This window comes from Thalia democratica, chromosome 9, assembly GCF_965202585.1.
Source record: "Thalia democratica chromosome 9, ktThaDemo2.hap1.1, whole genome shotgun sequence".
Lineage (NCBI taxonomy): Eukaryota > Metazoa > Chordata > Thaliacea > Salpida > Salpidae > Thalia > Thalia democratica.
This window is the reverse complement of record NC_139173.1, coordinates 23674145-23746233: the sequence shown is the minus strand read 5'-3', so window position 1 is coordinate 23746233 and position 72089 is coordinate 23674145. Positions and strand designations below refer to the sequence as shown.

The window sequence follows — 72089 nt, the reverse complement described above, 5'->3', positions numbered from 1 at the left end:
GTTTATTTAGTTTTAGTCTATTTAGTCTATTTTTTACTTTAAATGTAAAAATTTACTAATTTAGTATACTAACTTTATTAAAAATTTTAGAAATAGTAAACAGTTTTTTATTCAGTGTGTCAACTTATGAATTGTTGGTTTTGTTAAAACTTATTTGTCTTGTTGATTTACTGATTTACTAGTTTTTTAGAAATGCTTAAACAAATTAGTTGTATAAACCAAGCTTATGTAACATTTCAAAATATTTTTAAATTTCATTTTTGTTTTTATTAAACCGATATTTTCGTTCAGATGCTTAAAACTAAGTGAAATTTTTACCTCGTACCTTGGAAGTTTTGTTTTTAATAGAACATTTTGATATTCAGTATTTTTGATCTTAAAATGCACTTTAAGCTGTATCTTTTTATCAATTTTCTTTATACCAAATTAAAATTTTTTCATAATTATTTTATCACAAAAGCTTTTATAGAAATGAAATTTTGAAGCTACAAAAGTAAGCTCTACTTTTTATGTGAAAACTACCTTCAAGAATAAATAGTGTAGAAAATATCTTAAATCTATTTGATTAGTCTTTTTAATTTCACAGTAGATTATATGATGTTTTTTGACCTATTTCTTATTAATTTTTCAAATTAATACCTAAAATAATGACATAAAACAGTTAATTATGAAGCTTAAATTATTACCTATTATTTTTATAATTTAGTTTTAAGAAGTACCAATAGAAGCAATTTAATTCTAATAGCTTTAATCCATTTGTTTTTCATTATTATGATGAACAAAAAAGATTAAAAGACCAGCATAAAATTTGAAATAAGTTCTTCTAGGTGTTTTATATTGTAAAGTTATTGTAAAATAAGTTTTACTGTTTATAAGATGTTTTTTAAGGTGTTTTTTAGTTATGTAAATAGTTTTGCTGGATTTTAGACAGTGAACTATTTACAATTTCTGCAATTAATAATTTCTGCAATTGCTTTGATTTGTTTTTATTGTTTGTAATTTTTATATGTTGACTATGATAAAGTTTAGTTTTTAATATATTCTTTTTAGCTAATTTATCGCAAATTTTTTCAACAAATAACTTAATATATTTCAAGTATTGGAAAAAATACTTAAATTAGCTTCAAAAACTAAACTTAAAACTAATGATTTTTTTACATTTAAAAGTTTTCTGTATCCTATAGGTAAATGCACCGAATTTGTACACGTCCAATTATTAGAAATGATATCATTTGTTTTTCTAAGGTTATCAATAAATCCTGTTCACTGTAGGAATATATGCAAACTAAATAAGCTAAAGAGTTTTTTTTTATAATAACTGATAAATAACCTTTTTTTTTAAATACACTTACTAAATTTACTTTTTGTTCAGTGTAAAAGTCTAAAGCTATATAAATATTAGAGTTCAATACTTAATTACTGTATTTTATAAACTAATCTATTAATAATAAAAAATTTTTTCACCATTGTTATCGTTAAAATTTAAACCAACATTTATTACAAAAAGGTTACATATTTTGAAGTTACTGTAAATTATAAAAAAAATCATAGTCTAAACATTAAGTACAATTTCATTTAAAGATTTTTAGAAGAATCGTCTTTTAGTAAAAATTGAAAAACAATCTTATAATTTACTTTTTTTCAAATAAAAGTGTTTATTACTGTTATTTTGAGACTGAGTTTACAGAAATATAAAATTTAAGTTTTGAATTAAATTTATTTCCTTGATTAGAACCTAAAGTACATTTAAAAGTTTTACGTTTTTTTTTTCTAAAGTTTTTATATATTTATTTAAATACATTAGAAAAAAAATACTCAATTAAAAATAATATGTTGAAGCTTATGTTAAACTCAAATTCACTTAACTTAAAATTGAAAAAGTTACATACTAAGCAAATATTTTAAATTTAAAATCCAAACTTAAACAGCAGTGCGAACTCAAATTTTGCAAATTTAAGCGACTGTGCGAACTCAAAAAACACGAACCTAACTGATAGACTTCTGCATTTGAAAATTTTAAGTATGAACAAAAAACTGGAAGCAACTCTCAAATCAGCTAAAGAATGATACCGGAATTTGTACTTTAAGTTTGCAAGAATTATTCTTTTAGTATTTTAGTATAAAGAAGTTATTTTCCGTAAACTGAAAGTTAATAAGAATAGCACTATAGTATAGTGTTTTAGTTGTAGAATAATTCATTTACTGAAATTCAAAAAAAGCCAAACTTAGCTCTTGGGCGATACTTAACGGTTAAAAATCTGTATATGTCAATTTTCCAATACAAGTTGAATGAGGGCAAAAATAGCAGAAAAATTCTGGCAACTATGGTTAGGGCTAATAATGATAGTAAAAAAAATAAAAAATATTTAAAGCTAATAAATAAATTAAAAGAAAAAAATTAAAAAAATATTTTACTCGCTCATAAATTTCTCCGTGCAAGTTTATCTCCTCGTGCAGAAGTGTCTTCGTGCAAAAAATATATTCGTGCAATTTTGTACGGTCGTGCAAATTTGACAGCTGCACACTAAATTTTATTAAAGATCTAAAAAACTAGCTTGATGTTTCCGAAAAATCATTGAAATATTCTGAATTAAAAAAAGAACCAAACTGGCCTTAATCATCCGGAGTTTGTTTTAAAATTTCAAACAAGCCTGAGTTAAACTGCGTAGTCCAGAAAGTTCCGAAAAATAAAAACTGTTCTGAGTAGTGAGTATCGAGAGTATGTGGCAACCAGACATGTTAAAAAGCTCTGCTTTGTTTACTCGAGCGTGAAATTACTAACTTAAAACAAACCAAAGTTTATACGCTTCATTGCTGAATTACCATAGTAACTATTAGCATTTTACCAACTCTGGTGGCAACCGTGCTTAAATCTTTCATAAGTAAGATTAAACTGCACCGAGTCATTCTGAATTTTTAAAACCTTTACATAATTCTAAAATTTATTTCTTTAAATTTGAACGGTTTTTAATATCATAAAATCCAAGTTTTTAAACAAATTTTGCTATAAAATACCATACTATTGAATTTGATCAACATTATCTCATTCATGATTCAGAAAAAAAGGACTAGGATTTTTTTAAAATCTTAAAATTACTCTGAATATTTTAAAAATCACCACACTAGCCTGAGTTATACTGAAAAATAAGATTTACTAGCCTGATTTACCGTGAGATTATAAAAAATTTCTACTTGTCACGAGTATCTAACTTTTTGTCAACCCTATTTCAATGTTGTTACTTTAAGCTCTACCAGCTAAATTTGATTGTGTTGTAATGATATTTAATTTTTATATTTTGCTGTTATTTCACTATTTAATAATCAAAAATTTATTAAAATTACACAAGCATTTAATCTAACTTAACTTAACAAGTGTGTAGTTCTTGATTAAACAAATTATTAAGTGAATCTTTTTTTATATTTTTTGTTTTATTTTAAGCTTAAGCTAAGCTTAAGATACATAAAAAAAACAAAAAAAGTTGGGTTCATTCATTCCTTTTAATCAAATGGATTAATTTAAATCAGATTCTAAATGTCTTATAGTTCTCTAAATACTGACCATATTATTAAAATTATAACAATTCAAAATCTGTTTTAAACTTTATTTAACTAAATATATTTTTTTGTTATTATCAATTTTTATTAGTAATGTTTATGCCAGAATACTTATTTTTATTAAGATTTTCTAACTTTTATATATAAAATGAGTTAAATATTTCACTCAGTATATCAAAGAATTTTTGAATATAAAGAAACTATAATTCTAATTAAATAGATATTGTGTTGCTCACAAACTTTTTTAACTAGAAATCTATAACTTATTTTGATAATACATACTTCTCTATAAACTTATCTAGAATGTTAATGTAAAATATGGCTGTAAAAATTTACAAATATTCCAGATTCCAGATGCATTTAAAAGTTCAACATTCTTTTCTTAACAGGGCCAAAAATTAAAAAGAAACAAAAATACTAATAGTTTTTAATTATGTTAAACTTCCATAAAAACTAAAATTTATATTTTTTACAAAGTTGAAAACTAAAATTCCGCTTGAATATTTAAATAGTCAGTATCCAGTAATTCTTTTATATCAAATGATATGTATTATCATGAAATAACTTTTACAAAAACTAATTTCAAATATATAATGCAACAAAGTCATTAATATCTAGATTGTAGATTGCTTAAAGTCAATTCAAATAAATATTTAACAAAAACTATAGTATATTATGCTACAACTTAAGTTTATTTTTTTTTTCGACTATTTCTAATATCTTTTTTTTTATATAATAGTTAAAACAATGCATAAAAAAAATTACCAAAACTACCTTTTATATACTACAAATTCTATTTGTAGTATGTTTAATCTTAGTCAAACTCTGATTTATAGCAATTACTTTTTTTATAATTAACAAACTTAATAGTAAAAATTTTCGAAAGTAGTTTTAAAATGTTTTAAAGTATTAACTTTTTAAATGTTTTTTATCAGTGAAAGTTTTCCATGACAGGACTCAGAGTTTGTTGACTTACGACGTTGAATGATTTCGTTCAAACAAAATTTTATTTTCTTTTACTGCAGAAAGTTTAAAGTTTCCACTCAAAGTGAGAACATCTTATGCATTTTAGAATGCATTAAAATGAAATTCGTAGTTTAAAATTACAAAAAATACAGCTACAAACAAGCAAACTAAACATCTAGAGCAGGGTTTTTCTAATTTTATTTCAAATGGCCTTTAATTTAATAAAGCTATGGCCCCCCACAAAACACCTCGAAAATCTACCGTTTAAAACATCTGGGATTTTTTTTTTTGCTCTTCGTCAGCAACTCCAGAACAACTAGTGTAAGTTTAAAAATTACCAATAAAAACTATGATTTTTTTATTACTTTCGCCCTTTATCAGCAACTCCTTGATACCTAAAGTAAGTTTCAAATTATGATCTCATAGCCCCCCTGCTCTGGCCTCTTTGCTGCTCGTGGCCTTCTGAGTATCTGTCATGGATCCCAAGGGGGCCACTTGGCCCAATTTGGGAAGCTTTGATATAGAGCTACCTAACACGCGATATGTAGTTTAGCTATGGTTTAAAGTCAAACTTAACTTGAAGTTTAACTTACCTTGATTATAAAAGTAAATAAATCTTAAAATATGAAAACAAAAATTTAAATGTGTAACGATTTAGCATGTGAAAATAAAATAAAGGTATGTCTAATTCAATTTAAAACATAACCAGTATAAGCACCTTTTAAACCAGGGTTCGCAACTATCAAAGATGTTTGAAAAACACTTTTCGGACCAAGTTTGTATGTTTTTTAGTAAGATAGGTATGATTACCTATAAAAACAAAAAAAAAAGTTTTCGACCAAATTTACAATAATTCAATTTTTAAACTAAGAAAAGGCCATTATCTGTAGTTTTCCATCCTTGTCAAAAGATAAGGTATATTTTGTTAAAAGCAATAAAAATGAAACAAAATGTTTAAATGAAAATATTTTTATTACTTTATAACAGTTTAACATTCATGATTTTTGAAATAGTTTAATTGGTATTACCATACTCTAAAGCTACTTAAATCATTTTCATACTAGTTTGACTTAAATCAGGCTAAGTTCTGTAAAAATCTGGCTTTTTTAAAAGTGGCAACGTATAAATTAAAAATGTTTTTTATTACAGTATAAAGAAAAGTTTTTGTTCTATATTTTTTAAATACCAGTTTCATTAGGTAAACAGTTAAAATAATTTGGGTAATTTATTTCAAAACGTTGATATAGCAGAAGTATAAAATTTTTTTAGTTATTTAAATTTTTGAACCTTTAAAAAAGTTATTAGTAAAAGTAAGCTGTTTTTTTATATTTGTTTTTAGTCGAAAAATGTTTCTAAAGTTTATTATAAGCTTTATTACACAGTTATACATTTTTTTATTAATTTAATACAATTTTTTTTTAAACTTTAATAGTTCAAGCTAGTTTGATTAAATTTATTTAATCTAATTTAATTATATTATTTTTTTTAAACGCAAGCAAGCTTAGCTTAAAAGTTTTTTTTAGAAATTTTTGATAACTCAGGCTTGTTTGCTTTTTTTTTTGTAAAACTCAAGATAGTCTTGTTATTTTTCCTAAACCTAAGCTAAGGCTAGTTTTTATCAAAAACGTGTTATTATTAAAAAAAAAAATTGTTTTAATACTCTAATTAAATAAGTATTTAAGGTTTTCTTAAAAGTATAGTTTTTTTGTATTTGCTCAAGTTATTATACTTTAAGAGTTTTAGATTTTATTCTAAATTTATAAGCTGGCTTTTTTCGCTAAATTAAGAAGCTGTTGACTAAGTTAGTTTAGTCTTTTTGAAGTTTCTAGATAGTTAAAAAAATCTCAGACTTTCTAAATTTAAGATGAAATTATGAAAATTTATGGTAACAAAAAGTTTTTGAAGTTTGAATTAAAACATAACTTTTTGAGCGCTTTTTTGTTTAATAAACAATAGTAATATCAGTAGGGAATCCATCCAGTTTTTCATTAATTAATAAGTTGAGCTCAGTAACATGTCGTGGACTCAACAAACGAAACTTTCCAAATACATTTTCTTTTATGTATTTACTAAACTTTTACGACTGTTTATAATTTTATATATGTTTTACCTATATTAAATAAATGTTTTTGTTTTTTTTTTTAACTGATTTAAAATATATCGCTTTTTTATAAATACTTAATCTAAGTCTCTTTATAAAAAGTAAAATTAAAGTTTTTAACAAAATATTTATACAGTTCCCTTTATCTATGTCGGTGTTTAAAATTAGTAAAATTATTTTGATATTTTATTATTTATGTAAATTTTAAAACTTTGTTTAAAAAATGCTAATTACTTGAATTTCGTTTAATTAATTAAACTAGTTTTGTCATTAAAAAGTTTTTGTATTCTTTGCAAAATGTTTTAGTAATATAAAAATAATTATTCTGAAACACTATTATACTTACTTGAAAAAAACTTATGCTATTTCTGCATTACAAAATGCATTTTAAAATTTCAACTCTAAAACAAAAAACTCTTTTTTGAGTTTTAGAGTTGAAATTTTAACATGTTTCAGAACAATTATACATACTTATTAATTTTTTTTTTAAATATGTTTAAAAATTTAGATTCTACTATCATCTTGTTTAAACTTATTAAAGAATAAGTAACAGTAAATTAAAGCAATAACATTGAAAAAAAGGATATTAAATATATAGAATAAAGCTTAATTCATTGTTAATGTATGGTGTAAGGCTCAATGACCTAAAGGTCTTTCTCCTCACCAATCCATTGACCATAGTTGTGAGCGTTTACATTTTTCTTTTTTTTTACACATTTGCAGGGTTGCCACATGGTCAGGAAAAGTCATGAAAAAATGGAGGTTTTTGAAAAAAAGTCAGGGATAGTCAGGAAATTTGACTAAACTAAAAAAAAGTTCAGATTTTGTCAGACTAATTTACAAAATTCCCTATTTTCCAAAGCTTTCAAATAATAAAAATATAATTAAAAATCCTTTTAATCAGACTAAAATTTAAAAATTTTCTTAAGAATTTAAAAAATTATTTCATTTCAAATGCCTTCATCTGGTATAAATTAATAAAATATCCTTTGTAAAACTGCAAAATTTTTTTCTTAACAAATTATTTAACTAATTAACTACCCTACTTGAACAAGCAGTTTTTTATGCTCTTTAGTATTGATGACCTGTGGTAAGAACACTTCCGTATTTAAACTGTGATATACACACAAAAATTTTCTTGCATTTCTTAAGTTATGTGATATCTATTATGCAGCCTTTTTTGACATTGTACCAGAGTACCCAGCATGTTGTTGCCTTTATGAGCGAGGAAATTTTGTGCTTAGTAATTAAATTGCTGTGCATCATTATAAAAGACTAACAGTTACGAGCCTCAGCTTAACCAGTTATTAAAGGTTTAATTAAATGATCAATCCTTCCCTAAAACCTGCCCTTGATCTTGGTTGTGCTGCAACCAATTTGCTTGCAAATTTGAGGAAAAAAGACCTAGTTGAGGAACAAAAGGTCTTAAATTTCAACAAAGAATGAAGATTATTTGTTATTAAAGCTGTTGAAAATCTTTGGAGCAGAATTGCTATTGGAAGTACATTTGTAAAAAATATGTCATGCCTAAATCCGCATAGCCTAGAAAAATTAGGAGTCACAATTGTTTTTAAGCGTTTGCCAACATTGTGCACTCCTTAACATAGCAAAAAGTGAGCTCCAACTCTGAAGGTGATACTAGCATTGAACAATTTAGAACTTTGATAAATTGTCTGATGAATGCATTAGAGTTCAAAAGCTTTAAGCAAAAGGAAGATTTTGGACTAGTTCTATTTCAAAACATTAATATTTTCTACCAAGTCTTCTCTCGGAAAGTTGTTGCACCCATTATTTGTGTTGCACAATGACCAGGCAGAGGTTGAACTAGGGTTAGTTTTCAAACAATGCTCTGCTTGAAAACAGTATGAATTGAGAAACTATAACATCTAGAAAAAGAGTTAAAGATTGTATGTATGCATACAAATTAGAACTGTATCAAGTTAGAAAATACAAGTATTTTGCTGATATTTATTGAGCTGTTTATTGCAAATACATCAATAGTACACAGATGGTTCAAGTGGTGTAATGGATGTTAAATGATTGAGTTCATCAAAAATAAAACTGTTGTTTTAACCTGTATAAAAATTATGTTGAAAGCTTTATATAGTTTCAGGTGTTTGATTATGTATTTTAGGATAAGTTTAACTTAAGAGTTTAGATTTAGAAAAGTAAGGAAAATTTTAGCTAAAAGTCAGAAATTTTTTTTCTGCTTGATTTGTGGCAACCATGAATGATTCAAGTTGAATTTTATTTATGTATTAGTTTTAGTTATTGTAAGATGTACTTGAATTCGACTGTTTTAAGTTTTTTATATTTAGTTAAATAGGGGTAGAGAGTACTTGGGTGATGTTTGCTGGATTTGTAAATAGATATAATTTGGATGTGTTTTTGCTTCATTAAAAAGAATTAAAAAAAAAATTTTGCAAAAAAAAAGTATGCTGCCCAAAAAACTAATTTCAACTTCAAAAATCTTTTTTTTGATTTTTTTACGTAAACAGTAATAAAACTACTTGTACACGTCCTAGACTTATAATTTTTATCAAAAATGAAAGCTTATACTTATGACATAGACTTTAAATGCTTTTGATGTATTATGACGTCATAATCACCCTAAATATGAAAATTTTGTCTGTAAAATACTGCCTTTTGGAAAATTAAAAAGCTTAGCTTGTTAGTGATTCTCATACAAAAAGTTATCGTAAACAAAACTTTTTAAGTATACTTCTTACTTGCCTTTAAAAATTTTTGTGATGTGATATGTATATTAGTGGGATACTTTATTTCGTAGTTCATTTTGCCTTAAATGTTTAAAAAACCCTTAAACAGTTATTCAATTAGTATTACAACAAATTAACAAAATATTTCAAAGTTATGGTTTATTATAGGCAAGATAATATTGTATGGTATTTAACAATAAGTTAATGATTGCAAAATAAAGACTTTAACTAAAAAATAGAGAACATTGCAAAACAAAACAAAAATTTTGCTGTATCATTTAGTATTTACACTTAACATTATTGCAAAATGACTGATACTTAAGTATAAAAAAAACTGTCACATGATTAATAAAATCTAATGGACTATCTGTTTGAATTAGTTAGATAAACATAATACTATTAAAGATATAAAAAAAAACTATCATTTTACTTTATGTGAAAGACATCTGTTCTAATATAAAATCTGTTTGAATATGGTTTCTCAGTGAACAAGTAATAGATCTTTGATTAGAAAAATTCCATTCACCTTCAATTTTACAAAATCTATATGCTAGTTCAGCAAATCAAATTTAGGTGGGTGTTTCCACTTCAAATTGTTTCCATCTCAAACTCTCATGAGGTGGCTATCTTGTAAGTCCCATCATCATTTTTACTTTCACAAGAAGCAATATATCGGGTGACTGAAGATCCTTCACTATTTAATGTAGCATAATAATGCCCTACCAAAATATTTTCATTTTTTTCTTTCTGTCTATTGAGGAAAGAAGCCCATACAATTAATGCTGCATCAGTGTTTGTTGGTAATGAACACAGAGACTGAGAGCACTCATCATCTTCTGCAACAAGAGCACATAAATTTATGAGTCTAATCCAGAACAGTTGGTGCTAATGATAGAACTTCTACCATCATTTGAACTGGAAACTGTAGGTTCAACTTCAAAAGTGTATGACTCTTCACACATGTGATGGCTTAAGTGCTACTTCTGCTTATTCCAACTCAGTTTGCAATTCTTCTACATATTTCAAATCAACATTTTTGCTTCTACGACCACAACGGGAACTTAATTAACATAATAAACACGCATCATCTCAAAGTGAGACAATCCATATTTTTGCCTATGTCAAACAAACTGTCAACAATTAGAGTTACGTTCTTATGTCTACCTTTAATGTTAGTTTATTGTCTCCATTCTTTGTTGAGATTTTTTTTTGACTTTTGTTTTTTTGGTTTCTTTTGATATTGCTCCATATTCATTCTATAAAGTAATCATTTACTACTATTAAAAAGTTTTTTTTACTGGTTTTACTGTAAGCAAATATCCTTCACAAAATGCTTTGGTTTAAAATGTTTTTTTTTTGAGTTTTGTTGCAGAAATTGCTGTAATCTTCGCCAAGTACTATATTTAATCTATATTACCAGGGAATATCCTTTGAAACGTCAAAATTTGTCTCTAAAGATGGTAAAATTTTGATAGTTTTATTAGAACATTGATAAAAAACTTACAAAAATGAACTTTTGAGTAGAATCGCTATAACCTTTAATTAGTTTTATAGCATATTGGTATAAAAATTAAAATATCAGCTACGACTAAAGTTTATTTAAAACGAATTTTGAAAAATTCTTGATCGGTATAAGTTTTTTAGAATACTTATGTATAACTTTCGTTGGTATTTTTTGTTAACTTTAGTCTTTTTGGCAAACAAAATATATTTAGCTAAGCTTGAATGGTATAATGCGTGGTTTTAAAACAAAAAATGTCTTAGACGTTTTTAATGGTGAAATTGTTTAAGCTTTAACTGTTACTTATTCTTAAAATAAATATAATTCTATGATTTTACAAACTCCTTCTAAATTTGAAAATGTTAACTAATTAAAATTTACAAAACTGTTTTATATGAAATAGTTTTTACATGCTAGTTATATTACATCAACAAGAGAAGTTCTCAAGGGATTAGTAAAGTATAGCATATTAATACAACAATCGAAACAAAACTTTTTTTTTATTTACATAAACTACAAAAGCACGAAGATACATTATAACTGCATCACGCTTTACTAAAAATACAGTAAACACACATGAAAACATTAGTTTCTAAGTCTAACGTGTTTAAAACACATTATTTTATCACACCAATTATTGCTGAATGCTCTGGCGAATGCTCATAACTTTCAAAATGTTGTTTTTTATATTAAAAGCAAAAAAACTTCCGTTTTTCTTAAGTATTAATTGAAAAGAAATTAACTCCTTCGAATTAACAAAAAATGTTGTTTAGGGAAATAAAAATGGTTTGATGAAGCTTATCATTGATTTTATTGTTACAAAAAATTATATATTTATTCACACGCTTTAAAATTATAAAATGAAATGTTTATTTCGTTACACTATTTGAATTTATTTTTTCAAATAAGTGAATAAAGCCTGGTTAAAAACATTTTTAATCCTTATAATCCTTTTTAACTTTAAACTTTCACACATGTGTCAAAAGCGCGGATCGAAAAGTAAGAAATAAAACATATTATATCAAAACTACATAATATACAACGTTTAAGATAAAATAAATCATAAAAACTAAAAGTAAATTTAGAAATATTCTATAGTTCTTAATCAGCGGGCCGAAGTCTTTTTTTAAATTGTGAGTAAGTACTTTCACAGTTTTGAATATTATGAGTTTAATGGTTTCCCAAAGTCAGCCATGTGGCCCCTTTGGGGGCCATGAGCAGAGGTCATATTTTGAAACTTACACTAGATATTCTGGAGTTGATGATGAAGAGCAAAACATAGTTTCAGGTGTTTTCAACTCTGTACTTTATTTTTTCTCCACTTGTGGCGCTATAAAACTTATTAAGTTTTAATTTTCGTCGTTACAATTTTCTGTATCAAAAATTTAACTCAGATAATTGTGTAAAGTTAAACTAAACCGATACTTTTAATTACTACCGTATTAACAAAGTTTAAATAAATAATAAATCTTACTATTTTATTTTTAATATCATATTTATTAAACAAAAACTATCATGCATTTACAAATTATTCTAAACTATTTAAACTGTTGTTCTTTAAAAAAAAAACTTTAAATAAGTTTTATTAAAACAATAAAAATAATTTATTACTGTCGTTTTTTTCTATCAATATTACAAGTATTTAAAAACTATTTCATATTAAACAGTTTTGTAAATCTTAGTTAGTTTAATTTTTAACCATTGAGTTTATTATAATAAAAATATTTTAGTTACCTGTCGTTAAAGAATTTATTTAAGTAGAAAAAGGCATAACAAGTTGAGTCAATGCAGTAATAAGCAAGTTTTTTTGAGAATTTATTTTGTTGTATTACAACTAAAATAAACCCTTGATAAACTTAAACTTATTTTGAAACTTATACCGAGTATATTAGTTTTATGCAGTTTGACGTTAAACTGTATCCATATGTTGTACGACTCGATAACCGAAAACTTCTTTCTTAGACAAGACCCTAGAGCAAAATATTTTGATCGCTTTTTTTTGTCGTTTAATAAACATTAATACAATGACAAATAAATGTATGAAACTCGATAACATTTTTGATGAAGCTTAATCAGAAGAAAACTAAATTTTTTGATACAACAATGGTTTTTAAACTTATTAATACATAACAGAAACCTAGTAGAACAATGGATTTAAAAAACATGCACAAATCAAAGCACGAAAACAAAAGAATAACTGGTAATTAAAAATAGATTGTGGATATCTTAAATCGTTTGTCAGTGTTCCTTTTAACACAATTTAAAACACTCATTTGTTATGCACCTAGTCTGTGTAAGGTAGCCAAAAGTTTTATTTAGTTATAAGTTAAGTTTAAAAGTAGTTATGGTCAAACAATTGTGACTTATAACTACCAAGTAAAGAAGACAATAGTTCAGTAAAAAGGTATATTTCACGCTATTTTCATCAGTTGATAAGCCAACACGAGATAAAAGTATTATACTTATAGAGTAACAAAGTAATCATTAAGTAATCAAAAAATGATATAAGGGACAAAATGCTTTATCAATTATTAATTAAATAAAAGCTATTAAAATTTATTTACCTATAGTTAGAAACACACGTTAATAAAATGAAATAAGCAATACTTCAAAATTATAACAACGTATATAAAATTAAAAAATCGATAAAAAAGGTAATACTTTTAATAATTACAACAAATAACAGTTACTAGAACTCAGTTTATTTTAAGAAAATACAACAATCAAATGTTTGTGTTTCAAAATGTTTAAACTTTAATCGAAGATAGTTTATAAAAATCTTATTTTGTAAAACAAAACTTGAAAACTCTTCAAAACAAATTTAGAAAGAACTGGAAGTTCGGAAACAGTTAAAAAAATAATTCAGCTTAATTTATTTAAAGTCATTGGTGTCTACCTATGTTATTTAAAATTCTTCTGTTTTCTTGCAATACCGAATGACAGATTCGGAGACAGAGCTCCCATCATGTAGCGATCTCGTTTCACGAAAAAAAATGCTACATCTACTCTACTATTAACTGAGTTTTTCAACAGGTAATAAAATTTCTAGAGCTTATAAACCTGTTACCTGTAAATCTAAAGCGCTTCAGATTAGCTAAAATTTTACTTTTTTTTATTTTAGGTTGAAATAAGTTAATTTTTTTCGACTTTTTTTTGGTAAGGGATAATTAGGGATTTAGAGTTTAGACCTCATTGATTTACTGATGTAATATTAATTTTCCTTATTTATACAATGTTATGATTGTAAAAATTTTAAAAGCCTTACAAATACAGCAGACCTATTGAAAACAAATACAAAATTCATTTTTAATAAACATTCACTCTTAAAGAATAAATGTTTAATAATGTTACTACATGTTAACAGACAATATAAAAGTTTTTCTCTAAAAGAAGTGACTTATATTTCATACTTATTAAGTTCTTGATATATTGAATTGATGTGCGTTCCTCTGTATTAAACTAATCTTTGCAAACTTTGATTATTGTTTACTTTAACGAGCTTGTTTCGTTCGGATCTCAAACAAAAAACATATTAGCATTTAATGTTTTTGAATTATTTTTTATATGTGTCTAGTTTGAATAAAAAGTAGAGTAATAAGAATTGTTCAAAGTATCTATTAAATATAAGCTTTTAAAATGTACAAACTAAAAAAACGGTTGGTGATAGTTTTTTTAATCAGTTCGTGTTGTTTAGTTATTAGCTGAAATTCATACTTGAAATCTCCATTTTAAAGCCACGTTTCTTTCCCCTTACCTGAAACTACTAGGAAGCTAAAGCTCTGTAGCTTTGCTCAATTGTATGCAAAATATGATATTTGAAGTTTTAAAAAATAAAATATGTTAACAACAAAAATTTACTTGTTGTTTACTATATGTGTAGTTTCAATAAAAATATCATTTGGTTTTGACCCAAATGCAGTGTCACACATATCAAAATCTAAACTACTATCTACTATTGACAAAGGAGATGAAAAATTATTAATATTTTTTTGTGAGTTTTATAGTTTTTAAAATTTTTAAAAGTTTTAAGTTTTATCTCTGTTTTTGTCTATATAAAACATTTTTAACTATAAAAACAATATTATAACACAGTTTTACTTGATTTTAGTTATTTTCTGTACAAGTTATACTAGATTAAATTTATACTAATCAATCTAACTTATTACCAATTTTGAAAACAATTGATTATTTAACATAAAGTGTACTCTTAAAAATTATATTATCTGTACAATATTGTTCAAAAAAAAAAAAAAAAACTTATATTATTTGTTTGTCTATAACCAAATAAATAATATATTCACTAATAAGAATATTAACTAAGCCTTCAAATGTATGGCCTGATTATTTATGGTTTGATTGTTGCGAGATGAAAAACCTGTACTTTAACATACACAAAAAAAAACTATGTATACTATTGAAAACTCTTTAACTATAAAATTTAATGATGTATATCATAAAAACTTTGAAGTTTTCTAATATTTCTTATCACTGTTTTGAATTTTATAAAAAAGTACTTTAAAAAGGCATTTATTGTCCTTTAGCTTTTTCAATGTCTGTCTACTTGTTGACTTGTTTTAAATATTCATTGCTAATTTGAACAATACAAATTAAGTGCCTTATAATGAAAATATGCTTCACTATTTAACAATTAGTCCAGGGTGGCCACTGTACAAATTTAATCTTAAACAGTTGTTAAATAAAAAAATCAAATGTTGATCGCCTGTGTAATTGTTTTTTATTTGGCATATTACACTTATTGAGATGTAAAAAAAAAACTTTTATAATATTCTTAAATTTTTGACTTTTGATAAAAAAAGTAACTTTTCAACATATTTTAGGAACTAGTACTAGTTTAAATCACTAAAGTTAATTAGTTTATAAGATCAAACTTTTTCTACACCTCTTTACACACGCAAAATGAACATTTTATAAATTTTTAATATTTAACATTTTATTTTTGACAAAAGTTTTTGAGATACTAGATGTTTACAATATTCTATTTAACATTACAATGAACAAATAGGCAGCTTGCAATAAAGATATAATTTTAACGTATCCAGAAAGAAAACAGTTAGAATATTGTTTCAACTGAAGTAAAAAGGTTGAAAGTTTCCTGCCACAGTTTAAAACTAGTATAGTGTATGAGTCAGTGGCACACAAAATTTTAATGTTTTTTATTTTATTTACATGTTTATTTTCAAATAAAATTAGCGTGGTATGATTGCCTAATAAATAGCAAATACTATCTAAATAATATCAACTATAATATGTTTTTATCTTTATTAGTTGTATTTATTTCAAATATATACTCAGGGTTACAACTTACTAATCATTAATTCATAATAGGTCAGGCTAGTTTGAATTATTTTTATACCTTAGACAACTTATATTAATTATATATTTTTTTGGAAAGTACTTTCTAGAGACTTTCTTACTATTTTATACTATTCTGACTAATTAAATCCTGTAATAATAATAATAATAATAATATTATTATTATTATTGTTATTATTATTATGAAAATAGTTTTTTTTTATTTTTAGTTATTTAAGGTCAGTTTTTCACTTGTGTTCCTATTTAATATTTTATTATATTAATTTATTACTTTTTTAAGTTTCGGATTTGAAGGCTAGTATTACTGAAATCAGTTTTCTAACTTAATTATAATTTTAGGCTTATTCAACATAGCTTGTAATAACTTACAGTGTTATTTTTATAAATAGTTAAGTAAACTTGTTTACTAAACCAAGTATTTGTTTGGCTGTTATAAAGCTCATTATCTTAATATTGTGAGCTATTAATTTAGGTTATTACTTTTTTATTAATGTGACTTCGCTGATGGCTGCTGAACATTAAAAAAAAATTTGCATGATTTTTTTAATAAGACAAATATAAAAAAATATGTGCAACACATAGTTTTCATAAGTTTTCATCCACTAAACAGTAGTATATGCATTCAAAAAGTACCAGTACTTTTGTATTTAAATGGCCCACTGTTTTTAGCTTTATTAAATGCGCAAGAAATAAGTAAATTTTTAAAATGTTAGTTTAAACTACTCATAAAAATGTTGTTAAATGTTTCTAATGTTAAATGTATTTTTTAAGAAACTTTTACTTTGAATCGTTGAAAAAAATTAGAAATAGCATTAACTCTTCAATATTTTTTTAGAAATTCAAACAGCTAACCCATTTCTGTATAAAAGTGGTTGTTAACATTTTAGTTATAAAAAGCACATGAAAAATATGTTATTCCATAATACAATATTATAAGGACAATATTTTATTCCTCAAAATAACATATAATCAACAATTACATCACAAATAGTCAGACTGATAACAAAAAATCTTAAAAAATGTGCTTTAAAAAAACTAGTTATTTTTTATTGAAATTATTCAGACACAAAGTTTGAAGACTGCCCTCAGTGCCAGGAGGACATGCCGTTGTTCCAAGAAGCTGCCGGTTACCTAGATCAACTGGAAGACGATCAGGTGATGATTTTTTACTCACAAAGAAAACACTTTGTTATTTGATAAACTTGTAAAATAAAGTTCTGTATGCTTTTTTTATAAGCAAGGTTTCTTGTTAAATAATTTTTAACAACTTGTTTAAAAATTTTCTATTTGCTTTATTAGTCACTTATACTAAGATGATCAGGTGATAAACCAGAGTTTTCATTAAAAAAGCACTTTTTTATTCGATGTTATACAAGTACAGCTCTCTATGCTACATTTTTTAATTTTTTGTTTGTTTACTAATTTTTAATAGTTTTTGAGAGTTTTCATTCATATTTTGCTTAGTTGCTTTTTTATCTACAAAACTGTTGCTTTGTTTAATTATTTTGTCTGAACTTAATATTTTGAAGTTATAAAACAGTCAATTTTTTTAATTTACCATGACGCAAACTTATAATAACCAGATTATTTTAACAATTCTTGACATTTATACTTTGAACTATATTACATTTTCAAGTTTTTGGTCTCTAGAACAAAAAAAAAATTAGACATGTTTTTCTAGTGTTGATAAATTGAATTTTTATTATACATTTACCAAATAGCTTTTAAGCACAAGCATAGAAAAAAGCATGTACCTTAATTGTTTTTATGATAAATTTTTTTTTTTATAAATGTAGTACACTTTTCTCTATTCTTGTATTTCTTTGTTCGAAAATTTTTTTGTGCATTTTAAATTAAATGGTAAACAACAATTGAAAACAGATAAAAAGTTACAAACTAGCAGTCAAGTTGCCTGAATACGGTGTCAACACTTTCCCCCAGCTCGTGTTCTTCGATGGCAAGACTCCATTCAAGTATGACAAGTCGAGTTGGTTAACTATTGAGTTCAAATAAATATGTTGAGTATGTTAACTAAAACAAATGAATAAGGTACAGTAATCTATCCACAAGGGAGATTGATAATTAATAATTTACTACTTATGAAACTTAAAATTTATTACTTCTCTATTTATTACTGCTCTGCGGTGAAACTTAGCAATTTTTTTTCTCAAAAGTAGCTAGTTTTTAAGTGAGTTGGTTGTTGCAACATATTTATTAGCTAGTTTTATCATTTTTTTTTGTTATATTTTTTATATAAACAGTGTTCAAGTGATATACGTTAATGAAACAGAATAGAAAGAAATATTGCTATTAGCATAAAGTTTTAGTTTAATAAATCATTTAGCTTGGATACTGGTTAACTGAATTAGAATTTACATTCTATTTTTAGTTGATGTGTAAACTGTTTTGTTATTTCAGTCTAAAATATCAAGAAACCTATTTTTTACATGTTTTTCAACAATTGTTATGATTAGTTTTTATATGACTTCTTTTTTTTAATACGGATAAGCAGTAATAATATTATAATAGTAAAGTTTCTCAAGCCGTGGTCCTGATATGTAAACTGTTATTTATGTTTTTTTTGTTCTTTATGTTTTACTAAATATAAAAAAATCAACAAAAAAAAAGCTGATTTGTTTCAAGTATAAATTTTTTACATATTTAGTAAATATGGCTACAATCAGGCTTATTTTAGGTTTAGTTTTTTAAGTATTGAATATAGATTGTAGTTGATTTTTTTGTATTTTATTAGAGATCGTTTCAATAACTGTAATATAAAAAAACATAAGATAAATATTTCATTTAAATCAGTTTTAAATTAACTTTTAACAGCTGATTTTTTTTTTGATTTTATTCAGTTTTATATAAAAATGAATAAACATTTAAAATATTATATCGCTTTAATAAAAAGGTTTATGTCTTTATTTAATTGATTTTTTTTAATTGTGTTTCATACGAGTAGAGTTTTAAAAATATAATGCAAAACTTTTGTATTTTGAATTTGGACAATTCTGTATTATTTACATTTAATTATGCACAGTTGTCAGCGAATAAATTTGTTTACTCGAAGCAGAAATTTTGATGAGCTTAATTTTGATTATTCGAAATGTGTTTTTGAAATAAAAATTTCTTATTTAAGTTTAAAAAGTTGTTTTGATGTAGTAATCTTGACAAATTGTAATACATTGTGTAGTTACACAGTAAAAAAAACAACTACACTAGTTTATTTTATTACTTGACTTCTCTGAGTATCCTTTTCAGTTGTCAACTTGTTATTTAAGTTCAAAAAAAAAAAAGAAAATGAGCCGCAGAATGTACTTCACTCTAACAAATTTTGAGCGCTACAAGTTGGTCATTTGAATTATCAAAAATTGTTTACGTTCTGATGTTTGAGGTACCATAGGCACTCTGCTGCAGATTTCCAAGCTAAGATAAACTTGAATAGATTAAATTAGCAACACAACATTATTATATTTGATATACTTCATTCGCAGAGTACGAGCCAGACGACATAGTGGACTGGATCGAGGAGTCGAAGGAGACGCCCACGGCTGATTTGAACGACGAGACCTTCGAGCATCTCACCCAAGCGTCTAGCGGGAGCACCACAGGGGACTGGCTCATACTGTTGTTAGTTGCTTGTGTTTTTTGTTATTTAGTTATTTTTTCTTTTCATGGTAGTAAAATATTAGACTTACTCTTCAGTCTACAACGATAGATGTAAGCAAAGTATTGATATGTTGAATGTATTTTACAGTACAGTTGCTTGTAAGACACGGGCATAATGATATTTAAATTTTTTAATAACAGCTTTGCTATAGAATATTGCGTGTTAAAGTTTGTTTTTAATTTAATAGATAAATTAGATTGGGTCATACTGTTGTTAGTTGCTTGTGAAATCAATAAGTTTTGCTTTCCATTTATTATTTTCGTTGTTTTGTTTTTACATTTGATAATTTAAATTTTAACAAATACTTTTAGTAGGGTACAGGCAAAGCATATTGAATTTTATGTTTATTTTTTAATATCCATTTTTGCTATAAAATAAAACTTTGCTGTGCTGAAGTTTATTTTAAATGTTCTGAATAAACTAGACTGGCTCGTTCTGTTGTAAGTTGCTTGTGAAAGTATTGGTATGTGGAATGCACTTTATTATAAAGTTACTTGTAAGACACAGGCGTAAATATGTTAAGTCTTTTTAACAACAGCTTTGCTGTAGTATTGTGTAGTAAAGTTTTCACAGGTTAAGCTTGTTTTAATTTAATAGATAGCTTAGTTCTGTTGTTAGTTGCATGAAGGTTTTGTGAAATTTTTATTTTTGCCTCCATTTATTCTTATTAATTTATGTTTGAGACTTTAACTTTTAACAACTACTTTTAGTTAAATACAGGAAAAAGTGTACTTTTGAAACTCTCTGTTTGTTTTTTATTTACTAGCTTTGCTCAAAATAAAGTTTTGCTTAAGAAATTATTTACGGCTAAAGTTTTTTTGCAGTTGTAGACTTTTTATCTTTACAAAACAACGTTTGTCACTTTGTCTTACTAATTTGTTCCTCTACCATTTTAAATTGAACATTTGAAAAAATCATTTGAAAACTAAACATACCCTAAAAATGTATAGTAAACGTATACTTTTGCAGTAATAACTGTATTTGTTAATATAAAACTTACGACGGTATTACATTTTATTTACATTATACATGAACAAAATCTTTTAGATTTTAACGTCATTTTAAACTCTATATGATTTATAGACTTCATTTTTTTATCAACTTTAAGAAACACTGTTTCTATTGAATTCAAACGAAAGTTCAGAAAAAAATTAAAGTTTAAAATTTTTCTTTTTATGTCATGTCGCTCATCTTGTAAGTTGTGTAAGGTAGTATTGAGAAAAGTTTTGAGCAGGCCATTGTCGTTTAATTAGTTCTGTCTTGAACAAATTCAGACGGTTATAAAAACAAAAACTTTAAAAGTTTGTATTGGTTGAACTGTGATACTGCTAAGAACAGGTGATTTAATGATTTTCAGTCCAAAATAAACTATCCTTAAGTGCTTTGAGTTTATTACCAAGTGTTTTTCACATTGATGAAAAAAATATTTTCAAATATTATTTATACTCTCAACTAAATACAGGATTGCCAAAACCCTGGAATCCTTGAAAATCTGGAATTTGAAAATTTAGGCTAAAAAACCGAGAAAAACTTGGAATTTGAGAAATTTTGAAAAAACCTGAAATTATGAACAACAATTCTTAAAAAACCTGGAATTTTGAACAAAAACCACTAAAAAAAGCCTAGAAAAACATGGAATTTTAAACAACTTTTACATTTCAAATATTAAAATTTCGATTTGACAGAAAAATTTATCGTACAAATAATATTTTTTGTCATTGTCAAAATCTTTTTTTTTTATAAATTAAAAGTAGCTTTAAGATATCTGTTTAATGTCCTTATACTATTTAACGCAGTTTTTTACCTTAAACTAAATTTTAAACTAAAAATAGTACCTAAAACGTGTAATTTTGAAAACCTGGAGAAAAATTCCAAAAACATTTGGCAACTCTTTAGATAAAAGTTAAGTAAAAATTCAGTTTTAAACATAAAGTTTTTGTCTTTAAACAATTTAAATATCAAAACTTAAATAATTTTAACTAACTTAAAAAGTTTAAAGTTTACCTTTTAAAATATCAACTTTAAACCGTAAGTTCTCTAACACCTTTACTAACTTAAAGGGTATTTTAAACACTATACATAATTATACATGCTTTTTTTCTAATGCGTGTTAAAATTTTATAGACTCCGTAGATCTGTTCTTAAATTTATTTGAGAGCAGTAAAACGCCGTTAGTCGGAATAAAGTTTTGACACAAAAACATCTGTGGTATATATATATACATATATATATATACATTCATTTATAGTTACTACCTACATAAACACTATACATAATTAATTATACATGCTTTTTCTGCTTTTTTTCTAATGTGTGTTAATATTTTATAGACTCCGTAGATCTGTTCTTAAATTTATTTGAGAGCAGTGAAACGCCGTTAGTTGAAATAAAGTTTTAGCACAAGAACATCTGTGGTATATATTCCGATAAGCTTAGCTTATTAGGATCTCCAGAATTTAACGACTTTTAACGTTACATCTTATATATATACATATATATTGAATATATATATATATTTTAGCTGGCTAATGATTAAGGCGTCTAGTCTTATGAAACACGTATACCAGTATTTTTATAATCTTATTTTTCTAATAAATTATTTAAAAGCCCTTCAAGTGCGCTCAGTAGAAGGTGTTCAAGTTTAAATAATAACCTTATTTTATATATATATATATAAAATATAATATATATAAAGTCACTATTACGTCACAGTGCAAACAGCAAGAGGCCGGAGTGCATGAAGCAGATCCTCCCGGACATCATGACGGTGGCCAGCAGGCTGAGGAGGAGGAAGAACATCGCCACCTTGTGTACGAAGTCCAACCCGATCACTTCGAAGAGGTTCGGGCTCGACCCCGACACCCACTGCGCCAAGATACTCTTGTTAGTTTTTAGTTTTTTAATATAAGCTGGCATTGTTTCAAGTCTAGTGGTTTGTTTTTTATATGGAAACAGTAATCTGGATTTTTTTACCGTTGTTAGTTTTGTTTTGTTTATTAGTTGGCGTTGTTTTAAATAAATATCTTTCTAACTCTATGATATTATTTTATTATTATAACACCCGCTGCGCCAAGAAACTGTAGTAAGTTTTTTATTTCAAGTTACCATATTTAAAATATAATTCTCGTTGTATCTTTTTTATTTATAATTATAACATTCAACAGTTTAAAATTTGTATCTATACACTTATTATTTAATAATTCTCTAAAACACTGTTGCTAGTTTTTAGTTTTGATATAAGTTTGTATTGTTTTAAATGTAATATTTTTATAGTTCTTTTGTATTGTTTTCAACCTACAAATAATGGTTTTTGTTTATAGAACTTCTATTAGCATAACTTTTACTAAATGTGAATACTGTTATTAAACTATATTTAGTTTTTTTTTTTGATTTGTCGCTTTTAAAAACTAATTAATGTTTTGCCATGCAAAAAAAAATGTTTCAAACTTTTTGCTTATAAAGTGTATGTAAGACTGTATTAAAAAGGTGTCTTTTATTGTTAAAAGTCTATAATAATTAGTATAGTTTAAAATATACCACTTAAAGTTTAATAAATTTAGTTTAAAATGTTTAATATATGTTTAATACATATTTAAAAAAAATTTAAAGTTTTAAATGGTAATTTTGTAATCTTCAGTATTATTATACATTTTTAGTAAAACAAAATAATTTTTTTTTCTTGTTTAATAGTTTAGAGATATATTTTATCATACGTATTATTTTTTACATATTTTTGTATCACTGTAATTACACTGTTGATGTCTTCTGCTACTGAGCATTATTACGTATTGATTATTACGGCTTCAAATCATCTATTTCATTAGAATCTAAGCAACCAGTCAAAGTAAGATTAAATTGTTTTTGTACCAAACTTTTTCAATGAAGTTGATCTTAACTATTTTGATAGTTTTTAAAGATTAAATGTAAAAATATTGGTACTTTAATTTTGCCCGATAAAATTAATCTGTTTAAGATGCAGTTTGTTAAACTTAAATATTATGTTTTTTTTAAAGTTTTTGCTAAATCTTCTCTACCTGACGTACTCTTTTCAAGTTTTTAAAGTACCTAGTTTAATTTAAAAAAAATTTTAGTAGAGAATAATGAAAGTAAAAAGACTTAGTTTTAGTGATGCAAAGATATTTACGTATTAAGTACTGGGCTCTTTAAATAAAAAAATACGGAAAATTGTAAAGTATATGAATGTGTAAGGTTTTGAAATAATTGATAAGGTATAATTTTTTTTTTCCAAACAAACTTTATACTTTAATTTGCATATTTGTTAATTAAAAACAAGCAAAGAAAGTAAACTTATCTTACTTTTAATTTTAACATAATAATATTTTGTCGTTTAGAATTTGATTCGTTTTTTATCCGTTTCGAATTAAAAGACTTTTTAAATCAATGTTTCCTTAAGTCGGTGATATCACCTCCTTAGGTTAATTTTGGCCATAAGTATAGGAGGCAATAACCAGGGTTGCCACAAAACCTTGAATCCTAGAAAAACCTGGAATTTGACAATATAGGCTAAAAAACCTGGAGTTTTAAACAAAAATCACTAAAAAACATGAAATTTTCAACAATTTTTACATGTTAAATAGTAAAATTTTGATTTGACACGAGAAATCTATTATATAGACAAATATTTTTGGTATCATCAAAATGTTTTTTTATTAAAAAACATATTTAAATTTGCTTTACAAGTATTAAATGTTCTTGAACTACTAAACCAGTGGTAACCCTGGATAATTATTAAGGACTCGAAAAGTAAATTGATAAGTAACTAATAAAGGTGGACGATTGTTTTTTAAACTTCTACTAAGTTATTATAAAAATGAGTTTGCAAAACCCTGATTAAAAATATTTTGTAGGTAAAACTGAGCTGATATATAGGCAAACGGAATTGGTTATATTAGTTAAAAAAATATTGTGTAACTTTGAATTAAGATTTTTTTTTATGACGTCACAAACAGCATAAAGAAGACGGAAGTGCCGATGAAGCACGCGAGGGGAAGCCTCACTTCCTACAGGTTGATCGGTAGAAATTGCTGGGAGGTGAAACGAATTAAAACTCGCCCGGTTTTAATTTAATCGTTCATTACATTTGTAGTGGACAATAGTTTTTAGATCCTTAGCAAAAAATAAATAAATATGATTTTTAAATTTTATCTATTTCTATATCAAATTGTGTACACATCTAGTTTGTTTGTACAGGCATCGTAAAATTAGTTTAGTATCAAATAACTGTTTAGTTTCGAAAAGTAATTAGTTTAGAAAGACATAGCTTAACTATCTACTGCAAAGTCGAATTTATCTTTACATTTGTTTGTGTTTTATTTTACACTTGCTCCTAATTTTCAAATTTTTGTGTCAAGTTCAAAACACTTCTAGCAATTATTATATTAATATATATATGTAATCTCACTGTGCAGTTTCCACCGAACGGACTTGTATGCTTACGACAAGGAGTCCACGAGAGCCGAAGATCTGCTCAAGTTCGTAATGAAGGATTTCAACGATGAGGAACCGCAAGTTGTTCCGAAGCCCTACGACGAGGGGTCGGTTTAGTTGTGTATTTTAAAAGCTTTAATTTAAAAAAAAAAGAAGGTGTTCTCAATTTTCATTGGTACAATTGTTTATCTAAAAAATAAGCCCCTGTTAAAAAGTATGGAGTTTGTTAATTTTTAAAACTATATAAAATGTTGTTTGGTTTAAACTTGACAAATGAAGCATCAAATTAAAAACATATTTATGACCAGTCTTAATACACTAATTATATGTTTTAAAATTAGATGTTTTTTGTTATCAGTAGTATTTTAAACAGCTGATTTATAATTACATATTTATTTGTAGCTTTTAATCACACAAATTTTGAATTAGCTACGTTGTTATATATTTTTCTTTTTTGTAGTCTGGTTTCAAAGATAAATTTTAGTTTTAAATCAGTTTGAATTTTTTTTGAAGAAGAGATAACTTAAAAGTACAAACTTTTAATTTTCAATTACAACTTTTTCAATTGTATTCGCATAAGAATCTTACTGATTTGCATATTTTATTTCACACAGCAACGCAGAGCTGAAATCTTCCATTCACGAGCTGAGCGACTTACTAATGCACCACGTGAGAAGCTCCACCCTGATGTTTGTCATCTGCATTTTTGTCGCCGTTGTCGTCATTACAGTGACATTTCAACTCATACTCAGCAGGATCAGAACGAAAAAACTCGCCTGATGGATTTTGATGAATTTTGATTTTTTTGAACTCTTTCAAGTTTTGGTTAATGCTGTGTTTCTACTGTACTCAGGAATAATTGAAAACTTGTATAATTAAACAGTGTATTTTTTAACATGTACTGATTTAAGTATGTTGATAAATAGCTCGTATTATTCGTAACAAACAGAAAAGTAGTTACTGACTTAATTTTGATACGGTTGCAAAATTACTGTTAAAAACTTTTAAAATACGTATAGTTGCTTTAAAATTATAACTAAAATTTAAAGTTATAAACTATTTATTAATTTTTTTCCGTTTAGCTGTTTTTTAAGATTTCAAAAATGCTAGAAATGGATATTAATCATAATATTGTGAAGAAAAGATAAACTAAAAGGTCAATATTATAATTTGTATAGGTGTCTTACTTTTTTTCTCTTTTTTTTACTTGTTGCCTTCTATTTATTTAAAAAAGTTTTGCTACAATTAAAAATTAGCTGCTCTTTAAATGCTACAACTTTTAGTTTATAGTATGCTAATTATATTTGACTAGAATGCTTTTAGTTTGAGTTTTATTTGAGGATTTTAATTTATTAAATGAAATTTTTAGATATTAGTTTTAGCTATCTTTGATATAATACGAAATACTTTACTTTTTTTTAGCTAAATTTCATGATACTTTTTTTTTGAATTACATAAAGTTTGATAACAAAAATCAGAATAGAAATATATTTTTGAAATACAACAATTTTTTCGGTATTTAAATTATTTCTTTTTTTTTTAGTATGATGATAAAGTTGTTGAATCAAAACATTTAACTTATTTAAGTATGCATTGTACAAAACCGAAGACTTTAAAATAAATACTAAAAAATAAGTATTTTGCAAGCAAAGTACCGTTAATAAGTTAAGTTTCATCACCTACCTTTATTATTTAATTTTATACTTAAAGCTGATTTTAAAATTCAAGGTTCATCAAGTTCTAATAAATAAAACAGTTAGCTGAAAGCAGTGTTTTCTAAAGCAGAATTTAAAAAAACAAGATGTAAGGGTCTGTCAAGTATGATCATTGAACTCAACATGCCAATATTAAAATTTCCTTTCCACATTTACAGATAGAAAACCAATTAAAAGTATTCAAAAGTAGTTGCAAATATTATACATAAAAAAATACTATGTTACAGTATAGCATCAGAAATGATCATGAAAGTATTGTAGTGTTTCTAGAACATTCGGACTAGAACGCATAAAGCAAATCTGACATACAGTAGACTACTGCTTAAGTACGCACTTTTTTTGGTACGCACCCCGCCTTAAGTACGCACTTATCAAGAAAGACAAAATCGAGAGTCCATTCTCATTTCAGCATTGAAAATCCTAAGAAGTTCCCTCATATTATCACGGTAGACATATGTTGGCTTTGGTGGTGCAACTTTATCCTTAGACTTGTTCCATAGAGTTTTTTTCTGACGCTTTCCATCCATTTTTCTAAAATTTCAAAAAATTTTTATTCAAAAACTTTCAGAATATCTGCAAAAGAAAGGCTAATTTTAATGTGACAAAATATAAAACTAGTTAACCACAAAAACTAGTTACAAATTTTATAAAGTCAAACTAAACATATAAAAAGAAACAACAACAAAAAACTAAATTAAAAAAAAACAATGAGCATCTTATCATTGTGCACTTATACTATAAATGTTTCTACTGATATAAACTTTCTTACAAAAAGAGTCCTGAAACGTTTTTCTTTCAAAAAAAAAAGTCAAACACTTTTTAGGTAATAAAAAAAAAAAATAACTAATGTATTTATTAATTATGTAGAAACTTTTTATAGAAAAAATAAAAAGACTTGTATATTTGGCTTAATTATTTGGTGGCTAGTTGTGAGAAAGAAAACAAATAACTAAATTTCATATTATACTATGTCGTCAAAAAGTACGCACTACCCGTGTTAAGTACGCACTTTTTGGTCGGGTTCAATTTGCGTACATAAGCGGTAGTCTACTGTAGTTTATATTTGATAGAATCGAATAAAGGTATAAAAATAACAACAGTTTAGTATGAAGTATGGTTGTATTTTATAAAAAGTATCTTTCATAAGTTAGTTTTAATTAATCATAAATGTTTTATGTTTGGGTAGGCAACGTAAAGCCCGCGGGCTGGATACGGTCCGCCAATTTTTACAAAACTTGAGGGATCCGGCCCGCGAGCATACAAATTTTGCCTGCTAAACAAAATTTCTAAACTCATACTAATATTATAGGATTGATATGAAGAGCAAAAAATGATCTTAGGTACAAATTACGAGAAATTTTAACTTTAAGTAGAAGTAAAAAAACGGTTATATAGCTTTAGTATTTTGTCGAAATGAATTAGATAGTTGAGAAATGCTCGTGAATTAAATGAAGTTGAACTTTTCCGGTCCGCTATTAATTAAATTTTTCTACATCTGGAAACGCTGACTAAAAATGTTGCCAACCCCTAGCGTAGACTATGGGTCAAGGTTAAAAAAACTAGGGTAAAAACAAACTAAAAATAATAGAAATAAACGCAATTTATTATCAGCGTACTGGTAAATAACCTCATATTAATGAAGCAGTGGCTAAGAATTTGAAGTTTCTAAATATAACGTTTGTTTTGCTATAGGTCAAGAAAACAAACATATGTTATTTATGTTTTTTTTTCACTTTAAAGCAAGATTAAAAATAGAGCTTGTTTGATTGAGAAGCACTCTTGAAACAGTTTTATCGGAATTTTGAAAGAAACAGCTTGTGATAACGTTATATAGCAAAATAAAATGAGTTTTATTTTGATAATTTTTACTGAGGTTGTTTAATTAATAGGTAATGTACAAACTTTTCATAAAAAACAAATTCTAAAATAAATCCCCATGCTAAATCTTAGTACTTCACTTTTTCAAACCTTTGAAGGATAGCTATTTAATTTTGTACAAATTAACTTAAATTTTGATTTTTCTTTGTTTTTATAGAATATGTATATTACACCACTTGAATAATAACTTAAGTTAACGAAATATTAAAGTCAAACTATACTTTAATTAATCAAAAAATATTAATGCTTATTAATATTTTACTTTAGTTTATCGCTCTGTATTTTGTTTCACAGCTTTTTTTGTGTCTGGTGAGCTGTTTTGCAGTGAAACGGCGTAATACAAATAAAGTTAAACAAAAAGTTAGTGTAGTGTAAAACTTCTCGAAAAAAACTTATTTTAAGTAAGCTTTAAGTTATAGATATCCTTTAAGTAGTTTAATGTTATAAAAAAAAGTAATTTTCTCATAAATAGCAAACGTCTAATTTGTAAATAACTTTTTATTAAAATACTCAGATAGTAAATTTTTCGAAAAAATTAAAATAACTAAGTAGTTAATGTTCTTTCTATTCCTAGAAACAAAAAAATTCATTAATATTTTCTTTTATTTATATTCAAGAACTTTCTAATTGTCAAATAAGTTTTTTTAGTTAAGATAACTTTAATGCTTAGATTCAAATGATAGATCTGGTTTAGAAGCTACTGTAGTTATAATATTTCCAAAAAACATAAGTAGAGAAAATTTTAAATAAATATAACACACTTACTGACTACACTTATATATAAATTATTTAATTTTCCAAACCTCTTTATTATTAAAATGATAAGAAAACATGTCCAGTTATCGCTGTGTATCACGAATAACACTTAACTACGAATTGTTTCGAAAACTTTATTATAAATTAAGTCATAACTACTATTATATAATTCATAATGACTTCAATCAAAGCAAATTTCGCCCAATTGCGTGGAATGTGTTTGTCACTAGGGGGGGACATTGTGATGGAAAGTATGGGTGGGAAAGGAATCAAACACCACAGGTATAATAAAAGTATTACTTATACGTTCAACTTTTGTTACATTTTTATTAGAAATGTACATTAATTTAGATAAATTGCTTAAAGCTTTCAGTGAAAGTAAAAATTAAATTTTGAGAAAAGTTTTTGTTTTATCTTAAACAAAGTTGAGGAATCTTTTAATGTAATCTAAACAACTATGTTAATTTTTTTATATAATTATTAGTTATAATTGCAGAATATTTTTTTATTAAAGTTTTAAAGTAAAATGTTTTTTCAATAATTTTTTTTTATCTAACTATTTCTAGTTTTCAAACAAATCAAAAAATTTAACTTAAACTATTTAATACATTCAAAAAAGTGTAAGTAAACGTTAGCTTACCTAATTATTCCTGGGCACGACGTTAAACTGTTATTGTGTAAGACTCGATAACCGGAAGGTTTTTTGTACACCAGGCCCTTGGACCAAACTTTTGAGCGTATTGTTTTGTCGTTCAATAAACAATATATATTCGTTTGCATCACTGATAAAAGCAAACGTATCAGATTAATGTGATAAGCAACCTTTAAAGCTAATAACTATTAAAGTTGAATTTTGTTAATAATTTTCAACTTTTTTAAAACAGCCAGCTCCAAATAATTACAAAAGCCGCGTTCGACAACGGAATGGGCTACACTTTTGTCGGAATCACGGACGCCTTCGAACAAGGCAAGTGGAAGTTTGCGGGTAGCGGCAAAGATTACAACCAATTAGGAGCCACCGCTTGGAAAAACTACAACTTGGACGAGGTGGATTACAACGATTGCGCGGTCACCAACGGGGATTTTCTATGGCGGACCGAATGCGATAACAGCAATTTGTACCGGTACGCAATCTGCGAAATACAGAGCAGCATTTGTTGAAAATGGGCTTCTTTTGCACGCATTGCACTTTGTCGCATAATTAAATTTTCGGTTAAAACGTAAGCGTTTGTTATAATTTTGTATATCCATATTAAAGTAAAAAGTTAATTTGTCGGTTATTAAGTTTAAAGTTTTGCTACCAACGTCAAATTCTGATAGTTTTTAGTAATGATATGTGGTCTCCTTCTTTATTACCGGATTTGAATCCGATGGATTGTTAGTTGTGGCTAAAGTTGAAGGTCTCATCTGTCATTTGTATTATGCATTGATGCACTTAAACCTTCTCTTCAAAATACTTCAAAAACACGGCGGGCCTTCGTTGATTATTTCTGAAAAATAATTGAGTTCCTAATTAAAAAAAGGTCATTGCATAAATATAAACAATTTTAAATCGCTTTTAGCTTTTACTTTAATTTGTTACAGTTTTTATTTATTTATATTTTGTAATTTATAAAAAAAATATTTATGAACTTATCTGAGGACTTTTGCCAAACTTGTATAACTTAAAGTTTTCTGATCTAAAATTATCACTCTCAATACCTGAAACAAGTCAAAACTTCGTGACACAATTTATCTACTAAAAGGTTTATAAAACATGAAATCATCAAAAAAAAGAAATATTTAAGTAAAGTTTGTAAGATAAATACATAAATTCGTGAAGCATTCATAATTTACAGATAAGATTCGTGTAACTAGATGATTTTTTTAAGTTAAGACATTTGTAACAACGTTCATGTACTGTTCACTAAAGTAAAATGTTTTATTTATCTTAAGGTATTTTTCAATTGAAGTCTGGTCCAAACTATCAAAGTGTTTTTATGTCACAAGCAGTAAAATAATTGCAGCCATAATACGTTCCTCAATAAGTATAACAACACTCGTTTAAGTTAAAATATTTTTTAGGTTGTAAAGCGAATATGTGTATTAATTTTTATACACTTTTTTTTAAATACTAATGAATTAAATAACCATTACTCTGAGAAAGACTTGGTGCGTAAAGCATTAAGTCCGAAACACGTATAAAGTAGTATCTGTTTTACATAATATGCTCTTTGTATATATGTATTTAGTTTAAAAAACCACTAAACTTATACATTTTATATTAAATGTTTATACATTAAACATTCCTCATAAATAACATTGTTAAAGCAAAAATAATATTCATGCAAAAGTTTTTGAGTAACATGACACTTAAATTTATAAGATGAGTTTAATTTGTTTTTATAAGTTTAAGTTGTTGAAAAAAGTTTAAAAACTTAAGTTTTTAAACTTAAAAAATACTAAATATTGTAAAAATTACCTTATTAGACTATTAAAAACGTATAAAATAAACGGTTTAGTTTTAAAACGATTACTTTTTACAACTTAATTTTAGGTAAAGAAATTGCAATTTTTATAATTAAAATGTTTTTAGAATTTGTATTACGATTTTTTCAAATAAACTTGTTTAGTACATTTTTAATTAGATCTTATACTTAAATAAAAAGTGTGTATTTAGAAAACTAAAAAAAATATGTTAAAAATAAGCTATAGTAAAAATGTTTGTTTTATAGCTATAATATTAAAATTTTTGTGTAAAAAATATTTTGCTATCTTATGTTACAGCTACATATATATACTTACACAACAGATAATGATTTTTTAAATGCCAAAAGTGCATGAAAAAAAATGTATGTACTGACTCTTAATATTGTCCTTTACAAGACAATAAACGGTATCCGCGGTGAAAAATCGATAACTAATAGGTTTTTAGTAGACCAGGTCGTTTTACCAAACTTATTGAACACTTTGTTTTATCGTTTTATAAACAAAAACTTATAAAATAAAAGGTAAAAGCGTTTTGACCACATTAATTACTTAAACAAAGTTATATTAAATAAAACTTTTTTGATAAATAATTCAAGTGTTTGTATAAAATATAGAAAGCAGATAAAACAGATTTACCATATCAAAATAGACATTTATCATTCTTTAAAACATAGTATAAAGTATTATAAGGCGTCTTATCAAAGAAGTTCCAACAAGAAAAGCTCGATGAAAAATCAAAATAAATGTTTTTGTTTGCCAGCATTTTATTGACTTATGTTAATAAGTAGTGAAATTTGTGTACAAAGTAGTTGTTTTAAAATATATAATTTACAGTTTTTTAACTTTCATTTTTTCATTAACTACTTCTGCCGTACATATAATATTGCAAAAAAATCATCTTATTATAATCTAAATGTATTTGAAATAATTACTAAGTATCCGACTAATAACACTACTATGTATAAATGCAAGTTTTTAAACTTGTAATCTTGTGCTTATGAATTAAAACTACAGTGTAGAGCAAATAAAAATAATTTTAAGTGTTATAAAATAAAAATTGTATATATAAAAATTGTAATTAAGAACTTTATAACACGAATCTCTTGTCTATTTCAGTCATCTAAAAATAATAAATGCCTTTAAAATGTTACTTTAGTCGATTTTATTATGTTCATACTTTGAAAATTGTATAAACTATTAAAGTACCTGTGAACACTTGTAGGAAAACTGCACACTACTTACTGTATATGCAGAGTTTGACAAGTTTTTACCTGGCTATATATTAAGAACTTGTTATGCTTTTTATGTTTTTATCTTTAAAATACAGGTTTTAATTTTTTTCTAAATTTTTCTTTTAAAACAGGACTGTATACCAGATATAAGTTTTATGATTAAACGTAAGCTGTAAAAAATCAAACAAGATAGTCTAAAGAGTAATTCTATTTACTAGTACCATATTACGATTTTCATCAATTAACAATATTTAGTTATTTTGATTGAAGTTTATTGCAAAAAAAAAATCTTTTACTTGAACTTTAGGCAAACCTTTCTCAATTTTGATAACATAAACAAATGTTTAAAAAAGTTATTTAAGTTTAAAATTATACATTTGTTTCTAAAGCTTTGAAACAGCACAACTGGAGTCTTAGTTTTGGTGTTTGTTTATTTTTTGAATTATATAAATATTAATTGGAACTTTTTTTTTTGTAGTATTAGCTATTTACACACCTACTTGTAAACTTTAAATCAGCTTTGAAAGTTTAAACAGACATAAACTAAATTAACGAAATTAATGAACTTCAACAATGAATAAAAATAATTCCCTTGTTTTATTAAACGAAAGTTTTAGGCAAACTAAAAATACGACTGTAATTTATCACCGTTTTATTTTTGTCGATCAATTTATGTTTTGTACTAGCCGTTACGTAAAAAACAACTCCGAAGCCGCCAATGAAAACTTCCGAAACTTACCTATTTTTGTGTGTTTCTCAGTGACGTCACAGTTAGAAATGAAAACATTTTCGTTTGGTGGTCGCCGAAGGACAACAAGTTCAAGCTTAAAGTGCGAAAGAGCTGCTAATCGGAAGGCATTAGCGGTCGCTATTAGCTGTTCTTAACGTTTTAAATAAAGAAGCCAAAGAAAAATTGCATTTCGGCAAGATATACCGAGGTTGGATTTATTTGTTTTAATGCTTATGCGCGCAGATGTTATTTGCTAAAACAACCCTGGTATGTTTTTCAGGGTATATTGTCTACAAACAAATTTGTGGATTTCAAGTATAAAAGTAAATGAGCTGGTTAAGGGCCTCTTCATTTGATTAAGTTTTTAGTCGATGCGTGTGATATAATTTTTAATCAAAAATAATTGTTGTGTAACTAGTTTATTTCTTTGTAAAGAGTCAATACTTTTCATACAAATCTAGCATATGTCTGCTACTTCGCATGCAAAACTAATAATTATTTTAACGTACTAAAAAGTAAAATAATAATTTTATGTAAAGATATTGTTTTAAATTAAAAATGTTAATCGTTAGTAACTGGCAAAACTATCGTTATATAAAGTTGAACTCATTAGAATTTTTATATTTTAATATAATCAGCTAGTATAACTACTAATATGTTTGAAGTTGTGTGGGTGCTACTTAAAACTATCGTTCAAGTTAAATGGATACAATTTGATTGTAAAAGTTTAATTCTAACAAGTTTTTTGTCATAAGTTTACAAAGATGCTTTATAAAAACTATCGTAGCTTTATTGAAAATTAGATAAGTGATAATTGTTTTAGTGTTATAATTTCTTAGAGTTTTTGAAGTTGAACTAGTGTAGTTTAAGTGAAATCAAAATAAGTTTGTAGTTGTAAAATATTATCTCTGGTTTGCTTTTTAATCTAAACAGTACTTTTTAACTAAGTAGTAAAAAAAAAAGACTTTTTATAGTTTATGTATACAATCAATTAATTTTCAATTGCTAAAATTTTTGTTATTATTTTTCTTAAAAGTTGTTATTATGCTTCATAAAGTTCAGTATTTAGTTATTTAAATGTAACAATTAATTGAACAAAAACTTATAATTTATTTACAAGCAGTCTAAGTGTGCAATACTACTTTATGAAAGGTGATAAAAACTTAAACTACAATTTTTAGAATTGTTTGGTGTTTTAAAATTGAATCATTTAATATCATTACCAGTTATTTCAATATAAGCCATAAAAAAGTATTTGATACATAAGTTCAGGCGATTGCTTTAGATATTAAGTTTTTAGTGAAAAGTAGTAGTAGAATTAAAACATTTTAGTAATAAGTTTTATTAATTAATGTTTTGTCACATCGGATCAAAGTTTTAAAGAAAAAAATGCTTTTCACATTCATAATTTGTAAGATAAAACAATTCAAAATTAGGTTATATGTATTTATACTCAAAATATTGTTGTATTTTGATAACTTTATGATGACTTAAAAACATGTGCTTCAAAATAAAGTAACTATTGGTTTTCCAAACAAATTATTAAAACTATATAAAATTTACCAACTTTAAATTATTTTGTGTTACTCTTTAACTTAAATCACAGTACATGACACACACAAAAATAACAAAGAATAGTATTTTATGAATTCTAATGATATACAATCGCATAGAAGACAATAAGTCAAGGTAGCAATAACTTAATAACAGATGACAATTGACCTTTTTATGCGATTCTTACCGTAGCTAGTAATTAAACTCAAAGTAGGCAATTAATATACTATCGTTCGTTGCTAGTTTTCTTTAACAGAATGATATAAATTGGTTTTGATTTATTTATAAATTAACTTGATATTTATTTTATTTAGTAGTAAAATCTTTTGTAGGTTTTATATACAGCATTTACTGCAATAAAAAATAAATAAATAAACTTCAATAAAAACCATCTTGCACAAATATTTAAACAGATGTGTTATTAATAACTTTCATGTTTAATAAATATTTTTTAAATGTTTTGTTTCTTTTTAGATAGGACTAGCAAGAACCTAAACTTAGAAAATACAGTGTTACTTTTTTTAGAATTAAGAGGAAACATTAGTAATAAAGTTTTATTTTTACTTACTATAACAAACAGTATCAATCCATTTTCAATAAGTATTATTTAAGTCAATTGCAAATAAAAATTTTAAATAAATCTGCATTAAAAGTTATTAGTGATTTTTTTTTATGAAAAAAAGTGCAAGCTTATAAAAATTTTGTTAATTATTAAAGTTTTGAAAACTTTTTATATACCATTTTTAATAAACTTAACATAAATGTAAAAATTAAATCAGCATTTAAAAATTTAATTAGCCAAATGCATTCAAACAATTAAAAGTATTTGAATAAAAAATACGTTCACTTCTTATCTTCATTATTATGTCATAATTAAAATGTACAATTATAGTATAGCTATAGAAAAGAACTCACGATTATTTTAGTTTTAGTTGAACACTTTTGAACATTTTAGATTGTTTTCTAATACCCATATGTCGGTAATGGACAACGAAGAAAGGTTATTTTTGTATTATTATGAATGTTTAATGTAACTTAGTATTAGCATTTTTTATCTTATATTCTAAAACGTTAACGTTTTGCACATATGATCTATCTTAAGTAAATTTAAAATTTTTCCTGACAGTTTGTTTTTGTTTTATTCCAATGTATTTTTGCATGGTGGTGAATAATTCATGTCAAGTTTTGATAGCTCTTTTTTTAATGAGAGATGTAAAAAGCTAATATTTGTATAACATGTGTACGTACGGGTAGCTTATTAATATACGCGAGATATATTTGAAGTTTTATTCAATTGACTGGAACGGGCAATAAAAACTTTCAAGTGCATTTAATATTTTTGTTAATGACCTCAATACGTTATGGAAAAGCGTAAATCCAGTGAATATTCATTGCTTTTGTCAGAAAATAGATGTAAGAGTTTTTCAGTTAATAAACAAAATAAGTTAGTTAGACTAAGATTTCCCAGTTTGAATATTTGAAGGTTAAAACTGCTTTATTGTAAAGAAATTAATTGATCATAGCTTTATTAATATTTTACCAATGCAATAGAAACAAACTCGTTTTTAACTTTTAAAGATTAATAGTTAGTTAAGTAGGATTAATTTCATTATATACTAGAAGCAAAAACAAAGATGATTTAAAAGAAAAAAAATAATACAGACACCTTACTGTCTTACTCATAAACTTACTATATTTATAATTTTAAATAATCAAAAAAGTTATGAATTAAACTATTTCAGAACGAATCCCGAAGTTAGATACCACATCGAGCGTACGGCACAGACAACGACCAAGTTCGAAAAGGGAGTTGAAAAAAACAAGCTTCCAGAGAAAACTCTCAAAGGCTTCACACTCGACTGCCTGAAAAAGTGCAAATGGAGAAACCTGGCCAACAGCGTCGTCGGGTGCTTCCCCTTTTTCAACTGGATAAAAGCGTACCAGTTCAAAGAGTGGTTCGTGGGTGACCTAGTTTCAGGGCTGACGGTTGGAATCGTCCACATTCCCCAGAGTTTGTTGATGGTTTAAATTTACGAGTAATTAAAGGTGCTGTATAAATATTTCATTTTCCTATATTTTTTCAATGTACAGTGTAATTTTTCTTTTAGCAAATAAAATTAAGGTATTATTTAGAATATCTACAAATTATTGTTTTTATACTGCTTTATATTGAAATAAGCAATTTATGTATGATTTACTAATAAAAAATTTGCTATTTAGTATAAAATAATTTTTCTATCATCCAACAAATTTCTTTTCTTTTTCTCAAACATCAACACCAAATTCCTTTAGGTTTAGCCTTTTCCATTCTGGCCGGCCTGTCGCCAGTCTTCGGCCTGTACACTTCGTTTTTCCCAGTCCTCTTCTACACGCTGATGGGAACGTCCAGGCACATTTCCATCGGGACGTTCGCCGTCACCTCTCTGCTGACCAGCGCCTCCGTGGAGCGGTTGGTGCCGTCGGGAAGCACGGACGGCGGCGGCGGCACGTTACTGACGCAACTGATGTCTTCGGGAGTTGAAAATTCCACTGTTAGTTTGTTTTGTTTTTGAAACGTAATCAGCACTGTATGTTTATTTAGTAGAAATGTGCTTGTTTAAATTTTATTTCGTTAAAGTTTTGTTTAAAAGCTATCTTATTTAACATTGACTGAGACTAACGCTTACATGTCTTATTCTTTTATTGTAAAATCTTACCCAAGAGTGTTAGCCTTGTCAAAACACAAAAAAAATAAGTAAAATAGCATAAACAGATTTAAGGTTTTTAAAGTCAGTCTGACTTTAACACAATTTAACTTTATAACGTCTATAGTCTTTTTAAAGGTGTAAACTTATGTATTAAAATACTTTTTTAACTAGACACAAGCTAGTCCAATGGTCGGTGGTTCAAGTCTGACAGATTTCGATTTCGAAAGAATCGGAGTTGCTTCGGCTCTGACTTTTCTTGTTGGAATCATACAGGTTGTTAAAATAGCTTAATTAGCATATAAATTAGTTAATATAATATAAATTAGTGAAAAAAAGTGATATTGACTTATTTTATGTGTAAATATTAATTTACTTGTGAAAAAATTGCAATCTTAATATACATAGGTATTCGATTCTCTCCTTAAGTTTTGAAAAAATAAGTATCTTCCAAGTTTATTAGTTGAAGTAAAAAGTTAAGCACTAATTTGTAGCAAAAGTTTGTTAGAAAAATCGTATAATCTTAAGCTCAATAATTTTTTTCAAAAACTGCAAAAGTAAAGTTCAATGGGCTGCTATTTTTTTTCAATACTTATGTATTTTATGAAATATAACAATAAAAATAATAAGCACTAGGCTAATAAGAACTTATTTTATGATGACAAAACACTTTAGCTTTGCCAAAACTTTGCTTCTAATATTTTTCAAACAAATCGCTAAAAATAGCATGTAAACTTAACACTTATTTTTCAGCTCGCTTTCGGTATCTTTCAGATGGGTTTCATCACCTCCTTCCTGTCCCAACCCCTCATAAAAGCTCTGACGTCAGGAGCTGCAGTTTTAGTGGTGACGGCACAAACGCCAAGCATACTCGGCATCACCCCCATGCGGAGAAGCGGATTCGGATTGGTTATTTTGGTGAGAGTTATATTTTTGAGTTTGTGAATAAAGTTTGAGTGAAATTATATTTGCATTTAGAATACGATTAATAAATTGTTAAATTTCGAGGTCGAGATTAATAAAAATATGGTATTTCTTTATGAAAATTTAAATTACCATGTAGTTAAGTGTTTAAAATGTTAAAAATGTTAAAAAGCAACAGTTATAATACATGCTTCATTTCACCTAGTTTAGGGAATGTTTTACATTTTACAGCAATGGATTGAAATATTCAGAGTGATCGGCTGTACAAATGTTGCAACACTCGTCATTTCAATTGTTTGTATCATTGTACTAGTAATTGGACGCCATATTAACATGAAATACAAGTTAGTTTTGACAATTGAAACTGTACTATTGCAACTAAAAACGGTACTTAAATGACTTCGTAGTTTCATACTAGCAAAGTATAAACTTGCTGAATAGATATTTTTAAAGCTGAGTCATTTCTAAATTTATTAAAACGTGTAGTTGAGTGTGTCACGTAAAACAAACTTGCTCATTGTTTTGCAGAGAAAGGCTTCCATTGCCGATACCGACGGAAGTGTTTGTCGTGATAATTGCCATCATCGCATCAAATTTCGGAAGGTTCAACGCGAACTTCGGAGTTCCAATCGTTGGAGCAATTGAAACTGGGTAAACGGTTATACAACTTGTTTTTTAATAGTTAAGGTTCTTTTTTTTCTTATTTGAAACAAAACAAAAATTTATTTCAGGTTTCCAGCACCAAGGGTCCCGCCCCTCAGTTTGCTGCAAGACTTGATTGGTGATGCCATTTCAATCGCCATAGTGGCACTTGCTATAAATATGTCGTTAGCGAAAATGTATGGCGCGCGTTTTGGGTATGATATTGACCCTAACCAGGTTAAATTTTAGTTTTTTAATTGAATTAACAATAAAATTTAGTAAGGATCTAAGCGTTTGCGCTGAAAAAGATGATACTAAAAGGTTGTCGATATTAACAATCTATAACTTTTTAGTTACAATGTTAACTTTTTTTAATTGTAATGCTTTCTTTATCAATAATATTAAGCTTTATGAAATTGTAGAACTAAATGAAATATCTTTTTTAAACTTATTGTTTTGTAAAGTATACACTATGAACTCAAAGACCTATTTCTTCTATATAAAAATACATTAAAATTGAATTAACTAAAAAATTTTTTTGTTTTTTTAAAGCTTTTATGTATTCTATGTCTCAAAATTTCTATCTAGCTGAAAACTTTGTCAACTAACCGTTTTAAGTTCATTTAATTATAAAAATTGAGAACTTTTACTTTTTATTTCTTATGTTCCTTAACAGCTTAAATTAGGAGGTTTTATAAAATATGTTTTTTTTATTTTGTTAGCTTTTTTAACGTAAATTCTGAAATGTTTTTATAAATTGAATGAACAGTAAAAAAAGATTATCTATGCAAAATGTTTTTAAAACACAAAAAGTTCTATAAAAGTATAATCAATTTTTTCTATTTTTAACTAGTTTATAGTCAAATAGTTCTGAATAATAACCTAAATAATTAGGAACTTCTTTCTTACGGAGTGGCAAATTTTGTTCCTTCTTTCTTTCTCTGCTTTCCCTCTGCAGCTGCTCTGGCAAGGTGTGAAATACAAGTCAATAGTGGAGGAAAAACACAGGTAATTTTTTTAATAATATGATTTTTGGTCTATATATTTAAGAAAACTGTTAACACCATGACTATTTTTCTTACATTTGCTCTCTTTTTAGTTTTGCTAGATAAACAGTTCTAAAAATTTAAACATAAGAAAATATTTTAAACTATTATTTTTTAAGATTGAAAGATAGTTGAAGTGTCTGTATGATTTTTTAGTAAAAAGTTGTCTGTACTATTTTTGCTCTTAATAGTTAAATTTTCAAGTACATAAATAAAGTTTAAATTTTTTTAGTAAGTTCAGCTTTTTTATATTTCTAAGGTATCTACTTTGAATATCATAATTTTTGGATTGCTTTAGTTTTTTATTTATTGTTTTATATTTGTGTAAATAATTAATTAGTTCAATAATTATTTTTTTTATTTCATGAATTTAAGATAGTAAGTAAAGCTATTTATAACCACTTTAAACTTTAATTAAACTTAAATTTCTTAAAAGAATAGTTTTTTTCCTTTTGTCTTTTAAAATTTAAAAATAATTATTTAAACAATTTATGTTTCCTAATTTTCTAAAATTAACCATTTTTTACTATGATTAAAAACCAAGATTTTATGGCTGTTGATAAAGCTTGTTCGATAAAGTAAAAATTTTGCAAATTAAACACAGCCTAAGGATAGCGATTTCTTTGATAATATCTAATTACTTTATTTTGTAATGGAAACTTTTACAACTAATCAAAAATTTTAGCAGAAAAAATATTTTTCAGATGGTAGGAGTCATAACCGTAGTTGTTCTACTTCTGACGATACTGGTTGTTGCACCCGTTTTTGAAACGCTACCTCGAGCAGTTTTGGGTTCCATCATCATTGTTGGTCTGATTGGAATCATTGCTCAGATCCAAATGGCGGCGCATTTTTTCAAAAAATCAAAACACGATTTTGTAAGTTTAACAATAACATTTTTACAAAGCAGTTTTGATTTGAAGTAGCATTACTAAGTAGTATTTATAATAGCATTAAAGAAGCTTTTGATGTTTTCAAGTGTTAGCTTTCTCTTATGTTAGTTGCACAACAGTATAAAATATATACTTTATTATTTGGTGAGAAAACTACAAAATTTTGCAGTAGTTAGACACATTTGTACGGTTAAGTGTATCAGTGTATAGCTTAAAAATAAATTATGCAGTTAAATTAGAATTAAAACAATAATTAAGTCTTAATACCTAAAAGAGTTTTAATTTAGAGTATTGCTTGATGATTTTTCTTTTGCTCCAGTAAAAATAAAATCGGTTATTTTATAATCTGTGTAATTATTTCTTTTTCAGGCTGTAAAACAACAATAACTAAATCTTGCTAGATAACTTTTCGTTTGACTTAGTATAAAGTAGAAACAGTTTCTATTAGCAATGTTGCAACCTACCTTATTACTTCTTTTTGCAGGCTGTGTGGTTGGTGACATTTGCGAGCATCCTGCTTCTCGGAGTTGGCTTGGGTCTCCTCATCGGGGTGGTCTTCTCCATCCTGGTAGTCGTGGCCCGCACACAGAGACCTCCGTGGGATCAACTCGGAAATATCGACAACTCAGACATCTACAAGAATATCAAGCACTACCCATCTGTAAGTGAACAGAGTAAACGAAAACTTTTTATTTTCAATTATGTTTAAATAACAAAGCAATTTGATTTTGTTGAAACTAATGCTGAATTGAAATACTCAAGCTTGGTTTTGAAAGATTTTTGGTTTACTTATTTTTAATCAGTTCTTAAAAAAAAAAAATTTGTTAGCATAAATTCGTTTGTGGCATTAAACTTCACCGTGGTTTAACCTAGAAAAAGTAAACTAAAATATTAATTATTAACAGTTTTTGTATATGTATACAAACAACATGAATTTTGTTTTATATTTTTAACAAAAATCAATAAAGTTTAAAATAAATTTAGAAAAAAAGTTTCTACATGTTACTTAATTTTGTTTTATAAACTTTACAACGAGTTTTAATTAACTTAAGAGATGATTATCTTAAATATTTCAAAACGTTTCAATGCTTAAACAAGTATTTCCAGTGACTTAAATTAAATACTAAAATAAAATGTTGAAGATATATTTTATATCGAACTTAAGAACGCTTTTACAGAAATTAAAGTAAGATGCTTTCTTTATCAATCACAAAAATTAAGTTCATAGTATTTTAACAGCTATGCTATTTTTTTTAATTATTGTTTTAACAGTTGAACTATAAATAACATGTTATTTATTTTTAAGCAACTTTTGTAAACCCATTAAGTAAATATTGTTTATTATGTGGTTGATTATTTACCTACTATTTTATTAAAGCAAATAAACGTACATTTTTCAACTTTATTTGTTCAAAATTAAGGAAGTATTTTTTATTAAAATGTAATACAACAAAATAACTTATATTAAAGTATGTTAACAAAATAACCCAAGTAGACTTTTTTTAAGGTGATTTCAATTAATGTTGTATAATGTTTTTGCAGGCTAACCCTACTCCAGGAGTTGTAATCTTCAAATTTAATTCCTTGCTATTTTTTGCAAACAATGACTATTTTCTAACTTGTCTTCAAAAAGCAACCAAAATAAATCCAGGTATAGTTTACTAGCTTGTAAACTTTTGAAATAACTAAGTAAAAATATAAATTTGAAAAACAGATGCCAAAGACAAACAAGCAAATGGTTCTGCAAAAGTGTCTTGTTCTAAGTCTGATATGTTAGTTTTTTTTTGTGTGCTATATGCATTTTTTGTATTTTTTCAATGTGAATTTAAAAACTAGTTTCTACTTAAAATATCTTTGAATTACCAGAGTAAATTTTAACACAAATAAAAAGTTGAAAAACTTATCTTTTTATAGTTTCAAAACAAAATAACATTGGTATCATTTTTTACTTTTTGACTTAATCACTCATTTACGAGACTTAAGCTTTAAAGCTTCTTTATTTATATTCTATTGATTTAAACTAAAAATATGTAAATCGTTCTTTTATATAACCTATCTTTAATTTGAATTGAAATGGCTTGTATATTTGTTACAACAACAACAGATGCAAAACATATTTATTTTCGATTTAAGTACGACTTTTTAAGTGTTATTTTAGTCAAATCTAATACATACTTTTGTTTTAATGTCTTTCAGTTTTTACACTAGTTGAACAGATATGCAATTTTTAAAAATTTAGTCTTTAGTACTTATTTTAAATTTTATATTCAGTAAGATGTGTGATGCTGAATGTAACTCAAAGGACAAGTTTAATTCCAAAGGAAACACACCAACAAAGTACGTCATCGTGGATTGTTCCAACTTCTCTTTCATGGATTTGCCCTCCGTGGATATGTTCAAATCAGTTAGTTTGTATAGATAATTAATATCAATACATATATAAAATAGATAATTTGTATAGAGTTTGTAATCGTGATCATTGCATTACGCATGAAACACTGTTATCAGGGAGTTTGTTTAGACAATTAATAAAAAGCTTAACTGTGTTAAACCGTGAACTTAGAATTTTTTAACAGGACTAACTATAAGAAAGCTTAAATAAGTTTTATTCAATTTTTTTAGTTCATTTAAAAAATTGGCTACAAACTATATTTTCTAAAGTATTTACCGATAGTTTACTAAAGCAGGTTCCATAAAAGAATTTAAATATTCTAGTGCAAAACTTTTTTACTATAAAAATCATTGAAATTAGTTTTTTTTTTTTTGCTATTATATTTAAAAATATTTCAACTTTGTAAAACAGAATTTAAGACACTGACTGCATTAAATTTTTGATATATTTAACGTTTGTCTGTTACCACCACAATTTTTTGACTATATCTCATTTCTAATAAAAAAAAGTTATAAATTTTATCTAGTTTTAAATTTAGTTGAATAATATATAAGATCAAAATTTTAAAAAATAAATTAAAATTATCTTAGTCAACTTAAAAAAACGCTTAAAAAGAGAGTAAAAAATTTAACCAAAAATTCTTGACCAGACCAAATTCAATAAGTTTTAATCTTTTTAAACAGTTACTTAAGAAATACGAATCTCAAGATGTGAAGCTTATCCTTGTAAATGTTATTGGTAAGTTTTAGTACGTTCTAAATGATAATTATATAAGCAAAGTAAGTAGTTTGAAAAATCTACATAATGTTTCTTCTATAGTTAATATGTTTTTTTTTAAAGTGCTTAAATAAGTTTTTTCAAAACTTATTTCTAGTTTGTACTTTGAATAGTTTTATATTTTACATACTTGGATGTTATATAGTTACAATATAAGTTAGAATACTTTAGCTTGGCTTGTTTCTAGTATATTTTTTTTAAACTTAGTTTTTAATGCACAAATTTTGACCAAAATATACCTTAGAAATCAGACTACTGTACTCTAAAATTATTAAAAGCGAAACGAATATGATTTTATATAAATAATTTACTTCTTAAATATAATTTAAACACTAGACGGTGTACGTGAGATACTGATGAGAAACGATTATTACGACCAATGTGGAGAAAATGGTGAATTTCTGTCGATTCACGACGCTGTTTTGTGGTGCAAGGAACAATTACAGGTACATTTTAAATATGGTAACTATATGTTATAAAACGAACAATCTACCAAAAACTAAACTTTTAGTAGTAAATAATCGTAATCTTTATACTTAAAAACAAAATGTACATGAATTTTAAAGAATACTTTACTTTCAACTACAAAGTTTCCCCATCTATTGCTGTTTTTTAAAAACTATATATTTGTTTGCTACATTTATAAACTAATAATATGTTAACCAATATAGCTTATCTAAGGACACTTTGTCTGCATTTAAAGTAAAATTTAAACTAGAATTTCTGATAAACGTTTTATCAAGAACTATTTCTTTTAAATAACTGACTTACAACAATCTTTGCTTTTCCAGAAAACTGAAGGAGAAAATAATGAACAAGCAGAAAACGAACCTAGACAAGTTACTAACTTGTAAAACTTTATTTATTAAATATTTTGTTGATAAAATGTTTTTTCAAATGATTTTTAGCTAGAAAGCTATCATTCGAAATGAAATGAATCAAAAATCTAAATTACTATTAAATAGTTTTTAATTATTATACGTAGAAGTTAAGACTTTCAGTTAAAAAACATAAGTATTTTCAAAGATTTTGTACTAAATTCTATATACACTACATTTTGCAAAAATCAATTTATAAAGCTATGTATATATTGCCAAAATTTAGCTTGATTTTAGAACTATCTTAGTAAATTATTAATTGTTTTTTGTGTTTGGAATGCGTACTTCAATGGAACTAAAAATAGATGAAGAGTGTTAATTTTTACCAGTTTAACCCTCGAATTAGTACCTTCATACCTTACTGTACAGTTTTTTTGTTTAAGCTTTGAACTTGAGTTTTTTGTGTGTGTAGCGTTTAAAGTTAATTGTAATGTATGTAGAAGTTTTTATAATGATTAGACTTTGTAAACACACGATGAAAGAATAATTCAAAAATCAACAAAAAAATAAAAGTTGAAAAGTTACTGATTTTTAAAAATTACTCAACAAAACAAATATTACGTACACAAAAAAACCTCATCTGATGAAAATATTATTTATACTTTTAACGTTTTTCAACAATTTATCTTATATTCTATAAAACTTAAATCACCTTTTTTACTTAACCGTGAAATACTAATTCCTTAGAAATAATATGTACATAGAATCATATAAGTTTTATTTTTCATGTTGAACAAAAATCACATGTTAATAAAAACTTATTTTAAAATTTAGTCATAATTTTTGTTTAATGTATAATTAATTTAGTTTGCACTTCGTACTTATTTTTGCAATATTACTCGTAGCAATATTATTTTTTGCAAAAAAAAAAGAAAACATTTTAAACTAATACTTAGTTTAGATCTTTTATTATTTTTGGTATTTAATTTTTTTTCCTGTAAATAAATATTGTTTATAAAAGTGTCATGCAGATTATAAATTATTCATAGTAGCCTCAAGTATTTATTTTAATGCGTTTTAAAGTTGGATACGCAATGATAAAACAAGTTATCCAAGTTTTATAAAGAAATGTTTGGTCTTGATAACAGTATTGAAGTTTTATTGAATGAACTTTTTTGTTTTTTTCTTGATTTTTGTAATAAACTATTTAATAAAAAATTCTGTTTGTCTAAATTCTTTATGCACAATTGTTTTTATTTTAGTAAGTATTTTTACTTTAGTTATATAAAACATAGCTAAAGTTTTCATAACTTTAGATCATGATATTTTTGGTTATTTTAATATAGAATTAAGCTTATTGTGTTCATAAGTTTAATTGAGTAATAAAAGTTTTTTTATATATTTGACATTATTTTTGCTTCAATTCGACTTTGTTGTAGTTTCTACATGGTTTGAATTTAAGTAGTACTAACACAAAAAATTTTAATTTAATACTTAGAACAAAGTTAAAACGGTTGAAAAAATAAATACTTATTAGTTCAGAACTCATAGAAATTTTCTTAAGTGATAAACTGTTTAAGTAGAAAAAACTTTAGATAAGCTTTCTAAGTAAATCATATTCAAAACATTTTTTTTTGTAATTCAAACAATAAATGCACAAAATACTTTACAAGTGTTTATTAAAATGTTTATACTCGTAAAAAGCAAATTGATTAAGCGAAAATAAAAACATTTCAAAAAACTTTGAGTTAACAAAAAAAGTTAAGTTATATTACGTGAAATTTAGCATTAATACTTAAAATAAAACAATAACGATTTATTTTATAAATTAAACTGATTCACATTTTATTGAACAGGTTATTTAATAAATAAAGTGTTGATTACGTAATAAATCTAGTTAGCAAAAGATAAAAACATGAACACAAAGTAGCTCATAAAATAAAACAGTGATACAATTATATGAAAACTTTTAAGCTTCATTTAAGAACTTGATCAAATAAAACTAAGCTGTTACAATATCAAAACAATAATTTTGTCTTGCAAAATATTTATGTTAATGGTAAGAAATCAACTTGAACATGCATTTTCTAAACCGTTTTTGCATAAAGCTTAGAGCTCTTAAAGCAAAGAATAAATTTTCAACAATAAAACTAAAAAACAATCAAATACCCCAGCAGTTTCTTAATATGTTGAAGAACTGTTCGTCATCCAGTACGGAGAGACTCAATCCCTCGTAATACTCCTCGAATTCAACGAACGATATCTGGCTGTTTCGCGATCCGGTTATCTCCTTCAGCGCTTTTATGAAACCTTCTTCAATCTCATTTCGACTAATTTTACCTGTAAAGTTGTATATTAACTTTTTTTTCTATTACAAACTAAATAAATACTTTATGTTCGTAGTTTTTTATAATTAAAAACCCAACCGATTTTTTTTAGCAGTCGAAACGTTTAAATAGAACTTTTATTTAAATATCAATAAAATGTTTTTGTAAGTAAGATATAGATAATATATAAGCTTTTAGTATGAATAAATATATATACTAATTTTTTGTTACCAAACTTTAATGGTCAAAGCAAAATGGCTTTTTATGCAATTTTTTTGCAACTGAAATAAAAAAAATAAATTTACCTAATTACAAAAGTTAACAAACCAACTCTGTTTAACTTTAAAGTTAACTAAGCCAATCTAGTATTTCATTCAATATACTTCCGAAAAATACCTTGCATTATATTTTAGTACTATTAACAAATCACTTATATTAACTTTTGAGTTAAGTACACCAATCTAGTATTTATTAAATATTATACCTTGCACCACAAGCGGATGATTTCGGGCCGAATAAAGTTTCTTCAGGTCCATCAGATCCGCTGACCCCGTTTTTTGAGGATCCAATTTCTTGAAGACTTTTCGCACCAACGACTTTCTAAACTCATTCATTTCTCCTACAAGTGTAAATGTATGATAGATAATTATAGGGAGTTGTTTAGTTTTTATAACATAAAGAAATAATTACTATACTTCTGACTATATGTAGAAAACAATAATACAATAATTTATAAAAAAAACGCTTAATACTTGTTTAAACTTTTAGATTAAATCATTGTAATGTTTAAGATGTCTAAGTTAGAACTTTAAAATAATTAACAAAACTAATTTTTTGAACATATTTTATAACATTTAAAGACATAAAACTAATAGTAAAAAATAAAGTTTTGTTGTTGTTTTTTTTTAAAAGAAAATATAATAAATATATCAAATCAAACCAATAAAAGCCCTGATGAATTCTCCATAGTTTATTGAACCATCCCCATTTTCATCGATAACTCTCCATACTGAATCGAAATCCTAAGTAAAATGTAATCTTTTTAAAAAGTTTTAAAAACAGTTTTAATAAAAAAAAAATGAAAAAAATTCTGTTTGTAACAACTCTCTATACCTATAGTGACTCGAAACTCTCACAACAACAAAAAAGGTCTATTTAGATCTAAAACTATTTCTATTGGAAAAATAAAAGTTGTTAGTTGGAATGCTCTTTATTAATTTCAAAGAAAACTCGATTTTTTTTTATATATTTGACTTTGTATTGAAAATTTGACTTATATGATTAGTACTCGAATATTTAGCATATAAACTTTATACAAAAATTTTTAAATATAAAACAATTTAGTTATAATATAAAAAATTATGCCAAATAATCAATATTAATAAAACTTTATCATGAGTAAATTTTAAACAAAGCTTGAACAGATTTTTTTACAATAAAAATTGTCATGAATGTTTGCAGATCTACAAAAACCAACAACAGCTCTAGCTTAAAAGTAAAAAAGTCTAGTTACACATGTCATTACAACATAAAACAATTTAGAAATAAAATGTTCTATTTTAAAATAATGTTTTCAACAAACACCACCTTGTGGTTGAGAGCAATGTTGAAACTCTTTAGTGCTTCCAGGAGTTCCTCCTTGCTCAGTTTTCCGTCTCCTGATTTGTCCAGCCTCCTGAACAGCTTTCCCAACCCGATCACGACACTCACACTCCTCCCTGCTAAGAATTCACGAACGGCACCTGTGAAAAATTAAATTGGTTATTTGCTTGTGTATAAATCATCCTTAGTTCTCTATAGAGATACACTACAAGAAAGTTTTGTGGAAAAAATCTGTAAAATATAGAAATTAGGTTGGTCATGTTATTTAAAGTGAACAGGAAAACTTTCTTAAGTGTAAACAATAGTAATGTGTATTTATGCGGTAACTATATTGAACATAAAGAAGTAGTGTTTTATTTGTACAAATAGCTTTTTTATATACACTAAATTTTGTAACCGAAGTTTGTACTAAATTTCTAGCTGATATTTATACGAACTTTGAACTTTCATGGTGACCTTCCTGTCTTCAATTTCCAACCTACCGTCTTCCGTGGCGCAACTCCGCATGCTTGAAAGTTGCTCGTTAGGGGATTCACCGCTGCAGACACGAAGCATGAGCACTTCACTGGAAATTATTGTGTTAAGTGTTTTATAATTTGTCAAATGCTGCTCACAGTTTTCACTAACGACATCTATATTGAGTATATGTATTGAAAAACTTGTGGATTGTTAAAAACGTATTTTATTTTGTTGACAGTTTTCTTCAGTATTGAATAAGCTAAAGTTAGGTAAAAATTTACAAATGATAATAATTTGAAAAATGTAATAGAGTATGTCTTTTGTTTAAAATCTTTCAAATCTTAACTTAACTTTTTTATAACATAAAATTAACTCTCTATGAACACTGCTGTGCAGATTTTTAGAAACACTACTTTGAACCAATGTATGAACTAATTCTCATAGACTTTTTAAAGCCCGGAAAAAAAGTATAATTTGAATAAAAAGTATTACTTTTAATTCAAATGAATATTACTGTTCACAATTGCAAACAATTTTGGAATATTATAAACAACAAATAGTCAATCAAAACTCACTTTCGCTTGATAGTGTCAGGCAGCCGGGGTTGGTTTTTCGTTTTGAACGTTAAATTTCTGCCAAGTTGGAAGTCATCCTCATTATAATATTTACCCTTCCTTCTACCGTTCACATGCTTGTACCTTCCCCGTTCTATAAGTGGCAATGCTTTCAACTTCCTGCAAACAAAACACGTGTTTTTCTTATAAGTTAAACCTTGAAAGAAAACTTGTTATACATAATTCACGAGATATGGATTAAAAGGCTATTTTAAATTTATTATTATTGTATATAACTAATAGACTAAGCACAATATGAACTACAGCAAACTTTTCTCAATACTTACTAACTATAATTTTTCTTTAACTAAGAGTTTAAATTAATTTTTCTTAAACTAGGTGTAACTTTTCATTTAAAAGACATTGCTTTTTGAACTAACTAGTACTTAAATGTTTTTTTTTTCAAAAAACTTCCACATTTACCAACAAAACACTCACTTTTTACCAAACAGCCGAAATTCGTACAGGGTTAGCGTATTGTCGTGGTGAAAGAAGAAGCCGAAGAGATCCTTCAACGCGTCTTTTCCGTTCTTCGTGATGATCCTTGCTTGGAAGGAGACTCGATCCTTCAACTTGGATTCTGTGATTGCCCCAATGGTGCTCACTCTAGTGGTTTAAGAAACTCATTAATGAATAAATTTTTCAGTTTGTAGCATTAAAACGCTATTTTAAACGACCAAAAAGCATTGCTGCCTTGATTTGAGTTTTCATGTACATTTTAGTTTTCATGTATGGTCATTATAAATACCATACATATTTTGTTGTGAAAGAAAACAAACCACATTAGTACTTAATCTTATCAAGTTTACATTAAGACTGTCGTGCGTTTAGTTTTGAAAATGTATGTGCAAAAGTTATAAGTTTTAGAACTGCTAGATATAAGGGATATTTTATTTATATCGGACTCTGCTATGCATATAAATTTTTACTTGACAATAAAAACTTAACTAAATGACATATACTGTAAGGAGCTTCAAATTATACAGCTTTGTTTTTTAACTTTTGAGTACTGAAAAAAAGTAAAAAGTATAAAACATGTTTGAAATATTAGAGCTTTTTTATATTTATATATCTAATTTTACAATCAAGTTTAGTCCTTTTTAGGAAAAGTTTAAAGTGAAACTAATTTTGATAGCAGAAATTCAGATTACCTTAACGTTTATCAAGAATTTCAAAATACTATTAGAAAAAAAAATCTAACCTTAAAAAACAAATTTAAAACCAGTTTTTACCAAACAAAAATACTTTTTCGAAGTAACACAAATTTATATAGTGTAAATTCAATAAAATAGCATAAGATATATGTTGAATACATATTTTTTGTTTAAAACCTGTAGCATAAAACAGTTTGGTTTTATGAATTTTGCTTTTTTTTTACTCTGTTTTACTTTATTTAAACAGTTTATTATTTTCCCATGTGAAAACAAACCAATTTGAAATTAGTCATCATAGAATACAGACTTAAAAAGAAACTCATAATTTTATAAAAATATAACTTATACAAAATAAGCATCAAAGTTTTTTCTTGTTCAAAGTCTCAAAAACTTTTTTTTCTTTAAAATTCCAACTAATAAGTGTTAAATTAGTTAATAAAAATGTAATAAAGCATAGACAATTACAACGTCTACTACAAACTAAGTGTCATGAAGCACAAAATTAACAAGAAAAAAACTTTTGCTAAAACTTTTTGAGAAGATATTTTGAGTTTCAAAACTCCGTATTTTATACTTTTACTCGAGTTTATATAGTTTGACTTTTTTTAATGCGAAAACAAACCAATTTAAATTATAAAAACACCAACTTGGTGTCGTGAAGCCTCCGGGACTTGTTTCTCAACGGGGCCATGTTGAAGTTGTTGGTAGGATCGGAAGGATGATGCCTGTTGGGATCCCGGTCCTGTTCCGCATCGCTGATCACGTGGCGGGAAAGAAGATCGATGAGGACTTGCTCCATCACCTCTTCCTGCTGCCTCATGTACACTTCATCTTCCTGTTGAGTTTTCATAACTTGTTGTCATTTTAGGCTTTTTTAAACGATAACTATAATAAAATCTATATATCTTTATAGAGACTGTTTTTATTGTTGGGATGCATAATTTATCTTTAGAGTTAATCATTAATGAGATGTTAATTTCATCTTTCTGTGTGGGAGCAAATTTAGGGATTCATGAATTGTTATATAATGAGAGTTTGTTTTTTAAGAGCTTGTAAAGTTTATCTTTAAATAAAGTAACTTTTTTTTGTAATGTAATCAATAATCAAGTTAGTTGTTTTTAGTGCTTGAAAACTATAAAAAATGTTAATGTTTTAAAATAACTATTTTTCAGTATAGTTTGTAAATGATCAATAAAAATTTCTACTAACTGATAATGAAGTTTATATTTTTATGTAGAAATGTCTTTTAAATAGGCTAAACTATTTTTTTAAGAGTGATTGTAAGTTTTGACTTTTTTTAAATGATAACAACGTTAACTTTCTTAAACGTCTAAAAAAATTATGTTAACTTTTATTAAAAGTATAATTTTATCAACATGTGCAAAATACTTTATTTATAAAATACTCAAAAACTGTTTATAACAGTTCAAGTAATGAACAAATTAATCAAAAATTTTAAATAAATTAATTTGCACCATTTACTAATCATGCAGTAAGCAATAAAGTTAAGATAGTATTTCAAAAATTATCTAGTAGAAGAATACAAAGCCTCAGAAAAAACACAAACTACATGAAAACTTTCACAACAAAAAAACTTACAGCAGCGTTTTTTCTTGCTTGGTGAACCCCACCATACGATGGAGCAACAAGTTGTGCTTGAAGAGTGGCAGAGTCGTCTATGGCCTCTTCCTTTGATACTTTCTGCAAACAAGCTAATAAGTTTCATTTACACTTTAACTAACAAATACTTAGTTACTTGTTACTACACAGACCTTTGGTGTTGAAACTTTAACAGGCTTGTCTTCATCTAAGTACCAATACTTGTCTTTTTGACCTGAAAAAATGTTTACAGCACATTGACAAAAAAAAAGTATTGGAACCTAATTTAAAATTTCAACTCTATGCAACGTTAACAACAAGCAACCTTTTCGAGATGATTTATTTTCTTCTTCTTCTACTACATCAGTGTAAAAAACCTGTAGAAAAACTTTTGTTATATATATATATTTTTAATTTCTGTTTATTTAGATAACTTTATGTCCTTAAAATATAATCAACCTGTTTGTTTCTGTACACTAACTGCTTTTTTTGAACATTGGCTTCTTTTTTGTTTGGTGTTGAGTGTGTAGATCGGACCTCAGATACCTGTGCTGCTCCTACATTATTATCTTCCTGAATAAGTTGATATATATAAAGTATTTTTATTGATACCATTACAATTTTCTTTATAACCAAACAAACAGCATCAGGTTTAGTAGTTTAATATATTTGATATTTAACTAATGCTTTGAAGTATTAAAAGTCTGTGAAAAAAATAAAAAAACTACATACAGTTTAAAACATTACAGATTAAATTTTACATCTTTACAAGCTTAAAGTTACTCAATACAAAATAGAAAACAAAATAGTTATCTCAAAAAAAAAAAAAATATTTACTAAATAAAATAATTTCTTCAGAAATACTAATAAATAAATTATATAACTGCAACTTTATTTCTTAAGTTTTTATTTTCTAGTGTTTATAGCATTTATACATTTTTCGTAAGAAATCAAACAAAATGTTAATTAACTCAAGATTTGTAACAAAATTACCAAAATACCAATAAAAAAGATAAAACATATATTTTCAAAGTAAAACATAACTATAACTTCTTTGTGAAATACTTTGAATTTTTTTAGACAACAAAGAAAAATTTTGTTTTATTTTAACACTACAAAATAAGTTAAAAACTTAATGTTATAAGATGATCCTGTAAAAAAATTTAAAACTTTGAACAAAAAAATAGTATACTAATTTTATAATTAAAAACTTCAGTTTTTGTGTAAAGAACTTATGCAGTACAGACCTCTAGTATTTTGTTTTGTCAGTTTTTTCTTTAATAAAAAATAGTTTTAACTTACATTATACTTTAAAAATTTTAAGCACATACAAAATATAAAACAGGTTTATACCAACTATAAGCACATAAATGCTTTTCAAATCCGGTTAAAACAGTCAAATTATTCTAAATATAATATAAAAAACTAAATTTTATGTTAACACTTATAGTGAAACAACATTTTCCAATAACTATGAATAATTAATTTCAAACTTTTTGTACCTTTTCAACAGCTGTTGATCTTTTTACACTGTTCCTGTTCGCACTGCCTTCAAGTTGTGAAAAGTCTAATTTTGGAACTCTGAAAAAAAAAAAAAAAAATTAGCAATTAAAACTATATTTTTGATTAGGGTAAGAAGTTTAAACAATCATTAAACTATATTAAACAAGCATTTACAAATAATCATTTTATAGAATTTACTATTCATACATGGAATTATACATATTCTGTTTTTTAAATACATATGCGATTATTTAAAAAGAAATAGAAACAAAAAGTATAAAAATAATCCCAATAAAAATAAATAATCAGGATACAAAACATTGAAGTAAGTTATTAATGTTGAACAACGTTTTATATATAACGAATTATATATATATATATATGTATATTTTATCTACTATGTACCATTTTAGTCTATCAAGACAAATAAGGCTTTTGTATATTTATAAAAGTAGTATCTTATTTTGAAAAACACTATAAAAGTAAGTGATTAAAACTATTCAAGGCCACAGAGGGTCAGCATACATTTTTCAAGTTTTTATATTTTGTAGAAATTAATTTAGTTATAAGATAACTTTACGAACTAATGATATTTTAAACAACTTTAAGATATAAAAATTGAGCTTTGTGTTTAAGAGATGAAAGGTGAATACTTAATAGTCAAATAACTAAAAAATATTTTCTTCTACAGATCTAGCAATAGTTTTTAAGTTCTACAACTATTTTTTTCTTCTTATTGGAATTTAAGGGAGTTTCTAACTTTAATTTTTTTTTGTAAATAAAGCTTATGTATTGAATTTTGAAAACTTTTTATAACAAATGTAAAGATTATTGTCTAAAAGTTTTATATTTTAGCTTAAAATACTTAAGAGAGTAAAATTCATAAAAAAAATTAACAAATACATTTTAATAAATGTTTCTACTTCAATCAAAAAATTTAAACATTGTGTAATAAAGCTAAAATATCCCAAAAAAAAAAACACAACCTTTGAATAAAAATTACAGTTAAACACTAGTCTAAGGAAAAATGTCCTAACTAGCCTAAGCTTTTCAAAAAAAAATTAAGAGTTGTCTTGAACTGCCTGAGTGTGTTATATTGCTTAATACAGCTAAAATAATCTAGGTTTACAAAAATTTTTATTAATAAAGTTTTTAGAGGACAGAAAAAATTTAGATATAATCGAAGTTGATTATTTTTCTAAAGACCTGTTTTGAAATCAACAGATATTTAACAGGCTGTTTACAACAAAAAACAAACTACTTTTATTGATCTATAAATAAGTATAAAATTAAGGTTCTAAGATTTTTAAGATGTTATTATTGTACATGAGTTTATAAACAACTAAAATAAAAATACAGAAAACTCAAATATAAAACTGCAGGATAAGTTTGATAAATTACTAAAATAAAAAAATACAAAAAACACAATTATAAAATTGCTTAGTATAAATTTTATAACTTATTTTTAAATAATTCTTTGCTAGTTATCCTTAGCATATAATTATAAATCAATACAATAGCCTTTAAAACATTTGATAATTAATTCTTTCATTTGTTATAGTCTAAATAGTTGCAAAAAATGTTTATTAAGTCACAAACTAACCCACTAGACTTTAATTCAGAATGTCTTATTATACTACTTGACATAGTATATTAAATTTCATATGAAGTTTTTGTTGTGAATTTCGACTTTCTTTAAATTTATTTTATATTCTTTTCAAATTTTTATATTTTTCATACTAAAACTTGGTGAATAAATTAAAAAGCAAATTATAATAATTTTAAGAAAATGTGCATATTATGTATGGCTAAAACTAGCTGTTTCAACTACGGTGATTTTTTATCAATTAATTTTGTTTTCAACTAAAATCGTGAAAAATCAAGTTTCAGTAAAATAAATTCAGTTCTACAACATTTGATATCTTTCTTAGAAGCATTTAAAAAAACTGTGAAACGTAATTTTGAAAACTAATTAAAAGTTTAGATGTTTTAACATTTAAATACTTTAATATACTTTAATCGTTTTCCTTATTTAAAATTGATCACTGAACAACACTACCAATTCTAGTACCAATAACCAACCAAATCCTTAATATTAGATATTAAATAACAAACTAAGAAACGTCTCATACTTTTTCTAGTAAATCATCTTGAAAAAAAATGTAAAATTAAGTTATATCACCATGGGTATTTAAAGAAAAATAAAATCAATATTATACTTCAAGTTCTAGAAAAAAAAAAACATTTAACATAGTAAATCAAAAAAGACTTATAAGTTAAAATTATAATTGTATTTTTTAAGTGATATAATACTTTAAGATTTTAGATGATTATTACTATTTTAAATTGTTACTGCTAATGCAGTATTATTGGTCTTTTTTATGGATTAAATTTTATTGATTACTTGGTAATTTAATACTTGTGTATATGTATAAAAAAAGTGTTTAGAATTAAAATACTACTTGTTCTCACTTACACTACAGATTCTAAAGCGCTCAAATAAAACAAAAGAAATATTTTTACTTTAAACTAACTTGTATGTGTGAAGCAAAAAAAAAATCTTTAAAACTACTAATTTAGATTTAGACTTAACTTTAGTGAATAAAACGAATTTAATTAAACATAAATTTAGATTTTTAACGTTTATTTTCTCTAATACTCTATTAAAAATTTAAAGCCCTTTAGCAAATATTTTGGCCTGCAAAGTAATTCTAGCTCGTATTTATCTTTTATAAATAAAAAAAAGTGTTTTCTAATACCGAATATTCTGAAAAATGTTTTTAAAATATTTTTGACACTACCACTGTAGTGCTCACAAAATTGCTACTTTCTTATAACTTTACTATAAAAGAGTGTTTGTTACTTTTACAGTACGATTTTAATAAAATTGCCGGGCCAACTAAAAACTTTTTGTTGCAAATTTCCGCTAATGTTTTGTTGATAAATTTGGCCTGCAGACTAAAAAAGTTGAAAACACTTAGCTTATATTCAGAATATAAATTCTAATTTTAAAATAGACTTATTATAATTGATAAACACACAAAACTAGTCTTTCTTTTAATTTACTTTTAAGTAGATTTATTTTTTGGGTGCACGACTATTCAAATTCGAAAAACTCAAATTCTGATTATGCAAATTCTTAAAAATTAAAAAAGCCACAGCTCAGAAAATATAATATATATGAAAAAAAACATATGTAGGTCTAATTAACACCTACAAACAATTTTTATATTTTTTAAAAATTTATATATTTATTGAGGTATTGTTTAAATAAGTTTTTTTAAATAGTATTTTATGATAGTTTTTCTAAGTTTCCTTGAAAAAATATTTTTTATTTAAAAATAAAAAAGTGTTTGTAGTTATCAGTTAGACCAACCTTTTATTTTTCGTATATATCTTAATTTTATATTTGTGGCCCTTTAAACATTTTTAAAAAACATGTTTAATTGTAGAAATTTCTTACATGACAATATACAGATCATTTAAAAAGTTGCAGTCTTTACTTTTTTTACTTTGTTTTTATTTAAACTAATTTCTAGTTTTAAACAATATTCCTAAAGTGATTTTTTATTGTTTAAACAGCTAGTCTAAGTAATCCAATTCAAACTACATGCTGTGTTTTGATATGTTTATTCGACTATAATTTGCTATAAGTATCAAGAATATTGTCAACAAAAAACTAAATTTGGTATGCTTGTTTACATATTTCAGGATGCTGAATAAACAGAACTTTTGCGTCCTAATAAACACGTGTTATAGATTTTGCAATTCGAAACCATCACGTGATAACATGCCGTTAAAAAATATTTTATCAAAAAGTTTTAAAGCTGAGAACAGCAAGTTACTGTTAACAGTTTATTACTAAATATCTTTGCAAAGTGTTTTGATAATAAGCTAGGGAATGTAAAAAATTTTTTAGATATAACTTCATTAAATTCTTAATTGACTTGTATTGTATTGTGTTAGTGATAACAAAGTGTTGTCTTTAAAAATTTGTTAAAAACGAAAAAGATTAATAAGACATCATGTAAATATCAGAATTTAAATAGACAAGGTGTTAAACAAAATAAATCCAGACTACACAGAATTAAATTTATATTTTGTTCCTTCTTTAGAATATCTTATTTACACCAAACATTAAAATTATTTTTACCTAATAATTACTGAAGTTATACTCTTTGTCAATATATAGCGAAACCTTAAGTAGAAGATATACTATAATTGTTTTAGAGATATCTTATTTTACTTCTACAAAGAAGAAAACGCTGAATCTTACTTTAAAATTTCAGGCATTGAAACTTAATTTTAACTTTTACATAAATGTAAAAATTCAGAAAATTTTTAAACTATCGTAAACAATTTTAAATTTTGTAAAACAAGAACCAATTTTTTGTATAATACTTTAGTTTTAATAAAATATGTTGTTTTTTAAATTGTTTGTGTTAGTTATTAAAATTATTTTAACAAAAATCAATTTATATAGTATTTCTTAATTAACAAAATTGTGAATAACTTATATGTAACTATTTCAATATAATTTTTTGAAAAATTTTAAGTTTAATTGCGTTTTTATGAATAAAGTTTAAAAATTTTATCGGAATTATTGCATTGGAACTATTTTGACTTATATTAAATAAAATGTCTAAAAACTTAATGTTAAGAATATAAAACAAAGCTCTCGGTTATTTTTAACTTGCTTAACTTATTTTTTTATAATGTCTTTTTTCTCCTTAAAAATGTTTAAAGAATTAAAGTTGCTTTAATTATTAATTTTACGATATAGAAGAAAATAAATACTTGATTTAAAAAAGAATTTAATGCTGCATAAGGTAAGAATGTTTTTGTACAAACTCAAGCAGTAGAATATGATCAACGAAAATAGTACATAGCTATAAAGTAAGAAAGACAGTTTTTTTGAACATAAAACTGAAAACAAAGCATTTGCTCTAAACAGTAAGTTATAGGTCTTTTTGCAAAAAGATAAAAGTTCCCGTCTAAATTTATTTTGATATCCTATTTGCTTATTTACAATGCTTGTTGTAAAAAAAACTAAATCTATCCAAAATATTTTAGCCGTTAGAGGACAGTAGAGTCATGTTGGTAGGCGGCATTCTCCTTACCTCCTTCCATTTCCTCCACCTCCTCTTTTCCGAGTGCCCTCCTCAACGCAATCGCCTCCCTCGGTTCGGCCATGTTCTTGTACCTCTCGCCCCGATGCTCCTTCAAGTACGGACCCCAGTCTGCCGCGGGCAGGAAAGACTGGATAGAAAAAATTGTGAATTTGATTTACAAGTTAGAGTAAACGATGAATTTATTTTTAGGTTAGGAATTACATAGTCTCTGTTTTTTTTTCGTGCTTTTTGATAAATAAAAAACTAATGTTTTAAAATGACATTTAAAAGGAACAAAAAAAAAACGTTAGAATTTTAACAACAACATTTTTAAATCTTTACTTTTTAGAACTAATTTAATTTACCTCATAAAAGCTTCCCCTCTCCCAACCGGAGTAAATGGCAAATCCAGGCACAAAGAGCAGGCTGAAAGCGATGGTCAACCATCCGACAGTTATGGCCCATGCCGGGTATTCGACCCCAGCGTAAGTTGGGTTTTCCAATGTCACCAGCGACCATACCAATACCATCTGCAAAATGAATTAACGTATTTTATAATTTATTACTTTTCTGGGTTATAATTTTTTAAGATTATTACACGTAAGTAATTTTTTCCACTGATTCAAAATTAGTTCTAAATAAAGTTAAAATCGTTAAATAAAAATGTTAAGTAAAAAAAAATAAAGCTTAGTTTAAACAACTCTAAAGCTACTTAAAATATAAACCTAGTTTTATACAAACAAAAGCTAACATTTACACATTATTTACTATTGTTAAAAACTGACCACTAGTAGGACGGGAGTGATGACGAACCAGCACGCTCTCCAGTACAACCAGAACCACCAGCTCTTCTTACCGATCATCATCTCGATGTCCTCGATGAACCGGTTGACCCCGTATATCCACGCGATGCCCACAACCTCCAAGATGGCCATTATCAGCAGTCCCCATGTCGCCGCATACGAATCCAGCAGGTTCAGCCAGTAAATTCCCGCCTAAAAGTTTGGGGTTTAAATTTTAGGGGTTTCGTTTTGATTATGCTTTTATGAACTTCTGTTATCAAAGTTCTGCGTTTTTATATACAAGTTAAAATCTTTGCAGTTTAATTTTGTGAACTTAAAAAAACCTTTTTGTTTTAATCTGAGAGTCATTCTTTTTTTCAGATAAAAATAATTTTTAGCATAGAAATCATCAAGTAAAAAAACAATTTGAACAAATAAATAGTTATATTTAAAGTGTTTTTACTTAACCAAAGTTTTTAAAATAAAAAACACTTAAGTAATCAATACAACTAGCGAAAACTTGAGTTTTAAGTCGCTTGTAAACAGAAAATGCGTCTTATCTTAATACTGTATCTAATTATTTATATTTTTAAACCGTAATACCCACCTCAGTAGTGCACGGAATACCGAGCAAGAAGAGTGCCGCCGACGACAGAAAAGTGATGAGGCCTCTCTTCGACCGCAGCTTGCCCGGGTACAAGTCGATCAATGACGTCATAATGGCCTCTATCGTCGTGAACTGCGAGTCGAGGCCGAGGGTGAAGAGCATCATGAAGAAAAGGAGCGCCCACAAGGGGGAGACGGGCAGCTTGGTGATGGCTTCCGGGTACGCGACGAACGCAAGACCGAAACCTGATGAAAACAGTTTTTTTAATTTTTTTGCTCGCTGACATCAGAGCTTTTAAAATATTTTTTCTCTCGTAAAATTCATTTGCTTGTAACTGCTGCACATTTTTAGTAAACTTTATGCTCTCTAAAGTTAATTTTTTCTACAACAAAATCAGTAATACTAAAAACATTCAAGATATATAACAGCTTCTTATGACGTCAGTATAAAAAAAGCAGAATAAACACGCTTTAAAATCATCAAACCGCTGGAAACGACTTCTGTGACGTTCTTTCCGAGCTCGAGGGCCATGTGGCCGACGACGGTGAAGATGGCGAAACCGGCGAAGAGAGAAGTGAGGGAGTTGACGCCGACTACAATGAGGGCATCGGTGAAAACGTCGTTGTTGAACTTGTTGTACGAAGACAGTGCTATCAGCCCGCCCCATGCGGCCGATAATGAGAAGAATATCTGCGTTGCTGCTTGCTTCCACACCTTTGATTGTAAGTTTATCAAAGTTCTTTGAAAAAAGTGTAATAACTTGCATAAAATCTTAACTTCGATCTGTTTAAAAAAAAATTGTATTAAATGTTTTTTGTTCGGAATAGTATGCTTTTTTGCAATTTATAGAAAAAGTATAAACTGTATAAACATATTTTTTTTATTCTGATGCTAGTTAAATTATGTCCTACTTAGAACTTTAACTTTCACCTGTTTAAAAATGTTGTGTTTAATATTGAGTATTTTTTTGTTTAAAAAAACCTGTTTTTTTAGCCATTTTTCACAGCATAAGGAACTGAATAAACATAAACTCGCAAGCTTTTAGACTACAGATTTTACTTTTAAAAGCTTAAAGTTAGAGGTTTTAAATAAAGTATATTTTACTCAATTAAAGTTGAAGTGGCAAATCGGAATCGAAAAAGATTGTTTTTTTACTTTAAATAGATATGTTCAACAACTGACCACCGTTTTTAGTATTTTTTATCAAGTAGGAAGCCAGTCTTAAGTGATACTGTATTTATCTAACTTCTAATTTTATGTTTTTATTTAAATCATCCACAAGCACACTTTAAGTTTGCTTAAGGTTTTTTTAAAAAGTTATTAATGTTTTATTTTACAATTAGGTTTTTAAAGTTGAAAAGCAATTTTTAATGTTTTTGACTTTTTTATGTAAAAAGTATAACTTTAACATACATATTTAATTAAAAACTAAATAGAATAAATATTAAGAAAAAATATTAAACTTCAAACTTTAATAAACTAAGATATTTAAATGACGTATTTGTTAGTAAAACAGTAGAATTTACAAACAATGATAAAAAACGACATAGCAAAGTATTTTGCACAAGACTTTTTATTACAAAAAACCATACATACTTAAATACCGATAAAACCACAAATATGTAGTTGGTCATAACAACTAAATCAACACTTGCCGCAGCAAATTACGTGCACAATTTTCAGAGGTCATCCGGCGACCAAATATATGTAGTAAAGCTTTTGTTTGATAAAAAAATAGTGCTTGTTATAAATTGTTTGCTATTCATATACACGTAAAAACTTCCTTTAGAACTAATTAAACAATCGTATTTTTTTGTTCTTATTTTAAAACTCAAATTTCTTCTAAAAAACGTTAATAATTATTTTGTAAAAACTTAAGTTTATAATTGGTTAAATACACTTATCTGCTTATGATCCGTTTTCAAGAAAAACAAATTCAAACAAAATAAGTCTAGATATAAAGATTTTCAGATATTTGCTAATCAATAAACACTAAACAGTTTTCGTAAAAAGCCTTAAAAATTATGTAATAAAATTATAGAACAAAAAAAAAAGTTTTTTTATGATATTTTTAAATAGGTCCAATTCTAAGGCAAGTCTTAAAAAAAAATTATATACTTATTAGCCGGGAAGAACACATGAGAGTTTCTAAAATTTAAATTTTTATCCATTTATTTATATAAAAACTGTTTTACTTCAGCCTCTTTAATTTTAGACCAATCTGATTCGGATCCAATGTAGAAAGCAACCCCGTCTCCGGCTCCCTCTAGTGTTGCACCCCTTATCATAAACACGAGAAGAACCGCGTATGGAAAGATGGCGGTGAAGTAGACAACCTTAAATATATCATTATTAGAAACTTTTTGTTATTTCAATTAAAGGTGAGATTTTAATAGAATTATGTTTGTTTACTAAAAGTAATTACTTTATGTTAAAAGTTTAAAAAAATTGTAAGAGTTTTTGTGTTTTAATATGACCTTTTTTCAACTAGTACAGAGTTATACTCAAATACTTCTTATTTATTCTTAAACACTTTCAATTTATTTTGTTTGTAAAATAATTCAAACACAATAGATCTCATTAGTATGCTTAAAAATGTATTTTAAACATTTTTATACAGCTTATAAACAAACTTTTCCTGAAGATTTGACACCCCTAATCATGCTGAAGTAGCAAACGACCCAGGCGACAAGAAGAGAAAGACACAATCCGATGTTGACGTTTCCTGTCTCATCTATGCTGCTTGATCTCGTCAGTATGTATCGCCTGTATAAAGTGGTGTAAATGAAAATAGTTGTTTCTTATATTTTTTTCATATTTTATTCTATTTAAATTCGTTTAGTAAAATGTTTTATTTATAGTACTAATCAAACTAATTATTTTTACACTAAGATCATTCTTAAAAAGCTAAGAAAAACTTGAATAAAATTTTAGAAACTTTAAAACTTAACAAAGTAATTACTAACTCCCAAAAATCTTCAGGTGGGCTGACACCTCTGGTTTTTTCAAACTCAAAACACCCGATTTGTCCGAGATCAGATAATGACAAATTTGTTTGTATCTGTTCAGCAATTTCTTTTGGGACTGTTTAAAAAAAATTATGTATATTATTTATGTTCAGTACAAGCTACAAAATGTTTTAAATATATCAAACTGTCTTCTATTTTTGTAAAATATGATAAGTTTAAACAAATTCAACTTTTTCTATATTATTTCTTTTAGAATTATTAAACCAAGCAAGAAGATTACCATTAACAATGTTTGAGATATCTGTTGTATCAGGAAGGGAATTTATGTATCCACTTATTCCAGATATATCCTTATAGTCAGTCAGGTTTAAAGTTTTACATATCTCACCTGTTTGTGAAGACTTCTACATAAAACATTAAATTAACAAAGAAATATTTACTTAAACATGATTAAGTTTTAAACAAGATTTGAACTTTTAAAGATTTATTTCTCAAAAACTCTATCAAATTAAACTAACTGATAGGTAGTAACTTATAGATTAAGTTCAAATATATATTGTGGCTTTTAGTAATTTATTTCAAAATAATAGTTAATCATACAAAATTAAAAGTTGTAAGTCTAAAAAATAGTTTATTAAATACATATTAATTCTAAAACAAAGTACATACTTAAAATAATTTTCACAGTTTTTTAAAAGTACTCACTAAAAGTTTCACTGCAATCTTTTGTATTCCACCAGTTAGAACAGTTTTCCCAAGGTAATTCTGACGTCATAGAGGCAAAGAAAAACATGATGGTATAAGCTATTATGACGCAATAGTAAATACTGACGAATACGTTCAAAACTACCATACATGCCCCAATTCCTTTATAAAAAATGAATATTTATATATAAGAGTTTTATATTTTGGTTATTGAACGACAAAAAAAGTTTTGTCCAAGCATCTGGTGTACGAAAAAACCTTTCGGTTATCAAGTCATATACCACGGATACAGTTTAGTATCTTGTCTAGGACGATATTAGATAAATTAAATTATAAAAAATTTAATTAAGTTAAATAAGAGATATGCTTTTTAAGCCTTAGTTTTATATCTTAAAACTTCTTCGTTATAGAATTTTTCAAAAGTAGGTGCCTTAAATTTAAAACTATCAAGATAGTTTACAAAATACTTTTAAAATTAGGTTAAATAAGTAATTATAATAAAGGTTTTATTGCAATTCACTTTGTTGTAAAGCTTTTAAATATACTCAGAACTACTATTTTTGTGTTTAAAAAATTTATTTTTAATCTCTACAATCTATACAAAACTTAGTTTTGCGTTTATTCTAAAAACATTATTTACAAAACAACCTCTTAGTATTGGGCTGAATTTGAAGGCAGATATTGGACCCATGCTAGTGAATTGACCCAGAGAAGTTTCCAGAAAAAACACAGGTAAGCCTGCAAGAATCAGCATCACAAAGTATGGAACAAGAAACGCGGCTGAAAATTGTCAGTTTTAGTTTTACTTAAAAAAGATTGGAAAACGTTAAGTTAGTATTTACAGACTGAAAAAAGATCAAATAAGTTAGTAATTTATACTTGAAACGCTATTTAGTTTTTTTTTACTACAGAGAAAAAGCGATACGTTGTGTGGTGAAGCTCGTTATATATTATTAATAGCGAGAAACATCTCAACTTTGTTGATGACAAACCGAAATAAATACTGGTTAAATAAGTTATAAAAATTTTCTTTTTTATCAAAATCATTTCAAACCTCCCCCGTTGTCGAATGCGAGGTACGGAAACCTCCACACATTACCCAGTCCCACTGCGTACCCTATGCAGGACAGCAGGTAGTCCGCCTTCCTGTCCCAATTGCCACGGTCCTGGTTCTCATCGTGCGCCGACACTGCTGCTCCGTCGTTCTGTGTTGGTTGAAATTTTAATAAATAGAATGGTTTAAATAAACAAAAAAGAATAATCCTACTCCTTTTTTAAAGGAATAAAACGTAGAGATGTATTTAATAATTAATGCAACTGTTTTAGAACTATAAACTCAAATAAAAACATCATGTTGCCCCAACGTACTAAGTGGGTTAAAATTGATATAATAATTATTTAAACTAAAAAGAAAAGAAAAAGAAAGAATGCTAAATTTTTTTATAAACTAACAAGATTTAATACTGAGGTGTTAAACTTATAAGAAATGATTTTGATATTTGTCTAAAATATGGAAAAAAAACTCAACGTTGCAAAGACTTTTTAAAATTATAAAATTATTGTTATAAAAAAGTAGATAAGTTAAATGTTTGAAATAAGCAAGTTTTAGTTTATTTTTATATAAGCCCTATTAAAATATTTTAACATATTGTAATAGTTTTACATTAAGAAGCTTGAAATGTTACTTAAAATAGTGGATACTTAAATGATTAATAAAAATTTTAATGAAAAAGTTAAGCAGCTTGAGTATAATACATCAGCATAATGGAATAAATTGTGTGTTTTCTATGTGAAAAACTTAAATATAAAAGCCTCAAACTACAAAGTAATTTTTTACCTACAAAAATTATTGTGATATAAAATATAATAAATTTACTTAAACCAAAAATACAGAACAATTTAAAAGTGTGGTCAAATGTAAATTACAAGAGAAATGTTTATTAAAGAGCTTATTTGAGTAGGTGGAGAATTATACTTTGGCTGAAATGTTTAAATAAAAACATTTCATTAAAAAAAACTAAAGAAAATTTAAATAACGCATACTGATAATGGGAAGTTTAGAAATACTTTACATTAAAAAAATTTGTAGTAACTAAAATGCTATTTACAATATTTGTTTAAAATATAATTGACCTAAAGTTATTCCTTTCAGTAGTTTTAAAACAGTTGACTAGTGAAAACAAATTGATAATTCTGTTGTGAGATGTTTTTTTTAGTAAGTTATTTTTTCAAGTAAATCTTGTAAAAGTTTTCTTTTGCATTGCTTTTTACTAGAATTATATTGATGTAAAAACAAGACAGTTAAGATAAGCAATTTTCAACTTCGGATTTACTTTTCAAAGAACGCGCTGAAGTAAAAGTTAACTAAACCGAAAAGCTTGTATTTAATATCTTCAAAATAAAAACAACAAGTTCAAAATCACTCCGATACACATAATCAGCCAAGCGTATAATTCGTTGTTTACAGTGTAAAGTCGCTCGAGCGTATAAAACTTATTGTTTAAGTTCTATTAATAGCGTGCAAATTTTAAAAATAAACATTTTTTACTTTGCTTTTGTTCCCCATCCTCTATTTACTAGATAAGCGACTGTCAAGTGAAATTTCTAGAAAAAAACCTAAAAAGCTATGGGCTTTGTAAAAAACTTATAGTTATGAATATATTAAATTATTCTTACTAATTTTTGTTGATTGTAATGAAAAATACTTATGTTTTATACCAACAAATTTATTGCCTTATTTTTAAATAAATTTATTAAGTGCTTTTTTCTTTAATTATGTTTTAAGTGTTTTTTTATACTAATTTATAAAAATTATTAAGTTCATAATAAAATTTAAACAGTAGCGTGAAAAATATAATATAAGTTAAGTTAATCGCAGTTTTATAACTGTAAACTTTTGTAACTTTGTAACTTTTGTAACTGACATTTTGATAAACTAAAGTCATAAAATCTCACAAAGAAGAAAAACTGCAATAAACTTTAGACCTAGATTTTGCAAAACTTTAGTTATTACTACAAATTCCAATGCTTTCTTTTTCTATCAATTTTTAGTTATAGGATTGTGATGTATATGTATAGTACTTAACAAACGTTTTTTATTTAAGTGGTATATTAAGGAAATAGATCTTATTACACCAAACAAACTCTATAAAACTTCATTTTTAATAAACTACATTTGTATTAATTTAATCTGTCTTTAATAAGTCAAACATACTACAAGCAATCTAATATAAACTATAAGAACTCTTGTCAAAAGTTTTGCACTTCTCAATTTAAATAAAAACTTTCTTTTTCTACTTTTCTTTTTAACAGTATCTAAAACAAAAAAAATGCGTTTTAAGAGGAATTAAGTTTAAGTAAATGCTTAATAACCATATGTACCGCGTTTAAACCTCATGTGAACTACGATTATCATGATATGATCTGCGCCGTAGGCTCTAAACCTGCTTGGTTATGAAAGGTGTGGCATAAAAGAACTTGAAGTTATAATTTAATTCTGTTGAATCTTTTATGCGTATAGTCTGATTTTATGACGAGTAAAATTTTTAGATTTGTTGATTAATTAAAACAAAATATTTGTACAGCAGTTAAAATATATACAATCTGTTGCTGTAATTATACACAGTGAACTTTACGTCGCAATAAATTGGAAATGTAAAATCAAATTTCCAACTTTGATCAAATTTACATGCTTTTACGTACATAATTTTGCTGCCGAGGTATTGTCGGTTAGGCATCTTGAAATTCCAAAATAAAATTACATAGCATTTAGTTACATATTAATTTAACTTAATTGAAGGAAAAACAGATTTTAGATCAAAAAACGTTGGTGTTCGTAGAAAAAATCTTCTAATAAAGAATAATTTTGCAAACTTACTTAGATTGTTTTGAAGATTTAAAATGACTAGATTCGAATTGTTACATCTTTGCAATAGTATGAGGTATCCAGTGAAATTAAAGCATTTTAATACCTAAACCTGAATTAGTTTTATACCTGAGGTAGAAACCTGATTTAGGTAAACAAACGAAATATGATTGTAATTAGCTTTAATTATTAAGAATCCCTTTACACAATCTAATTTTATTTAAACAAGAATACAGTTTGTTGATTATAACATCGTTTAATTTATACTTTTTCTACCTCTTATTGCTTATTTAATTTTTCTAACATTTGTTGTTTTGATAAAACTTTAATTCTATATTCGTTTTTTTTTTGTACGTATCTGATACAACCTATCAAAATATATTAACAGAAAATAAGCATTTTACAGTTTCTTTCTTTTTTTAATGATAATTCTAATAAAAACTTTTAATAAAAAATGAAGTTCAAAAAATAAAAAACAAGTAGACTAAAACGCATTTGTAATGCTTAGTTTTAGTTTAGCAGTTTAAAGAGACTCGGTAGGGTAAAGTTAAGTATGTCAAAGTGCTTGAAATTAGAAAAAAAAAAGCACGGTTTTAAATGATGTATCTAATTTTGTTAAGAATGTTTTAAGTTTAATGACTTTTATGTAAAACTAAAAAAAAAATCTCACAATTTTCGTGAATATAAAACAACTTATTTTGCTCGGATTATTTCATATGGTAAGCTTCAGTACTTTAGTTCCTTAAGATCAACGTTTCGGTCAACTAGTTGTTTCATAATATGATATAAACAAGTAATACTGATCTTGTTTTTGTTGTTCGTAAAACAGTCGGTTAGTAGGTTCGGAATTATCAAAAAAGTAGCATGTAATCACACAACACTATTATGTAAATAAATAACATGAAAAGCAATGCTTATTAGCACAAACTTAGTCATAAAACTTAAATGGGCAAAAACTAATAATAAATTTGCACTACTTTTTCTATTTTAATACAATTTTAAAACGTTGTATATTCAAGCTTAATTTTGTAAAATTTAATATTCTTAATTTATGATGGGCCTTTTTGTAGACACACTTTATTATAATGCAGCATTAAAAGTATATATGTTATATTTAAACCAGTTTATCATTTAAAGGATTCAATATAAATCATATAAAGAATTTTAAAACACAACATTTGTTTTATGCACAACTTATGTTTAAAGTTTTACACAAACTTGAACCGGTTTAACTTTTGTTTATGTTCTAGAATTACCGAATTTAGAAAAATTAGGTCGACTTATTTTCTCAAATTGACTTAACTTGCTCGCTGGAGGCTGTATCTCGAAGTGAGTTGTTGTTTTTGGAAAACGAAGAAAAAAGTTTATTGTGATGTTATTGTTAAGATTTTTGAAATTTTGAAAAAGCGCACTGCTCGGAGTAACTGCACTCGACCGAGCTTTGTGTTAATTTTTAGATACTTTTTAAAGGTAAAAGTTTTGTCTTTTTAATTTAATACAGTTTAGCTGTTTTTTAATATGCTTAACATAAGTTTCAAATATATTTAGTAGTGTATATAACTAATTGCAATAAGAATTTTTTTAGATTAGTTTCGCTTATTTTATTTATTTTGACACACTAAAAACTACTTGAGCGGAATTATAAAAATTATAAGTGCAAAATCAAAACCAACATGCTCTCTGTAATTTAAAAATTAGTATTTAGAGTTGAATTTATGTTAGGTTTTCTCAATTATTGGTAAAGTTACTTGTTTTCAAAAACTAAGAAAAAGTTAGTAAAAGTAAACTTACAACTTTTCTCATTCACTAGATATTTTTGAATTTTTCTATGGTTTGTTTAAATTTATGCACGCAAACTTTTTATTTTATGTTTAAACTTTGCGTTGAAAGTGCTTTACAAAAAAACTTTAGCAATTTAAAACAAAAAAAGTATATGATACAAAATTAAAACTGGTACAATTTTGTACCTACATAAAGTTTTAGTCACTTTAGATTTCTTTAAAAGATTTTAGGAGCTCAAACTTATGAAATGGGGATAAATAACGTTAAATAACTAATTATTAATTAAAATAAATAGGTTCAAATAACTGCTTGCTTAAATCTTTTTTTTCAAGTTAACGTTTAGCCATGTAATTTCAATAATATAATGGGTAGTATTTAACTTAACATTTAAAACCTTTGTTTATAAATAAACTTTATAAGCTGTATCAGCTGTTGTTATAATAACAACTTCAGTATACTTGACAAATAGACCAGTATACGAAAATAAACTAAGTTAAAAGAAAGTAGTTAATTTTATTTCAGGATTTTAGCTTAGCATTATGTTTATATAAAAGATAGTCAGCTCGAAGTTTTTTCTGCCGATCTTAGAAAAGTCATTGAAATACTCAAGTACTACTTTTTAGCGAAATTTACAAATAAAACCTGTAATAAAAGTTCACTTAACTTTATTCAATTCCAATAATTTTTGTTTTCAACATACGTACGGAATGTATTTAAAAAAATAATTTTGATTATGTAAACTTTTCTCGGTATGCCTTAAGATTGGCAATAAGTTTATTATGTAAAATTTTTAGTGTTGTATGAATGTTTTTGCTGTAATCTACAGGTGTGTAAAGTTTTACTTGTCATTGATTCATTCTTTGTTTAGAGATTCAACAAGTTGATCTAAAATTTTAAGGTTTTCTTTTCCACACCTTTATTAGTCAGCAGGTGATGATTTAGCCTACGGCGCAAATCATATGATCACTAAAGTTTACATGAGTTTTTTTTAAGCTGTGACTAAATTCTTCAACTGTTTTTTTCGTCTAAGACACTGTTAGAAAAAGAGAAGTAGAAAAAAAAACATTGTAATTTGAATAGACAGATGTAAAACTTTTGCAAAGAAGTCTTATAGTTCCTATTAGACTGCTTAGTTCGACTAATTATTTTTTAGTATTTAACTCTTTACACGTTAATTTGTTAAAAAGGTGTAAAATTAGTTTTACATT

At 25.9% G+C, this 72089-nt stretch overlaps 4 protein-coding genes across 5 annotated transcripts; 2 read left to right on the top strand and 2 right to left on the bottom strand.

Annotated features, from left to right (window-relative positions):
* Positions 1-14659: 14659 nt before the first annotated feature.
* LOC145843944 (uncharacterized) lies at positions 14660-26687 on the top strand. 2 transcript variants are annotated; one of them, XM_082951224.1, is made up of 8 exons: positions 14660-14831; positions 17238-17329; positions 18056-18161; positions 19669-19804; positions 22557-22727; positions 24815-24871; positions 25274-25399; positions 25907-26687. In XM_082951224.1, the coding sequence occupies exons 1-8, from the start codon at positions 14678-14680 to the stop codon at positions 26070-26072; spliced, it is 1008 nt and encodes a 335-aa protein (XP_082807350.1). In that variant the 5' UTR covers positions 14660-14677; the 3' UTR covers positions 26073-26687. The 2 variants fall into 2 exon arrangements, with proteins under 2 accessions (XP_082807350.1, XP_082807351.1); XM_082951225.1 differs by lacking the exon at positions 24815-24871.
* A 9829-nt stretch (positions 26688-36516) lies between these two features.
* LOC145844561 (sulfate anion transporter 1-like) lies at positions 36517-47013 on the top strand. The gene is made up of 17 exons (XM_082951958.1): positions 36517-36626; positions 37369-37637; positions 37919-38157; positions 38485-38586; positions 39064-39228; positions 39466-39578; positions 39763-39885; positions 39966-40113; positions 40771-40884; positions 41627-41800; positions 42300-42476; positions 43358-43466; positions 43530-43587; positions 44087-44219; positions 44891-44945; positions 45321-45430; positions 45776-47013. The coding sequence occupies exons 1-17, from the start codon at positions 36601-36603 to the stop codon at positions 45836-45838; spliced, it is 2178 nt and encodes a 725-aa protein (XP_082808084.1). The 5' UTR covers positions 36517-36600; the 3' UTR covers positions 45839-47013.
* A 495-nt stretch (positions 47014-47508) lies between these two features.
* LOC145843795 (calcyphosin-2-like) lies at positions 47509-56805 on the bottom strand. The gene is made up of 14 exons (XM_082951025.1): positions 56664-56805; positions 55060-55138; positions 54017-54130; positions 53883-53934; positions 53731-53792; positions 53558-53659; positions 52606-52793; positions 51243-51410; positions 50766-50924; positions 50169-50296; positions 49717-49871; positions 49070-49151; positions 48614-48748; positions 47509-48142 (listed from the first exon to the last, which is right to left on the bottom strand). The coding sequence occupies exons 1-14, from the start codon at positions 56705-56707 to the stop codon at positions 47964-47966; spliced, it is 1647 nt and encodes a 548-aa protein (XP_082807151.1). The 5' UTR covers positions 56708-56805; the 3' UTR covers positions 47509-47963.
* Positions 56806-59887: 3082 nt separating this feature from the next.
* On the bottom strand, positions 59888-67860 carry LOC145844437 (sodium- and chloride-dependent neutral and basic amino acid transporter B(0+)-like). Its single transcript, XM_082951838.1, has 13 exons — positions 67783-67860; positions 66289-66439; positions 65883-66014; positions 65235-65396; positions 64810-64917; positions 64527-64644; positions 64194-64326; positions 63756-63896; positions 62046-62274; positions 61561-61805; positions 60957-61166; positions 60537-60701; positions 59888-60319 (listed from the first exon to the last, which is right to left on the bottom strand). The coding sequence occupies exons 1-13, from the start codon at positions 67798-67800 to the stop codon at positions 60137-60139; spliced, it is 1995 nt and encodes a 664-aa protein (XP_082807964.1). The 5' UTR covers positions 67801-67860; the 3' UTR covers positions 59888-60136.
* Positions 67861-72089: the final 4229 nt, after the last annotated feature.

Coding starts and splice junctions, on each gene's coding strand:
- LOC145844561 (XM_082951958.1), top strand. CDS start 36,601: ATGTCGGTAATGGACAACGAAGAAAG. Junction 36,627..37,368: donor GTAATGGACAACGAAGAAAG/GTTATTTTTGTA, acceptor AAACTATTTCAG/AACGAATCCCGAAGTTAGAT. Junction 45,431..45,775: donor GGTGCAAGGAACAATTACAG/GTACATTTTAAA, acceptor TTGCTTTTCCAG/AAAACTGAAGGAGAAAATAA.
- LOC145844437 (XM_082951838.1), bottom strand. Junction 61,167..61,560: donor GTATTCCGTGCACTACTGAG/GTGGGTATTACG, acceptor CCAAACTTTTAG/GCGGGAATTTACTGGCTGAA. Junction 60,702..60,956: donor TCACTCCCGTCCTACTAGTG/GTCAGTTTTTAA, acceptor TTCATTTTGCAG/ATGGTATTGGTATGGTCGCT.
- LOC145843944 (XM_082951224.1), top strand. CDS start 14,678: ATGTTAACAACAAAAATTTACTTGTTGTTTACTATATGTGTAGTTTCA. Junction 19,805..22,556: donor GGGGACTGGCTCATACTGTT/GTTAGTTGCTTG, acceptor ATTACGTCACAG/TGCAAACAGCAAGAGGCCGG. Junction 22,728..24,814: donor CACTGCGCCAAGATACTCTT/GTTAGTTTTTAG, acceptor CGTCACAAACAG/CATAAAGAAGACGGAAGTGC.
- LOC145843795 (XM_082951025.1), bottom strand. CDS start 56,707: ATGTCAAGTAGTATAATAAGACATTCTGAATTAAAGTCTAGTGG. Junction 53,793..53,882: donor AAATAAATCATCTCGAAAAG/GTTGCTTGTTGT, acceptor ACATTTTTTCAG/GTCAAAAAGACAAGTATTGG. Junction 50,925..51,242: donor TTTCGGCTGTTTGGTAAAAA/GTGAGTGTTTTG, acceptor TTTTGTTTGCAG/GAAGTTGAAAGCATTGCCAC.